This window comes from Passer domesticus, chromosome 5 (assembly GCF_036417665.1).
Source record: "Passer domesticus isolate bPasDom1 chromosome 5, bPasDom1.hap1, whole genome shotgun sequence".
Taxonomy (NCBI): Eukaryota; Metazoa; Chordata; class Aves; order Passeriformes; family Passeridae; genus Passer; species Passer domesticus.
The window spans coordinates 17,548,768-17,620,856 of NC_087478.1; the positions used below are offsets into that span (position 1 = coordinate 17,548,768).

The window sequence follows — 72,089 nt, forward strand, 5'->3', positions numbered from 1 at the left end:
TCAGTCCACTACGGTGGAGAGAGGAGTGCCAGAGAATCAAGTAAAAGACAGTTTTAACTCCAGCTAAAAGAAGGAAAGTCAACCTGCATGACATTTATTTATCAACGCTGGACAAAAAGTGACAGAAATGGTCATAAGCATGGATATTGCAGCCTTTACATCTTTTGTCTCATCTGAATATCCCGGACATCAAAGAAGAACTAGAGAGCCCCTGGGTGAATGTTCTTTCTCATACCGTGACTCTCAGGATCTTGGCTGCATGGAGACTCAGCTAGGAAAGAGAAGGTGAGATTAGGAGAATTCAGTATCAAAGGTCATACTTGGAAAAGATGTTTCAGGAACCCTAAATTCAGATATTCACATCTTGAACGAATATACTAATACTTCAGATCATAGTAGTAATCAGGACCATAACCAAATTCCAGGTATTCTCAGTAACTTCCTTTGCACGGAACAGTTCAGTTGGATTGTGGGGAAGCTGAAGGTTGACTCAATACGTGTGTCAATATGCTCTGAGAAATTATACAAATTAGTGCTGTGTCTGCTAGAGAGAATCACAGAGAGCACAGTTTTGGTTACGGGAAAGCCTTCTGCAGGGAGAAAGTACTGCTAGTACCTGTAGGCACTGCCTGTATTAGATCCAGTGATTTACTGATGTGGCAGAAGAAGAAAAGCAGAAAAAACCTGGCTCATGTCAGTATTTACAACACTGGTCAAAGACATGGCTTTCAGCTGCAGCCAGTATTACCATTAAGTCCTGCAAGAACATAATGAATCCATGAAATAAAAAAGGCATTGAATAAAAAAGCAAGAACAGCAAAGAGGACATCCACAATGGACATTTTTAAGTCACAGACATATCATTGGGTCAGCTCTTGGCAGGTCAAACTCAACCATATTAAGCATCTGTTAAAGGCCATAAGAGTTCCTGAACATATTATACCTCTGGTCCAAAGAAAGGGCATTTATCTTTGTCTGAAGTGCATTTTCACATGCCCACCTTACAGCAGCCACATACTTTCAGTCAATACCACTCAGCTTGCTCCAGCCTGGAACCCCATGTGTCTCTTCTGTCAGGTGTTGACAGGTACTGATTATTTAGGAATCATAGACAAGCAAACAACGAGTGAAATTTTTAAATAAATCTTCTAAGACAAAGAAGAAGAAAAATAATATGAATTTGTGGAAAGGGCCAGTAGGTAATACAAGAAGTTCAACAAAGATAAATACAAGTGCCAGTCTCTGGGAAGGCAATGGCCTGTGTCACTTTCAATGAAACAGGTTGGGGAGTGATGACTGGGGAGCAGATGTGCAAAAAGCAGTCCTGGGGGTCCTGGTGGGAAGCAAGATGAGTGTGAAAAAGCAGTGACTTGGCAGAAAAAGGCCTCCCAGGCTATCTTAACAGAAGCAGAACCAGTACACAGAGAAAAGGGATTATCCTTCTATTCAGGTTTCTCTAGAGTATCATGTCCATTTTGAGTCCCCCTATACAAAACAGTCATTGAGAAATTGAACCATTCAACATGAGGTTGTGAAGATGTTGGGGTTCTGGAGCATTTGTCCTGTGAAGAGAGGCTGAGGAAGCTGGGCTTGTCCATAGAGGGAAAGCAATGGCTTTGGGCAGACCAGAGTAGACCCCAACTCCTAACAGCAGGTTAGCAGGAGCATGGTGTGAGGCATACTGGGGCATGGCAGGAAGACAGAAGACATGAGCATAAATTGAAGCAAGAGCTGCTCAGAGCAGATGGAATTTTTTTTTTCCCCAGGAGGATGATCCAACCCTTGAAGAAGTTCACTCTTGGAGATGTTGAAGACACAACTGCATAAAACCATATGCATCTGTGTTTGACCTCAAGATGATCCTGCTTTGAGCAGAACCTTGGACTGGAGACCTGCTGTAGTCCTATCCAACCTGACCTATCCTGTGATGGTAAATTCACAGAGGAGAGAGGACAATAATAAAAGGGATCTTAAAAGCGGTTATACTTTGTTATGAATGTAGAAAGTACAACTTTGCCTCCAATAATTAAAGCACAAGTTGTTTTACTGACCATCCGGCCATGGGAGTGTCAGACATTATCCACAGCAAATTTTGCAAAATAACATACAGCTTGGAACATTTAAATCTACAAGGAGGAAAGAAAAAATGAGAAGTAACAACTGACATATATTTTTTTTTACATAAGGAAAAGTAAATTCAAATAATATTTTCATTGAAATATACTGTGGATAACTTACTACACTCTCTGTGTCAATGAGGTTTTGACATTTATCTGATAGACTACTTGGTTTTGGGGTAGAAAAATATAGAATATTTCCCACAGAAATAAGAGTCTATTATGACCAGTTTTAGGCAGCTTTCATTGGAAGTGATGATATGTTTCCCAAAGTAGAAAGCAGAAATTAAATACAAAGACCTTGTTATGAGAATGGCTTAGTTATCATTTGGAAGACAACCCCAAATCAGACCAGGGAATAAGGAGCAACATATTTTTTATCTAATGCAGTAACTTACCCCAGTTTACTTTGGGTCAATGTTTTTATATTTTTGCCTGAAAAAGAGAATGTTTTACTTTTCAGAGGTCAGTTGTTAAAAATAAAGTTAGCTGAAGCTAGACAGTATTTTACAAGAAGAGCTTTTATTAAAACCAATTTTCTGCTGAAAAAAGTCTGATTGAAAACTTCAATTCTTTTAAATACCTGGTTGAGGCTTCAGGTTCTTAAAAAGCTCCAAGGATGTGATACATGCAGGCAACAAAACTTCAGTGTGTTTTAATTTGTTTTCTATTAATATATTTTTAAATCTATGAACATTCAGTTCAGTAAAAACCAGTATTTTCTAAACTTACACAGAAACAAGAAAGATCTTGATTCAGTTCTTCAAATGGATTTCTGCTTGAAAATACTAAGAGAAAACTGCAGAGCTGGAATAATATAAATCAGAGCAATTATTCCTGCTGCTATTCCAAAAAAGTATACACTTAGAATCACTGTAATTTAGTAAACAAAACATGCACTAGATGACACAGGGGAGCACAAAATACAATAAGGGCTGATAACATATTGCTGGTGATATTAAAATGCTTGTAATAGTCTGTCTTCAATGCTGAAAATAAAGGAGTTCACAAGGAACAACAAAAAAGAGCCAAAGTTTGTGATGCATTAAGAATAACACTGGACTTAACTCTCTTTGTGTGTATTAAAATAACTAAGTGCAAAATATCTTCATAACATGATGCACTTTTTTTTTTTTGCCAGAGATATGTTTGCTATCCAGGGATCACTTGTCCTTTCTTTTGATGTCAGTAGAGTATTATTTAACAGACAACTTACCTGAAGTTAGATGGATTTTGAAAATTTTTGTCACATGACTTTAATCTTCTTTGGATGAAAAAATGTTCTGCTGAGCAATTAAAAACATCAGAATGGTGGTCTGATTCTGACCTACTCTAAATGCTAATGAGATCCAAACTGCTGCCATGAACTTCAGAGAAGGAAAAAGCCTAAAGAGACATATATATTTCTCAGGAGACTGTTGCTCTTTAACCCTCAGGTCTTACTACAATGAAAAATCACATCCAAGGACATTGACTGTTTCTCATCACAGTCATCAGATTTCCTCAGAGAGGGTGGCAGAAGCTGGTAGAGTTGGTTCCTGTCCTGTACCTGTCCTGTGGATAGCTTTGTGTTGCAGAGCTTTTAAGCTGGCATCCTTCTACAGTACTCAAAATTCATTTTGGCTCCTGGGTGTGTTTTTCTGTTAATCAGCTGCCAATCCATTGTATAAGTCTTTCCAGAGTATTTTTTAAAAGTTTCCAGTCTAGCAAAGCAAGGCTGTATAGGCTATTTCCAGACTTGCTGTCTCAGTTGTCTTGGCAGGATCCCAAGCTGTGGACATGGAGGGCAGAAAGCCTGCTCACAAAGGGGAGCTGGGGGAGGAGGAGGGGAAAACTGAAATGTGAGTGCAGAAGAAGGAGCAAAGTTCAGAGAAGTGGTCATAACCTTGAAAATGGGTAAGACCATGTGGAAACAGGATGGAGCAAAGGAGTTTGGGATAGTCAGTAGCCAAGGAAGGATTTTGCAAGCTGCTAGTTCACCCTTCCTTCTCAGTGGCATCCTAAAGTGAAAGGGGTAATGCCACCATCTCCTTTAGCTAAGGATGCTAACCCTTCCTTGGCAGGCAATTCTAGAGACAAGCTAAAGGGAGCAAAGAGACCATTGCTTCCAGTGGCAGAAAATTTAGCAATCTGCTGGATAGATATGTGAAATCTTGTGCAAAATACACTTCTGAGACTGAAGCAATAAATTCTTGCTTAAATAACTCTGTTAAAAAGTTTTTTTTAGGGTCACTCAAAAAACATAGGGTGACAGACAGCTGCCACTTATCCTTGCATCTTTTGGCCTTTGTATTATTAACAGGTTAGTGTGGGGGTTTTGTTTTTTAATCTTTTTAAGGAAGTGGATTCTTCTCCCTTCAAGAATCAGAGGCACATTCTCTAACACATAACTGCACATGCATCCTTAGGAACAGAAACTACACTGACTGCATACACCACAGAATATAAAACTTGGATAAGTGAGGCAAAGTCAAATTCCGAATGTTCCTCACAGGTCTAAATGTTAATACAATAAGATTTGTTATTTTCATGTTCACATAAGAAAAAATGTAATTTCAAATGTTCTGTAAAAAAGAATAACTTTAAAGCTAGGACAGAATTTGCAATATTTCAGGTTTTAAACAGGCCTGCAGTGTGGGTAGTGCCATGTCAGGGTAGGTGCAGAGAGATCACAGAGGGAAGTGCAAATCTGCTTTAGTGCATTTAGAGTTTAGAGATGTGTCAAGAGATCTCTGTCCAGTTCAAACAAACCTGCATTTACACACATGTAAGGTCCCACACTTTTGGTGAGGTCTTTGCATATGACCCTATAGTTATTAGTTTGGGTTTTTATTGTAAATAACTAAATCAAAGAAGATCCACCATACATTGTGCTTAAGCAAAAGTATTCAATATTGCAGAAAGGAAAGTTGCACAGACTGGAAAGCTTTTCTAAATGAAGGAAAAGCAAACCTCTTATAATTGCATTTAATTTATAACATAGAGCTGTATTCTCAGTGATAATTAATACTACTCATAGAACATCAATTAGTTGCACAAATTAATGGGTTCAGCAAAATTAAAGATCTTTTTCCAACACACATTGAATATCCCCGCTTCTTTCTGTAGCAAATGTTTAAATATTTAATGTACAAATTATTTTGAAGTTTTTGTTGTTATTATTTGACACACATTTTTGTTAGGCCTCTGTCCAAAGAAACAGTGTGTACCCTTCTGTCTACTCTCTAGGTAGCAGTGCAGTGCCTGTTTCATTTGACTGATCCTATCACAGCTGATTTTCATCTGCCACACCTGGGTAAATCTCAGCAGCAGTTGTTGTGTTCAGTCAGAGATGTCAACTGGAAAGTAATCTTTTGATCTGTGCCTGAAGTGGAACAAAGCACGTGTCCTGTGTCCTGTGAGGAGTGGCTGAGCCAGCTGAGGGTCCTCAGCCTGGAGAAGAGGAGCCTCAAGGGAGACTTTATCACACTCTGCAAGTGTTGAAAGGAGGGCCCAGCCTCATCCCCCAGGCACCGAGTGACAGGACAAGACACAGCCTCAAGCTGCACCAGGGGAGGTTTAGACTGAAGAAATTAGGTTTGGGAAGAAATTCTCCCCAAAAAGGTTGATTAGATATTGGAATGGGCTGCCCATGGAGGCTGTAAAGTCACTGTCTCCAGTGGTGTTTAAGGAAAGACTGGGCATGGCACTCACTGCCATGGTTTTGCTGTCATGGTGCTGTTAGGTCATAGGTAGGACTCGATGATCTCAGAGGTCTTTCCTGACCTAATTGATTTGGTGATTCTGTAAAAAAATAAAAGTTGGGAGTGATTTTTTTTCTTTTTCAGAATATTCATAAGAGAATTGAGAAATGTTAATTTTTTTTTTCCTAATTACTTGAAAAATAGTCCAGGAGTAATTAATCAGAATTCTTTTGTGAATATCAACATTCAAAATTTCTATATTTTTGGTTATTTACACAACTCACAGGATAATGTCTTTTGTGATAGATAGATCTGTATAATCAAGCCTCAAAAATTAAGGTATAGGAATGAATAGAAATAACAAATATGTTTCAGCAAACATGTTAGCTTAAGTTTCTTTTTTTTTTTCAAATTTTCCATTTTAGAAAGCTTGCTACCTTTATTTTAATCTTTTTTAAATGGGCATAAAAGGATGCAAACACAGTTGAAGTGACATTTTCCTGACTCAGTATTTGCAGGATACAGAGAACACTCACAGAATTGATGATGCTGTGAATGACTCTGCCAGCAAAACACATTTCATTGTCTTCTCAAAAGCTATGTGTATGTTTAGACACCAGCAAAACAGCAAAGTTCCCTTTACAGTGGGCTAAATTCACAAGACAGAAACATGCCTTATGAATAGTTCTTATTTTGGCTGGGATAGAGTTAATTTTGTTCCTAGTGGCTGGTACACTGCTGTGTTTTGGATTTGGTATGAGAATAATGATAACACGCTGATATTGATGTTTTGGCTGTTGCTGAGTAGTGCTGACCCTAAGTCAAGGACTTTTCAGTGTCCTATGCTCTGCCAGTGAGGAGCTGCACAAGAAGCTGGGAGGGAGCTGGGACAGCTGACCTAAACTGGTCAAAGTGTGTATTCCATAACATAAAATGTCAAACCCAGTATTTAAACTGGGGGGAGTTGGCCAGGAGGGGCCAATACTGCTCAAGCCAGGCTGGGTCTCAGTCAGATGGTGAACAACTGTATTGGGCATCACTTGTTTTTCCTGGGTTTTATTCCCCTCTGGTTTTGCTCTGTCCCTTTTATTTGCTATAATTTTAATTACTAATAATAATTATAATAATTATTTCAATTATTAAACTATTTCAATTAATAAATTATTATCTTAACCCATGTCTTTCACCTTTTTTTCCCAGTTCTCCTCCCCATCCCACTGAGACAGGTATGAGTGAGCAGCTGCATGGTACTTAGTTGCCAAGCATCTCTCTATCACCATTAAAAATATTTTATGTTCATTCTTATTTCTACTCTGACTATGTGTTTATATGGCTTTTCTGTGCTTTTGATATATAAGTGTCAAAGCTGCTTCATTTCCTCCTGAGCTGTAGAACTGGGAATTGCCATGAAATATCCGTCATTCTGTAGTGGTACCAAGGATCTTGGCCTTGAAAACTCTGTTTTTCATTCTTTCTAAAAGAGAATATGCATTTTTCTGTAAAGAACATACAGAGTTTTTCAAAAATAGGACCAGAGCCCAAATAAACAGTGTTTCTTTTGCTTCAGCATTACAGCCTGCTGCCGTGAATTTACATTTCTACTGGACACCCAAGACTGCAAAGAATGCAGAGTTTCACATCACGTGTCCTTGGTTTTGGCTTCAAGTGCAACTTGGTATTAATTAAAGATTCCTGTCATGATCCTTAACAGGGAGAAAAAAATATTTTGTATATTTAGAAGTGAATGGATAGAAACAGTAATAAATATAAGAAATACCAAATATACAGAAAAAAATATTACTCTGCTTCCCCAAAAAAAGGAATAAACATACTTACTTCCTTCTGTGGTTATTAGGGGGAAACAAAGAAAAAAAAGGCATTTTGTTGACAAATATTTTTGCTTTTTGACACCATGGGTGATTTGCAAAATATACAGCTTTCATGATGTCTAAGACAGTTACACAAGTTTTTGAAAGAACTAATTTCTGTCATAGAAATAAGTCACAATATGTACCATTTATGCTGTTTTAAGCAAATCTCAACCAAGTAACAGACTACATTTAGAATTATTGATCACATTTTGGAGAAATAGATGCAATTAAGACTTTTTTTGTATATATAATGAAAAGGCAGAAAAGGAGTATTATATAGCCATGGACAATGTTAGTTGAAGGGAACATCAGTGGTTTGGACAAAAGCTATATGTGACTAATAGACTAAGTTCTGGTTTTAGAGATAATGACAATCCTCTCATCAGGAAAATTTTAATTTATTGCAAGTATAAATTAAATATCCAAACCAAAGTTTTTTAGAAATTTGGGTTTTCCAAGGTATCCATGCAAATGGAAAAAAACCAAAAGTAGCATAATTCTGCAATTCTCTAATGTCCAAATGCAAAATTGCTGCTCTGACAGTTTTTCTGCTCTGTCTACTAGCTATATCGGGTCAGAAACCTCAGGTTCTCTTTTTGACAAAGGCTTTGCTTAAACTAGCATTTGCACATATATTTTGATATAATCTCTATGTCTGACTGAAATATTATTACAGTTTTTAAGTCTGGGTATGAAATTCAAGTACAAGCAAGTTTATGTATGCAGGAGCAAAAATATATAAAGTCTGGGTAAACAATTTCTTTCTATATTTGACTGAGAGTTAAGCAGGTGTTCTTTTCCACATTTGAAGAAACGTAAACTTGCTGCCAATAGCAGAATACTTTATCATTGAGTACTATAAACACAAATACTTCCTAGATGATTGATCTGTAAGGGTGATGTTAATTAATGTATCTCCTATATTTTTAATTGCAATTTTCTTTTCCTGCACAGTCCCTAATTACGCCATGGGCTGGTTCTGGCTGGGATGGAGTTAATCTTCTCAACAGGAGCTGGTTATGGGGCTGTCTTTGGGAATTGGGCTGGAAACTGTTGGTGGCAAAGAGATGTTTTGGCTACTGCGTAGCAGTGCTTATATGGAGTCAAAGATTTTTCTGCTTCTCACATTATCGCACCAGCAAGAAGGCTGGGAAGGCACAAGCTGGGAAGGGACACAGTCAGGACAGCTGATGCCAAATGACCCAAGGCATATTCCAAACCATATGGCATCATTCATCAGTATATAAAGCTGGGGGAAGAAGAAGGAAGAAAGGGATGTTTCGAGTGATCACATTTGTCTTCCCAAGTTGCTGCCACATATGATGGGGCCCTGCTCTCCTGGAGATGGCTGAACACCTGCCTGCCCTTGGGAAGTGGTGAATGAATTCCTTATTTTTCTTTATTTGTGTGGCTTTTGCTGTCCCAATTCAACTGGTTTTTGTCTCAATCCGTGAGTTTTGTCATTTTTGCTTTTTTGACTCTCTCCCTCATCCCACCACGTAGAAGTGAGCAAGCTTGGTGTGGGGCTTGGCTGGTGGCTGGGGTTAAACCATGACATCCAGGGAAATTATTCAGAGCTACAGAAAAGTTGCCTTCTCCCTTCAGGCAGAAATACCAGGGAGGGATAAATTCTTTGCATCACAGAGCTACCTCACTCCCAGTGATTGTTTCAGGCCTGAATATGCACTAATAAGAATATAGTGAACACCAAATGAGGAATAAAGGAGTAAATAAATCAATTTTCTACTTTCTCTTCTGAAGAAAACATGTAGATATATCATACATAGTATAGCATGTTGAATTTTTGTGCTTTTTAAAAAATATTTAAAGTTTTGTTTTGTTTTGTTTTTATTCTGAACCTACTAAAATGGAAGTAAAAGAATCTTCCTATGTAATTTTAGTACATATTAAATAAGAAGCAAAAACAAACTTATTTTTAACAATCTATTGAAAATCATCTTTAAGAGCATTTGGGTTTTGTTTTTAAACCCTTTTAGTTACTTTTATGATAGCCACTGGTGTATGTACATCCAGGAAAATATGTGCTAATAGAAGACATAAATTCTTACCTTAATATAGACAGGTGACAAAGCAAACAAAATACTGTCTTTACTGCTGCCTGATAAATTCCACCATAGTATTACTATTTATTCTTAAAGAAGAAATTTGCCTCCTGTATGAGTTTTCTTTTCCACTTGTGGGCCACTTGTAGGTTTCATGGACATCTTGCCAGTGCAAGATGTTCATGAAACCTACAAATTTCATCTGGAAAAATTAAATTAAGAACTGATATTTCTCACATAAAAAATAAGTTTTATAAGGCTCTTTTAAAATGTCTTATGAAGGAAGAGCTGATAATATAAATGTATGTTTCATTTGTGGTTTATAGCCATATAACTTCTCTCACTGAGCTGAAGGGTAATTAAGCTGGGTTCAAGTAAAACCTTTACTAAAGGTCAGACTGTCTGGGCTGGCACTGTTTACATCACAAAATTATGGGGCCAAGTGAGAAAACATGTAATGATGAGGAAATTTATATCATATATATGCCTTTCTAACATGTACACATTAAAAAGGCATTGTTGTTTTAGGGTTGCTAGAAAGGTCATTTGTGTTCCTCTGAAACACTTGTCTTACTAGAGAAAAGATGATCTAGTACTAGGTCTGCCAAGTGCTAATGTTGGGAGTGTAAGTAACTGCTTCATTTCTGGGGGGGGTGGGCAATGAATTTTTCTTCAAAAAAGTCTTTGGATTCTACTTTTGTTTCTCTGTAGTAATTCCACTGTTCCATAAATAAAGTGTTTGGATTTAATTATAACTCATATTGCTGCAATGAGCAAGGTGTGTTTTAAATAAAGAGCCTTACACAAGGATAATGGCATGTGATTCAATTTACCTTTAAAAAAATTATTTGTTGTTTCTGGTATAAATCTCAGTTTGCTCTAGGATAGTATTGTGAATTATTCAAAGAGCATCTTATCTTAGAGAAAAACCTAAATTCACGCCAGAAAAAAATCAATTCTTTATAAAGACACTAACAGCAAAATACATTATTAATTACTTTTTTATTGTGACAGTTCAGAAAAAAAAAAAAAAAAACCCAAAAAACTCTCACACACCTAACATTCTGGGATTCATTTTTTTTCCTTGTAGATCAAGAACATGATTAGATGCAGCTCTTGAAGTCTCATTGGGTGCTGGGGGCTGGTGCACTGTCACTGTCTAGACGCAGCTCCTGAGGAGCTGGGAGTCCCTCCCTGAGCAGAGCACGAGGGGGATGCTGCTGCCATGCCAAACCCTGGCCTCTTTCCTGCCTAAATGCTCTGCGCTCTCTCAGCCTAATTGTACTTGAAGCAGTGAAACTGATGTGTTCCATGTGACATGTGCAAGGAACTAATTGAATTTTTTGGATGAAATTTCTCTAATCACTGAACAGATATGCAGGGATTTATTTTCTTCTCTTCTTTCTTTGTAACATTTAATGACATGTAACCATATGGTCATTTTTCTTGGGTTTGAGTATCTAATGATCAAATTCCACTGCTGCTATTTGGCTAACAGCTAAAAAGTCTAAAATAAATGTGTGACCTTGACATTCAGAGACCTACTGCAAATGCAGATGAAAGGGCTGGAAGAATATATCTCCAATCTTTTTTTTTTTTTCTTTTTCCCAATAATACAGAGAAGGTTTCTATTGACTGAGAGTCAAAAAGAGATGACATCTTTCTTGTCTAGGTTTCTACAATAACTTTTACTAAGTAAATGCAGCAGAAGGAAGAAGTGTAACAGTATTAAGAAGGGGACAAAGGAGATTGCTTCCTAAAATTGCATTGATTGTTAAAATTACCTGCTCCATTGCTAGCAATATGCATTTTGACAAGCACCATAACTGCTTGCCAACTGTTTAAAACCAGTCAGAAATACAGCTCAAATAGTACTCAAACTAGTTTGGAAAATTAAAAAGGAATTTTATGTGGCTTTGTTTGTTGGGGGCAGGCAGTAAAGGAAACAGACCCTGAGACAGAAAGGGTATTTGGGTGGGGTTGTCCTATAATTTCCAAGCAGGAAGAGGAGTTCAGGAGGCAAAGACATGAGTCCGGACAAGGTGAGGATGGCATGGAAAAAGGAAAATCTGGGACACGCTGTGAAAGCCAGTGCATGCTAGGAATGAAGAGTTTGTGTGTGTGTGTATGTGTGTCTTTGTGTGTGTAATATCTGTCTTCCTTCATGAAAACAAAGCCAATAAAAGTCCTTGCCTCTCCAGCTGTCTCACGGATTCTGTACATACTTTCCCAAGGAAACTGGGAGTCTTTGCATACCTTCCTTTTACAGGAAACAAGATCTGATGGATCCCCTTGCCACTGCAGGCATCCAAAGTTTTTTCCCTTCTCCCTGTCTGATCTCAGTGGCCAGTGGTGTGATCTCAGTTTAGTGGTCCTTCTCTCTTCAGGCAAAGATGCACGTGGGGAAGGAAGAGAAAAGGGAGGGCTGAACATTTCCATTGAGTCTTGGGTGTTCTCAGGGGGCAGGGGCTGCAGGATCTAGGGTCTCTGATACACTAAAACTGCCTAAGCCCTTCTCTCTGTTACCGTCTTAATGATAGCTATGACACAACTACATGATGTAAACAACCACAAAGCCTCGCTGTGTCAGCTGCTAACAACTGACAGGATCACAGACTGTAAGCACTAACCCCAGGCAGGGAGAATGAGGACCCACCAAAGAGAATGAAGCCGTTTACACCCCTCAGCACTGCATTGTTTTCTTCCCGTACTCATCCCCACGAGGTGTTTTCATTAATGAAAATCTCCTGCCGAGAGGATTGGGAGCACTTAACACCTACTGAAGAAGTTCTCTTGAAGTGTTGATTTCTTCCAGACTGACTAGATGCTTTGCGGTAGTACAAAAGTTCTTTAGTTGCCTTAAATTGGATGACTTCCCCAAGGTGCTGGAGAAAAAAATCGAGTTACTGGAACCTCCTTTCTCATTTTCACCTGTTGGAGCCTTGCTTATCTTAACTGTCTGGAAAGGCTCAAGATCCAAGGATGTTAATGAAATCTTTGTTAACAAAATCATTTACCTCTGAGCACTCAGGATAAAGAGATCTTTGGCCTTGACGGTTTAGCAAGTAGTGAATCCTTTTGAGGAAAGTTACAGTTCATTGATGTTGTTAACGACAAAGTATTTTATTTCCATATGTCTTCACATTTGCACCTGAGCAGGTGCTAACTGATTTAATGATATCCTGAGAGCCCTATTTCGTTAATATCACAAGTAAAAAAAAAAAAAAAATAAAATCGAAGGACTTTATCTAATCTTCCTGAAACCTGTCTAATCTAGGACAATCTGTCCTTGGTCTCCCAAGTCTAGACACAACTTTAGATAGTGATATTATGTGCTATTAGTGCTTAAAATCTTTGCAGTACTGATCCTTAAACCCATGATGAATGGACTTTTCCAAGACATCATTCTTCTGCATTGTGTCCACATCAGTGTTCCTCACTCTGTATCCACTATTGTCACCAACAGCATGAGATCATTTGGTTCTCACTCACCTTCTGAGCTTTTCTGCTGTTGGTCACCCCTTCCTATCTTTGGGGAGCAGAGGCAGATATAATATTTCTTTTGAAATGTCACAGAGCAGAAAGGTTCTAATCAAACTTTAGGTCTCCCCCACCCCCAACAGCTCATGCAGTTAGCACAGTTAAGGCAGATATCTACTTTTTAGTTTGCTTCTGCATCTGCCCACTTGGCATTTTTCTAATTGCTATTTCATAGGCCTTCCCAAGCCCTTTAGAGGTGAGCCAAAGCACATCTGGGAAGACTCTTGCTCTGATGTGCTCCTGTTGTACACAACAAATAGCTATTCCTACGTTCCCTCAACTTGTCTGATTTCAGTCCAAAGGGATGTAACTACTTGCCTCCAGCTCACTGATTTTTCTGAAAGTCAAGTTTGCTTTCATTATGTTAACACTTCACTTGATGACAACATTAATTTCTAAAGATAGTCAAGACCTGAGATCTCTTTCTTTCTCTCCAGCTTAGCAAGATAACTGCTAGCAAAGTGAAGACGTACTGGTAAGAGTGAAAGTAGCAATGGGTAAGGAGATGGAGGGGGAACCTGACAATATGGTATGGTTTGATTTTCATTTTAACAAGGGCAGATATAGGCAAAAAGCCCAACAGAATGCATGTGCATCAGCAGTAATAGTTTTTGCAAGATATTTGAACGACTCTTAAACCCTTTGTTCCAACAGTAGCATGTAGGCTTCATAGGCACCTATGTATGTGGTAGATGAGATTTTGGTACTTGTGATACTAGAGTACTAATGTAATGAAGCTGGAAACATTAAGTTAGGCAGTGAAAGATCTCCTCCAGCAGCTCCATTCTGCCAGGGAAGGCCACTTGTGTAGCTTGAAAGGCCTACACTACACACCTACTTTTATCAATGTTTTCTGCTTTGGTGTGTCTTCTGTTTTAGCAGACCAACGGTGGCTTGTACAGTTTCATGTTAGAAGTGGTTTTATGGTTCCTCTGACTAGATTTTTTTTTTTGGTTGATGAAGAGGAGATGAGATCAGCTATCAACTATACTAAGTCTCATTGCTATCAAGGGATAAAAATAGAGTAATGTGTACATACCTAAAGAAGTAAAAATAAGCCCATGTGTGTGACAAAGGTGGGCTGGTTCCATTGGCTGCTCTTGTCCAAGGTTATCCTATGTTATAAGTTAATGCAGATGGTTGTTGAACAGATTGGGGCCATCCAGCAACACCTAGCAATATCTAGCAACATCTAGCATCTGTTCACCTAGCAATGTCAGATAAGAGGGCAGTTGCCTCTAAAAGCCACTTACATATTAATCCACTCAACAGTTTTCTGCTTGTACATCTGGGACTGAGGCAGGATCAGACTCTAGCCATGACCTCACATAATCCTCCTTCTGTAGTGACACCCTTGCATAATACAGAAGAATATTTGCAGTGTCAGGGTCATGCCACAGCAGTGACACAAAGAGTCACAAGTGGCATGACTATGCCAAGGAGTTTTTAAACAAGGCATGGAGCCTTGCACATATCTGTCACATGGCCTTGTAAGAGATAGATTTGGGAAGCCCCAAGCAAGGCTGTTCCCAGATGTAAGGTCACTATCGCACAACAATAGTGTTCCTGTGAGGTGCTCCAAGAGACAATCATCACATTTGACCATTAGATTATCAAAATGGATATTGTAACAACATGGTGTTGAGTTTGAAAGGAAATTATTTTCATATCTGAGCCAAGAAAAATTTTCCAGTAACAGCAGGAAGATCCAACTTGGATGTCTACAAAGCTCTCTGAGTTAATAATGGCCAGGCAGAGGGCCAGTAGAAATAGATGGTATTGTTTAAAAAAATATGTATTCATCCCTTTCCCCTTACACTTTGCCTGCTGTTTGCCTTTCTGGACTGCAAGTTCTTCAGAACAAATCTGAGTTTATTGCCTGAGATCAGTCATATTACTTAATCAACAGCTGCTAATGATAAATAGGAATAATATAAAACATTAATGGCTTTTTACCCATGTCTGCATCTGGCTCTCAGTGAGGTACTGCACTTGTTACTGCTGCATCTGACCATATGTTCTCAGGGCAATCCCTCTAAAGTCTTCACAGCAGCAATACACCTGAGACATGAAAGCTGTTGGCAAATCCCTGACTTTGGGGCTGGAGGCAAGAGACCAGAAACCAAGAGATAGTAAAGAGATATATGAAACTGAAGGGTGTGGTGTGAAAATGGTAAAGAATGGTGAAGAGATAAGAAATCCAGGTAGCTAAAGATGAACCCTGGGGCAAGGAACAGGCAGGAACAGAGCAAAACTTGTCAAGCTTGATAACAGTGAGATTCTACAAAACACAACAAGCAGTGGACATAGTGATAAGATTGGTTTTACAAGCCAACATTTAATACCAGTTTTGGCCAAATGACTGCAGTTCAGTCATCCTGATGGATAGAGCAACGTTTACCACACTCTGGCAAGAACTTGGGGCTGATATTAAATTCTTCCCAGAAAAAAGTAATAAGATATGCACCTCTTACATGTTCCTACATAATGATGATGTAGCAGGATGCTGATGTATTGAAAACAAGCAATGTTTTGCAAGTCTTTGCACCTCACTGTAATAATAAACAGTAATTGGTCATTGCCATTTTCCCATATTTTTCCTTCTGAATCTTTAGAGGAATTTTACACCAGAGCATTCAGGGCTCATTAGCTTTAAACAAGCTGCTGTAGTCACTTCCCCAGAAATGGCAAATTTACAAAAAATCTCTTTTTTAAAAAAATTATTTTTATAATAAAGATTCAAGCAGGAATGGTTGTACAAAATTCTAGTACCCATGTAATTCACAAGACCAGACTACCACAATGAATCCCAAAATCTGCAAAGCAATTTTTTTTTCTCCTCATTATTCTTCATTTTCTAGTTTTAATCCCATTCAATTTCATTAGTATTCCTTCACTATGTTGTCAGTCTGCATTATCGTGGGGGTTTCGTCAACAAAAGAATTCTTGCATGTGCTACAACCCTCACCCTTTGTACCTTCATTCAGTGCCCAGTAGAACGAATTTCTAAATGCCTGCATATTTCAGGAAACCAACCTTTAATGAATCTTAGGGTGCAAGTCTAAACAGATGACAGTACTTTCCAATCTGTTACAGAAACAATATGTTTTAATTAAGTATAAGGTTTAATACATTTTCACTCCTTATACAAAAATGCACGGTGATTAACAGACAGCTGACAAGACAACTCCAATAATTTCTGATTAAAAGCTTTTGTTTAGTATTTTCAGTCACTCTCAACAGGGAATTAATTACTGGAAATGAAAAAAATAAATGTTTATGCCAGTTAATATCCCTGAGAAATTGGAAGTATAAATTACAGTGGCATATGCAAGCCAGCCTGTGGTCAAAATTTGTACAACATACCCCAATCAGTTTTTAAGATGGTTAGACTGAAATGCATGTGCAGGGTAAATCTGTTGCAAGTAGCTACTCCATAGTTTTAGGTAATCAGTGAGCAGCTGTATTCAGATAAAGATGCCATTGGAACTTTTCTTCACTTTGTGATTTTTTCAAATGACATTTACCTATTTAAAATGGCCACTACTGTAGTTGCAAAGCATTTATTTACATAACCTTTTCATACCCCATATTTCTCTTTACATAAGCAAATCGCCTTCTAATGCAAATCTACACGGAAATATACATGAGAACCAGACATCAGGCTGTAGTAAGCACTGATCTACCCACCCAGACCAGGGTTTCAGTTGAAAACTGAAAGCATTCCAGCTAAATTGGGGTAACAGGTATTCCAACAAATGTTCCCAAACAGGGTTTATATAACACTAGTGACAGAAGAGAAAATTAACCACTTTTTATTATTCATAGTTCTCAAAGAGGTGTTAGTTCAAAAATTTACCTGAGAAAATGTTCTTGCAGAAAGTTTGATTAGACAATCTCTTAGTTGATGTCTGTGATTCTCGAGTGTTTTGCTCCTCTGAGTTGATTGCATTAACTTGAGTCAGTTAATAGCATTGTAAATGTTAATCTAGATATGTCAAGATACTTTCATTTCAACACAAATGTTTGTATTTTTTTCCAAGTCTAAACCAATTGGCAATCAATTACACTCAATTTTAGCAGCTGGAGTGCAGAAGTGCAGTACTAGAGAACAAACATATGCCCTCTGTGCATGATAATCTTTCCCTGCAGAAAATCAGCACCAAGTCAATTGATGCCCTATCACTATGCTACTTGAAGTATCTTCCATTCCAGTTTATCACCAGTGCCATGAAAGGCTTGTACTGGCCACCTGCAAGACCTGGGAGAACTCAATGTGCACTTCCCATAATCCTTCCCAGGGATCCTTTATGACTTTTTAATATTGCCTTGATGACCATTTGTGGTGTTCATTTGTCAATGTGCTTCAACTGAACTGGTCTGTTAATTAGAGAAAACCTACTGTAGGAGCTTGAAATATTAAAATAAAGTCATCTATGTGAACTTGTGACATTCAAAATTTCCATTAAAGAAATTCAGTATTTTACAAGAAAACAGAAAAATTGGTCAGAAAGAGTAAATAATTTCAGGTCTGTTAATAATTTGGCTAAATAATGTGTTATCAACTATATTACTTTGTTCTGGAATTAAGAAAGTTATAAGATGACAGTAAGATGTAAACAAAAGTCGTTATCATATATATATATATTCATAATCAGTGAATGAAGTCTCTAAAGGACTGTGAAAACTATCTGGGTGAAAAGAATCACTGGCACCAGTGCAGTTTTTGCCATGATGACACTAGTTTTAAAATAATATTAAATAATAAAGATGTAACTTAGTAAATAATATGAAAGTGTGTATTATTTGTTCTGAAGCTGTGACTCACCCATGTTCCCCTCATCACCTGTATCAGTAGGAGTTTGTCACAGGCCATAAAAGGAGTTGGATGGTGCCACTAGTTAGTGACATAGAAAGTCTGTTCAGCAGAGGAAAAGAGAGGTACAAATTATGATCAACATTGTTATGAGCCCTTTTTCACACCAACAGGCTACAGATGTGGTATTACTTTGGTTAATTTGTCTGGTTAACAGGTTAACAGGCAGTTCATGGGGAAAAAGAACTGGTGTTTGTTGGCATGCTCTAACCAATTGAGTTAATCTCAGGGGTGAGCAACTGCTCTTTGTGGCATTAACAAAAATGGCATCAAGGATTCAGGTCTTGTGATAATTTTTATGCTCTGCTTTTCCTTCAAGTTACCTTGCCCCTGCTTTCCAAATAACATTTATTGTCTTATAGAGAAGTGCAGCTATGACTTCTGAAAGACACAAGGGCTTCTTTCTCCTTTTTCTACTGCTTTTCAGCATTGCAGGAGAGATTTCCTTTACAACTTCAGGCTTTCTTATTTATTTTCTCTCTAGGGCAGACACTCTTTTATCACAAGTTAAGGGATATCTCTATAGTCATCACACAGATAAAACCTCTCTTGAAATGATTGAAATTTTTGGATAAGAACTGCAGAACTGGGTCCTATACCACCAAGAGTATTTTGGCTAGGAGTTGGCAGGTGAAATGGTGATCCTCAGCTATTAGTTACTTGAGTGCATCAACACAAGCACTAAACAGGGAACAGAGCATCTTTAAAATGCACAAAAAAATCATGGTTTAGATAGGACTAACCAAGATTTTCAAGATCAGTTGCAGAAGTTTTCCTTTAAGTATATTGGAATCCTACATATTAAACTGTGAATATTAATAAAAATATTCTAGAGAGGACAGTGGAGCTCATGCCTGCTGAGAAGACTCAAAATGACAGAGAAATAGGAAAATCATAGAACTTGAGATAAAACAATAAATGCAATTATGATATCTCAACTCATTTGCATTACTTTTTCTCACTGTCTTTTCTTCATGAATAGCTGAAAAGCGTTGTCATTGATTAACAATTCTGAAATTTTTAATGTATTTTCTCATTTGCAAATGTACCTGTGAAGCTGGTTATAAAGTAGGGCATACTGTTGAGATATATAAATATGGTCATGAATTAAGTTTTGACCTGTGTAGGATTCTGAGTGACCTTAGTTCTTTCACTTCATCAGTACTTGGTGCCTCACTATCAAATGCTCAGCACCTGATTTAAAGAAAAGGCACTTAAAATAATTTGCATGAGAGGTTAAAAATATCAAGATTTGTCATGTTCTTTACAAACTCCTTGTTGCAGAAGTTATCAAACAGAAATTAGGGGGTGTGCTCGATGGTACTGACTAGAGAAAATTTTGTTATTACACATTTCCTTTCTTCAGCAGTGCCATCTCTTTTCCATCACATCCCAGACCCAAGTGGTTGTGCATATTCCCTCACTTATGCTGAGTTGCTATCAGAGAGATCAGTTTATTGATCTTAATACCAGTGCACCAGCAAATGTAAAGGATATTGGGAGGAGCAATTTAGCTGATGCTGGCTATAAGAAAAGGTCAGTAGCCCCATGGCCTCACCATCATGAGAAAATCTGTCACTACTGCTATTGATTAGGTCAAATCTGCATTAAAAAGTTTTGGTTTTGCCAGTAGCAAAACCAATAAATTTTGTCAATAAATTTTATATTGGTTCAAGAAGCAGATGAATGTTGTGACTTTCAAATCTGTTTTTGTAATTCAAGATCATTCAGCTGAAGAAATTCAAAGTAATTTTAAAATAGCTGTATTTTCTAGATGATTTATGAAAAAATGCTTGTTTCTAAATATATTGATTTACTATACTACACAGTCTGTTTACTCTGGTGTTCAGCTAGCCTTACAGATATAAAACTCTTCCTTACCACAATTTAATCTGCCTTCCTGTGGATTAAGTTTTTTATCCATTTATATGTGCCCGGACAATAAACAAATTTCCCTCTGCAAGGCAGTGAACTCTTACATTTTTTTATTCTGGTAAATCTTGATATTTTAAGGATTTTGATATTACTTAGACATTATAAACAAAAAACCAAAAAACTACTCTCCTCTTCCCCTCCCCTCTCTCCACCCCAAAATCTTTGCATGGAGTCTGAACACAGAAGTATTTCCCCACAGGTAATGGATATCTTTCCTTAGGATGATCTTGAAAGAGACTTTTCCCTTTCATGACTCTGTTAGGCTTGGAAACTTCTGGAAAAGAAATACATTATGGGGAATCACCACTCCAATCTTTTATAACATATGCTTGTTAACATATTTATATATTTTAATACAAATAGACTATTTGATGCTTATATTTTCCTGTCCTAAAAGAAAGGAAGCAGAAAAGAGGGGTGAGAAACTTCAACCCTGAAACCAGGTCATTCATAATCACCAGAGTTTCTCAAGCAAAACTTTTTTTATTTCTACAGAATAGCATTTTGCAGCACTAACCTACAAAAAAAAACCCACCTAGCTATTACACAGACAATTATTCATAAAATAATAAAACATTTGCTTCAGGATTCTGTACATAATAGAGCAAAATACCAAAATACTTCAGTTTTCAGTATAATTTTCTGTAATCTATCTGTACTCCTAATTGGGACTTAAAGTGACTGCTGAGTCAATAATAGTAAGCAAAGAATCATATTGATCCACAAGTCACTTTTCTGACTATGATTTAACTCTAATTTTGATGTTTAACACAGACTTACCTGAGAAACAGTGCAAGTCAAAGTATGCATCTCACTAATTCTCTTAGTGGACTAGTATAAGCAGCTTTTTACATAATGGTTTGTGTAGTCAATTAGCAGAGTATTAGCCATAATAGATAACGTTCTTACTAAGACCATATTAATTAGAGCTTAAACACAGCTAATCTGAGACCTATATTGAATTTATATTATTATGTAAGCAGAATGTTTCCGCAGGCAAATAATTCCCTTCATAGCATTTTAAGGAAAAGGAAATCCTAGCATCTGAGATATAAAAATGCCGATTTTATCAGAGTATTGCAAACCACTTAATGTTTCTTAAAACTTAAGTGTACCAGGCTGTATTACAAATAATAATTACGAGCAGTAAAGGACAGAAAGATTGAATACCTTTTAAATTATTGGAAAAAAAGGGGTGGAATTGCAAGCTAAGAAAATATCTGCAAGAATTTAATGGATGTATGTTTCTGCTCCTCATTTTGCTTGAGTTACACCACAGCTCTAGAGTCTCTAGTCACTTCTCTTCGTCAAAAAAAGAGCTAATATGTCTACGTGGACGCATTTTTTAGTCATAACATGAATTAACCAGTTATGAGACAAACTTTCTCTGAAAATAATTAGGAATCCTGTCTTATACAGATTAAAATTAATTTTTAGTTACATGGATTTATGGCCTCCTCATCACTTTGCTCAGCAGTTCTGCAATATAACCAAAGCTTAATAGGTCTCTGGTAAATCAGCTACCTGAAGAAATGCTGTAGGCAAAAACATATTAAATTTTTATATCACAGATAACCATGAAACTCAGTAATTGCAAATTTACAAGCAGAGAAACTTTTGGGACAATATCAAAAACTGTATTGCAATAAAACTAAAATGTTGCCATCTTGACTTCTGCTACGAATTGTGGCATCACTGCTGCTAGTAGAAAAAGTTCCACTAATACGAGGCTGATAGGGCCACAACATTCTGTTGTCTAGTTACACCACTGAGAATTATTGCCCATCTGCATGCCAGAAGACAAGTGACTCTCATGGTTGCTGAAATGAAGTGGAAGAATGAGGGCTAATATGATTGTAAATGCTCATGCCAAGAGTCGTGTAGGTGACTGGGGCACACCAGGCAGGTAAGCACTGTAACATTGGACGCAGATTATACAACCTTTTGAATAAATGCTCCCCTCTCCCATTTTTGTTGAGAAGTTATTTTCGCATTTGTAGTAATTTAAAATTTTTTGTGAAATATCCCTTCAAGCATTATGGGATAATTAAGTATCAGCCATACTCACTCATATCTAAAAATATCAGCCAGCAGTGCTTTCAAATCTCCCCAATTTCTGCATCATTATTTTTGGAACATGTACTTTAATTTCACCAACAGAGGTCACTAAACCACTGAGAACCATAAGTGTTTGGTGGGAACACACCCTAGCTAATCTTCCTAACATCTTTTGATAGTTATTTTCAAAGGGCTCTTATTCAGCTGCTTCAGTAAATATAAGCTCAGTTAACAAAAAGAGAGAGAAAAAGAGAGTGTATGCTTATGCACTCAGGGAAATGAGCTTTATTCAGAATATTAATTACACAGAACGCTACATTGTTAAAATATTTCAGTATTAGAATTTATTTTAAATATCTATTATGAAGCCAGTAGCATACATGCATGCATAGGCATGAGTATTGTTAAAACAATTTTTCACGGTTAAAACAGGCCCTGATTTAAATGGTAATGTTTTGAGTAACCTGCTGAATTTTATTTTCCAAGCTTTGTGCTGTTGAAAACCAACCTAGTGGGGAGAGAGTATGAAGAGGAGGATCCCAGAGAAATAACATTTAATGGTATTAACACCAGATAGAAGCACAGGAGAAACCAAGAGCTGTCACTGACTTGCTCATTTTGGCAGAAACACTCAGCTAATGGAACTGTATTAACACATCATTTTCCAACTTTCAACTGTAATGAAAAGCTATTTTTACAAATCATTACTTTCAGTATATGGTGTTTCAGCCACATGGCTTCTATTAGTGTACAGGGGAGTTTCACAACCAAAGCTGCCTGTGCAGCACTGAAAGTGCACCTTTTATGTTGAGCTAATCCCAGAGGGGAGTCAGCACTCGCGCCCGTGTCCTTTTGACCTTTATCCTTTTAATGCATTTTGCCTCAGTAGCAAAAGGTGAAAACCTAGTTTTTATGTTTCGAAACAGAGTGTTTCAACTCTGATTCTCAGTGAAGCTAAGGAAAGTAACATCAGCTCTTGTGGAAATGTTGAAAGTCCCTGGCTCAGCAATCAACAATAGCTTTACAAATGTGTTTTTAGAATCGCTTTTCTGGTAGCTCTTTGAAGCTCACCCATACAGCCCTGCTGCCATCCCTCTGAACAGCTGTGAACATGTGAAGTCACTGGAGTGGAAGATGTTAATTACTGTCAGCTACTGGAATTTCTCCAGGGACCTCTTGTGGTTAGAAACATGTTTCCCTAAAGAAGTGCACTAGGTGCTGGGATCATCTCTCCTGTAGCATACCTGAATCTTCCCTTCTTAAGCAAAAGGATTTCTCATTCCAAAGCAAAACTCTAAATATTCACTTTTAAGTGTTCTCATATGACACTGTGATTTTTCTAAGCAATCTTAACTGTAGAATCTTTTATTTCTGTGAATATAGTTCCAACAGTAGGGAACTGAGTTTTTCAGGGACTAGGTTCAGCATATATACAGATTTTCATTAAAAACAAGTCTAAAATAAAAAAGGAACAAAATCGGAAAACAGAAAATAAATTGATGGACAGAGGTGTGGTTAGGGCTTTTTTTCCCCAGCTAATTTGAGCTTCCTTTTTATGGCCGAAAAAGGCTACACACCTTCCCTCCCTGTCATCAGAAAAGGGCACAGACTAAAAATGGCCTTTTTTCTTCAGATTTACCTCCTGCTATTTATTGGCATTTTGAGTCTAAACTAGTTAGCATCAGGAGCTTGATGTGATGCCAGTGAGATATCACCCACAGGGAACCAAAATAATAGCAGATGAGCTGGCAGAAAGATCCCCAGAAAGGGAAATAACATAAAACTAAGATTCCAAGCCTAGCCCTTTACTGTGACAACTACAAAGCACCTTTAATGACTGAACACATCCTTAAATACACCTTGCAGATCCCTCTGCATCAGCTAAACCTGGTAATCACTACCACCCCCGCAACAAGACCAAGTCAGGTAAGTCTCTGGCTACAGAGAAACGAGAATGACATCCTTAATCTGCAGGCCTTGACTCCCAATGTGTGAAGATAAATGCTGAGGACAACGCTGAATAAATGCTAAATTTCTCCTGTCCTTTGCTGTAGGTGAGAATGGCACATGCTCCCCAGTATCATACTCCATCAAATGACAGACACACCAGCCTTTGGTAACCTAAGGGAGTTGAAGGAAAACAGTGACCCTGATCTCCAAGAATGCTGTCCCTTTCCCGTAAGGGCACACAAGTCCTCACCCAGCCCCAGAAGGAAGGTGTAAGTGGGAAGAAGGAAACTGAATGTAATGGAAAGTAAACATATCAACTGTGAAAACAGTAACCACCAGCAGCTACAGAACTCCTTCCTTGTTATACTTAAGGACAAGTCCACTGATATTCAGTGTTTACAGAGGTAAAAGTCCCACAATTACAGAGCCAATTCCCTTTTATGTAGGCCATTAGTGCTGTTGTATTGTACTCCTTCCCCAGTCCAACATGAAACGCAGTGATTGAGGAGTAGATAGAGCTCAGGTGAGGAATTGCTTAATTCTTTCAATATGGTCACTGTTTAATGGCATAGACCTTCTCCTAACTCTGGCTCAGCTGCTGCAAGCCTTAAGGCTTGAGATGACAACAGTATTTCCCAGCTCATCACAACAATGAAGGTAAAAGTAAGTACACAGACACAGAACTGTTATATACAAAAAAGTTTAATTGAAATACCTGTATAAAAAATATGATCTCCATACATTTCACACCGTTAAACAGAAGAAAAAAAATCCAAATCCAAGCTGCATAAATGCAACCAGATCACAGAAACACAGCTATTAAAATAAATTAAGGTTTATGACTCTGCCACTCTACCTTCCAGAGCCAATGCACGGAGACTGTACAATGTCAATAATTTAAAACCCTTCCAAACAGCATTACTTTACACTTCTGGTACAATAATACCAGACAAAAGGCATACTGACTAACTTTAAAAAGTCATTCTATTTCCCTTAAATTAGACTTTGTACAACAATTTCCCATCTTCCAACAAAAAACTGGTAAGGTCAGAAATTTTTTTTATTTTTATTTTTTTGTAACCAAAAGTTGACAGGAATGCAGAAAAAAAGTGCCATGGGCAAACCACTAGAATTCCCATGGGGAGAAGGAGGGGAAAGCACAGTGTTGAATAACTCTAACCAAATAAATTAACCAAATAAATAGCCACAGTTGAAACTGTGGGAGGTCTTCTAAAATCCAAACAATAAATAACTGTATAGTACACGGGAAAAACCAAGTTTACATAAACACATTATACAGGTATGGAAAAAAAAAAAAGTAGAAGTCCTTGAATATTGCATTGATTGTGCATTCAACATGCCCATACATACTTTAAGACTCGCAGGGTGACAAAAGGCTGGGGGGAGTTGAGAAAGGGGCTTCTCATGCCCAATGGTAGAGATGATAAAAGGAAACATGAATAAATGTTTCTGATAAAGAAGCCGATATACCTGTTCATATTTCTGTGCAGGCTATAGGAAATATTTTGAGCAGCAGAGGTGGGTTGGATTTGTAAAGGGCAGGGGGGCAGGAGTGAAATGTCTGTGTTCAAGTATTCCATCACCAGTGGATGGGACTACTTCATTCAATCACCGAACAGGTTCTCCAATGCATCATAGGAGCTGCTTCCTCCAGCACTGAGTCTAAAGGGAGCAAATTCCTATAATGAACTGGATCTTCTTTGGACATAGACAGCTCAAAAAAGAAAGTCCCACTGAAGCAGCTTTCAAAAAGGCACTCAAAAGCAAATAAAATCTAGTCCAGGCTCTATGAGAGCAAAAAAGTTTACCATGTATTCAAGAGGTCACTGCTTTCTTAATAAGGTCAGTCTTTGACTAAGTACTGGCCTGCAACTCCCAAACATCAGCGTTTCCAAAGGAAATCTCTCATTCCAAAGCAGAAACCAGCAAAGGGGGAAAACAAAATCAAGTCCCTCAGACAAAGATTCAACTACAGAATAATGAATGCATTTTTCTAGCCCCTCCTATGTATTGGCAGCAGCACTGTGGTCTTTCTGCTTGAAGCTCCCCCTCCCAGTGCGAGGTCCTTAGTAATTCACAGACTCTCATTACTTGAACTTGTGCTAGATACATCAGTATCAAGGGTCCGTAGCCTTATGTCACAGTCCTCAGACTTCACTACTTCAGATTTGTGCATCCATTGATGGTCAAAAATCTGCTCAAGTGTTGGTCTGTCTGAAGGCCTCAGTGAAAGGCACCATTTGATCAGCTGTTGACATTCTGTAACAAAAAAGAAAGCCATATTAGACTAAAAAAGTAAAAAAAAAACCCCAATCCTCAGCAACAAAAATCCACCCACACAAGCTCACGTGTACAAGACCATTAAAAGAAAAAAACAAAACAAAAAAAGCCATTTGACTTCTGCAGAACTTACCAGGTGAAATTCTTCTCCTGAAGTATAATCGCCCCCTCAAGATTTCTTCATCTTGCTCAAAAGGGATGTCTCCACAAACCATGTCATATAACAGAACTCCCAGAGACCATACTGTTGCTGACCGCCCATGGTATCTGTGGTATCTGATCCACTCTGGAGGGCTGTATACTCTCGTTCCTGAAAGAAAAAAAAAACCCCAACACAATTAGAGTAAAGGTTTAAAGTGTTTCCCCATTGTTCAGCTCCTTCTGGCAGAGCTAAATTAAATTCAAAAACTTGACATTTAGGAATCAAAAAAACCCAAAACAAAACAAAAAAAAAAACAAACCCAAACTAAAAACACCAAACCCAGAAAACTAAACAGCTTTAAATTTTTCACAAGCCAAAGCCATTAGCAGTGTAATTTCAGGTCATCTGCAGGGTTACACCATCAACAAGACTTGGCCCATCCGGTTGTTCTATTTTGTTGCAAGGAATAACACAGCCCCATCAGCTGACTGTTTACTGAGGCAAGCTCCCTTTCACTGACCACGTGGCGTCTGCAGCATCACACCAAAAATAGACACAAAAGGACAAAGGGGGCTGGCAGGGAGGAGGAGAGGGCGACAAGAAGGTGAAACTCAGGTCTGCCCGCATTACACGGGGCTAATCTGCTTTATCCAATTCCACAGGGCAGTAAACAAAATAGGGCCGCTCACGATTTCTATGTTTTTAAGGCCTCCCCCCGGGGTTTCTATGCGGCAGCTTTTCCCAACTCGCCCCCCTTCTCCTCCCTCCAGTGTCCGAGGGCTCCTTGGATACCAAACAAAACGGGGAATTCGTGATGCCGAGGGTCACGTGTGGCAGGGCTTCGGGTTTCACAACAAACAGATGTGAGTGCGGCAGCTGGGGGCGGGGGAGCGAGACCCCGGTGTTACACCAGTCATACTCCAAGGACTGGGGGAAATGCTCCCTCTGGTCACATGCTGGCTTATGTTCAGCTTTCCCACCTCTAAAGCATCGACCCCAGCCACCGCAGCAAGTCATTTCCAGGGAGTGCATTTGTCCCCATCGCTTTAAAATCTGCAATGCGGGATTTCCAGGACACTGGCAGAATGGGAGCGGGGGAGGTACCACTCCGAGTTAAAAAAAAACACCGCATATAAAAACTGCATATCCACACATGGAAACATCCGACACTGGCAAAACCTCCATGTAAACAGATCGCCCTCTAGGAAAAAAACCCCGCTTTTTCCAAGACAGGGAAACATAAACTGCTGCGTCACTGCCTGGAATCGCTTCTTTCCTACGCAACTGAACACCCCTAAGCGGCTTCGGGTCCACAGGTTTCCATTACCGATAGACCTGATATGAACCCCCGCATCAGGGGCTCTGCTTGCTGCGACTGGTCACTGGAAGGGGGCTAAGCGGCAGCTCTAGGGAGGGGATCACCCCGGGAGGGGCACGGGAAGGGTGGGAGGCACGTACCGTCGAAATCGGTATAGACTGTATCCTTGAGGAGGGCCCCTGAGCCAAAATCAATGAGCTTCAGCTCGCCCGTGCGGAGGTCAACCAGCAGGTTCTCGTCCTTGATGTCCCGGTGCACCACTCCGCAGCCGTAGCAGTGGCGCACCGCCTCCAGCACCTGCCGGAAGAACCCGCGGGCCGTCTCCTCGTCCAGGGCACCCTTCTCCGTGATGAAGTCGAACAGGTCCTTCACCAGCTCGGGCCGCTCCATGATGATCAGGTACCCGTCGGGCCGCTCGTACCAGTCTAGCAGCTTGATGACCCCTCTGAAGCCGGAGCCCACCTTCTTGAGAAGGACGATCTCCAGGGGCACCATGATGCCGCTCTGGGCAGAAAAAGGGGCGCGGGTCAGCGGGGGGGCGGCGCGGCCCGGGGCAGCCCTGGCTGAGGGGAGGGAGGCGGGGAGGGCGTGCAGGGCGGGGAGGAGGGCGCGGCCGGCGGGCCCCCTCTGCCGCTGCCGCAGTCCGAGGGGCGGGCGCGGCGCTGCGGCGGCGAACCCCCGCCAAATTCCCTCCCGACGCAGAGGCCGCGCCAGCGGGGCGGGCCCCGCCGCCCACACAATGGCCTCGCCGCGGCGGAGCCCCGCGGCACCCCCGGAGCCCCCCCGGGTACTTACAATGGTGCCCCACTCGGTCACCCGCTCCTTCACCACATGCTTCACGGCGACCTGCGGAGTGCGGAGAACGGAGGCGCCGTGAGCGGCGGGGCGGGCTCAGCCTGCGCCCCGCCGCCGAGGGCCGGGCCGGCCGCGCCCGCCGCTTCCCGCGCCACGCTCCCGCCCGCCGCCCCCGCCCGGCGCCCCGCGCCTCACCGGCAGCCCGTCGGCGATCCTGTTCCCGGCGTACACGGTGCCGAAGCCCCCGCTGCCCAGCACGGAGCCCACCTGGTAGACTTTATCAAACGGCTCCTTCTCCACTTTCACTGCGTAAACAAGAGGGAAAACCCCGCGTTAATGTCCGCAACCGCGCTGCACCCGAATAATAATAATAATAGTAATAACGATAATAGTAATAAATAATGTAAAAAAAAAAAAAGCCCACAAGCGCTCTGCCCGGCAGACCCATACTGTGTGCGCTGCCTTGGTTCCGACCACGGCTTTATTAAAAAAAAAATTTCTGTTAAAAAATAAAATAAAATAAAAAAAAAAATAAACGCAGCTCCGGGAGTTGCGAGACGCCGAGCCCAACGCCCCGGTAACGCGGGGCCGGTCCGCGCCCCTCCGGCGCGGCGCTGGCAGGGACACCCCAGCCTCGTACCTGGCTGGAGGATCTTCACCGGCAAGTGGTCCATGCTGGGGCTGCAGATGTGCGCCAGCGAGCCGAACTTGGAAAGCAACATCTTCCGAGGAGGGGGGGGAAACGTCGAGTTAGTTCCCGCGGCAGCTCCGCCGGCGTCCTCTCGCCTCGGCGCGGCTCTGCTCTCTCCGGAGCCGGCGGAGGGCGGCGGGCCGCCGAAAGCTTCTGCGCGGCTCCTTCTTCGGCCGGGAGCGGGAACCCACGAAGTCCTTGGGGGTCCGTCCCCGCCGGCAGCAGTCCAGGTGTCGGTCGCACAAAGTCCTCCGGAGACGCAATCAGAGAACGCGCCGCTCCCGCGTTTCTTCTCCCACCCGGCGAAAGCCGCTCGGGGCGCAGACAGGCACAGGCAGAACTATAGCCCTCCGCGGAGGCAGACAAGTCCGGGGGCTTCGGCTCCGCGCGTGGAGCCCGCCCCTGCGGGGGCCGCGGTGGCAGGAGCGGGCTGGGCGCCGCAGTGGAGCCGTGGCGGGCGGAGGACAGACCGCGCCGCCGCCGAGCTGCCCGCGCGCTTCTGAGCCGGCGGCGCCGCCGAGCCGCCTCTTAACTCCCAATATTTTGGTGCGGGCAGAGTGCGGCGAGCGCGCCGAGAATATCCCTCCGCGGGGGAGGGGGGGAAACACCTCTCCCCGCCGTCCCCGCCGCCCCCTCCCCTCTGCGCCGGAGCCCCCGCGGGGCGGCGGCCGTGACTGCAGCGCCCTGTCCCGCCCCACCGCACGGGCGGGCAGGGGGAGGGCGGGGGGCTGGGAACTACTTCTTCTGTAGTAACCGGCGCGCAGAGTTACACATCGTCTGAGAGGAACGCATCACACATTAGCGGCAAAAAAAAAAAAAAAAAAAAAAAAGGCGGGGGGAGATTCTCCCGTGTGCGTTAACGCTGCTGCGCGGCCAATCGCCGGGCGCTCTTTCAAAGGGCTCCCGGTGCGGCCCAATGAGGAGAGCCCTCATTTGCATGCGGCGCGCGGCCAGGCGGCGGCAGGGCGGGAATGCCGCGGCGCGCCGGGCGCGCCCCGCCCCGGGCTGCGGGAAGGTCGCTCCGAGCCGCCGCGTCCGGGGCTGCGCGGGGGCGGGGCGCCAGCCGCGCCGGGGCGCGGTGGGCCGCGGCTCTGCCGAGCCCGCCTGGGGCTCCAGCACCGCCGGCATGGTGGTCGCAGTCCGCTCATTTTGCCAGCCGGTGCTCCCCAGCGAGCACGCGGCTCGCTCCCTCGCCCTCAGCGGCGATTTCTCCTCCTCCCCCAGCGCTGCCCCCTCGCCTCGGCGCAGTTCGGCCCCGTGCCAGCGCGGGGGGACGCCGGCGCCTGCCCTCCGCGCCTGCCTCTGTCAGTCACCTCCCCTGTGCGGAAGCCCCGCGGGGCCGGTGCGGCGCGACGGCGGGCGCCGGAGTGCTGGCGGCGCAGCTCGGAGGAGCTGAGCGCTTCCCGCCCCGCCGAGGCGCCGCGCCTGCAGAGGGCACGGAGCTGCTGCGCTGCTGCCGCGCCCGCCCCGCAGGGGGCGCTGCATCAGCAGGAATGGCGGCGCGTGCCGTCCCACCGGCTCGCGGGGTCCCCGTGCCCTGAGGCCGCGCGGTCACCGCGCTCCGCCGCGGTCAGGCCCGCCGCTCCGGCCTGTTCTGAGCGGACACCGAGACACTTAGGGGTGCCCAGGCGGAGGGAGAAGCCCGAGGGCATCCAGGGGATCTTGCCGAGTGTCCGTCCAGCAAAACTGTGGGCGACTGCTTTAGAAATGAATGAGTGCGATGCTGGGTGGGCAACAACATCTTGCCGGCTGCTCCAGCAGCTACTTAGAGCCCACCCAGCCCAGATGCGCTGCCAGGGCCCCGCCGCTTGCCCACAGCTCGGCGGCCGCCCCTCCGCGCCCCGGCTCCGCCCGGCCGGCACCCACCGCGGCGCAGGTGAGCGGCCGGGAATGCCGCGGAGCTGCCGGGAATGCCGGTGCGCCGCGGGGATCCCCGGCGCGAGGGGGTTTCTGGCAGCCCCTCCCAGCCCGGGCTCGCGGGGAGAGCCTAGCAGTTGGCATTGTCTGATAATAGCACTGCTGTAATCTCGGGCTGTCGTGCCCATAAACAAAGCAAGGACTTCTAGGGAGAGGTAATATCTTTTATTAGATTAGACCAGCTGATGTAAAGGTCAAGTTTGCAGGCGCAGTTTCAACCCTTCGTGTCCCAGAATGTATTTTTTGCAGACAGATGTGTTGGGCTGTTAAAGTTACTACTTCTCATGCAAACCAACTTGCGGAGACTCCAAAATAAACCACTGAATTTATTGAGTAGCTGAGGAATTCAGGTTTCATGTTTATGGATTTTTTTTCCTTAAAGCCAATGATATGGATTTATGAGATAAAGCAATAAAAAGCCCATTTTATTTTTCCCTTTTAAAAAAAAAAAATTGTGTTAGACCCTGCATTTTGGGCTGTCTCAGATCACATTAATAAAAGTTAATACTGTAATATGTGTAAGTGCTAATTATTTAGGGTATTAACACTGCAAGTTGTTACTAAGTCCTGCTTTTTTTACATGACCAGGCATGAAAAATCATGCATGGATCACTAGTCTGTAAACATAAAAAAATCAGGCCTTGTCATTCCAACTATATTTGGAATTGCTTAAATTCATCTCTGTGTGTGGCCAATCTATAGTAAATCAGTGATACATTTTCCTTGAACCTGTTCAGGAAATAATACAGTTCCCTCAAAATCCTGTTACATTTAAGCTACATCTTCAGCTGTGTCAGCTATAAAAAACCCCCATGACATACCTTTCTATATCTATATTTGAAGCAAAATGGTAATCTAAAAATTCTGGGATCAATCCTGACATTGATGTAACTCCCAATCTGATTTGTGTTTTCACACCTGTGTGAAAGGAAGGTTATTTTACATTTAACATTAAAGAAAACAATGTAGTTACTGTAAAAACAAAAAAGGTGATAAGGGGGTATTTGTTCTTCATTCCCTTAATTTTGGCAGACAGACATTTAATTTGTATACAGCTACAAGCACTCTTGGTTTGACAGAATTTCAGATGGATCCCAGACATGGAATTTACCCTGTCTTTACACATAAGCCTTTCATGGGTTTGTGGTGCTCCTTTTGATCTGGCTTGGAACATGTAGTTCAGTGGTCCTAAACAATTACAGCTGCAGAAATATTTTATAAACTAGTTTTGGCCACTTTAACAGTGGCTTTGCAACTATAAATGGAAAAATCATTTATGAGTAGGATGCCAGTTTGATTTAGGATTCATTTTTCTGTGCAACAGTCCCTGAGCAGAAGTGAGTTTGTCAGGCACAGGAATATAGAAGATCCATGGAATTTTCTGTTTGCAGAACCGTACTACCTTCAGGCTACCTTTTAATGTCTGTATGGAACCCAGCTCAAAATTTGCTGTGGCACATCATCAGGTACTGCACCAGTGACATTAATGGGCTCTAATATATACTTATAGCTGTTGTAGTGTTGGATGGGACTACCAAAATGCATCTGTTCTCATAATGTGACCATAAGGATTGCTGCTAAGAATGCTCTGGCAGTAAATGTCCATTAAACTTACAAGAATATTGGTACTTCTAGGTCACTCAGCCTCCTTATATGTCAGAGCTCCTAGCTCCCTTAATGACTCTTTGCTTGATTCTCTTCTGTCTCTCATTTGGCAAGAGAACAGACTGAACACTGTGCTCTAGATGTGGCTTCATCTGTGCTGAAGAGAGGGCAATAATCATGTCCCTGGACCTGCTGGCTGTGGCACTCCAAGATGTGGTCAGTGTTCATTACTGCAGGCGCACACTGCTGACTTTGTTGGTTTGTGGTCCCTGGGCCTTCTCCTGTGGAACCGTTAGTTCCCTAACTGTATCCTGTCCCTGATGTGGGATCTTGGCATTCTCATTTTTGGAAGTACAATACAGATGTATGTGTTATCCATTTATTCAGCTAGTTGAGGTCTGAATAGCAGCTATGCCCTCCAGTATACCAACAGCGTCCCTTGATTTGGGTCACCTTGTATTTCCAAAGGTCATGCATGAAAAAGTTAAATAATATTAGCCATCTTATTGATCCCAAGAAATATCCCTTGGAATCACCTGCTAATTGGACTTGAAACAGTTATTAGCTACCTTTTGAGGCCCGTGACCTGGCCAGTTTAATGCACCTATAGTATACCTATATCTTCCCAATCTGGCTGCTGATGCTGACAAACTAGCAAAGTTCTGGCTACAGGCAAGGGGAGCAACACCTACTCTAATCTCACCCAGGGAAGCCTGTAATGTAGTTGTAGAATACAATGAGTGACTAAACACGGTTTGTCCTTGGGAAATTCGAGATGGCTGTTCTCAATAACATTTTTGTTGTTGTAATGATTTCTATGAGTACTTGCTCTGTAATTGCCCCAGCAACTGAGAGAAGGTTGATCATCTTTTCACCACCCAGATCCTCCTTTTGCAATTTCCTAAGACAGATGTAACATTTTTCCAGTTGTTAGAAACCTCCTCTGATCACTGTGACCTTTCACAAGGGACTGAGAGTACCCTTCCAATGACTTTTGCTGTCACTCTTAGTACTGTCAGTATGCTGTCCAATCCCACGGACATGTATGACATTTCTATCTTGTTTAATTAGACCCTGGCTTGATCCTTGCTACTTAACATGGAACTCTGGGATCCCTTAGAGCAGACCATGCCAATAGATAAAATGAATACCCGTGTGCTGTGTCACAAAGTCACCTGCTGTATTCAGCAGCTGGCCTAGATTTTACTCAGTCTCCTGTTTTGCTGCAAGTGTCCTTACCCATTATATCCTTCACCAATTTTAACTGCATGGAAGCATTGCCCCTCTAATGCCATCCCTGCATGCCCAGGAAATGCTCCTGTGCTCCTCCTACTCATTATGTACTCACTTCCACCTTATTTTTTGTTGTTGAGCTCAGTCATATATGCCCTGTGCTGCTAAGGAAGGCTTCTGCTATATTTCCCTGTTTGCTTGCAAATTAGGATGTATAATAAATATTAATGACTTTGCCAGGTCTTATAGATCAGTTGTTAGGCCACTTCTTTCAGCAACTCCAGTGCTTTTCTTTTGACCAGTGTCTTGTGAAGCCACAACCTCTCTTTATTTCTTTGTGTTTAAGAATGTGTTGTTGGAATTATGAATGATTAGAGAATCGTAGAATTGTAGAATATGCTGAGCTGGAATGATCATCATCTGGCCCTGTGCAGAGAACCCGAGGACTCACACCATGTGCCCAAGAGCATTGTTCAAATGCTTCTTGAACTCTTTGAGGCTGGTGCTTTGACCACTTCCCTGGGGAACCTGTTCAGTGCTCAACCACCCTGTGGCTGAAAAGCCTTTTCCTCATATCCAACCCAAACCTCCCCTGACTCATCTCCACCTTGTTTTCTCGAGTCCTGTAATGGGTCATAAGAGTAATGTGGCTGCTGCTTCTCTCCCCCTCATGAGGATGTTGTAGACTGCAGTAAGGTCTCTCCTAAGTCTCCTCCAGGCTGAAAAGAACAAGTGACCTCAGCTGCTCCTCATATGCCTTCCCCTTCAATGGAGGGCCATCCTCATGGCCCTCCTTTGGACAATCTCTAAGAGCTTAATGTGTTTTTTTTTTTATGTTGTGGCACCCAAAACTGGTGTTATACACCAGGACTTGAGGGAAGGCTGTCCCAGTGCAGAGCAGAGCAGAGCAGGACAATCCCCTCCTCACCCAGTCAATGATGCTGTGCCTGATGCAACCCAGGACATGACTGGCCCTCGTGGCTGCCAGGGCACTGCTGACTCATGATCAACAGAAAGAAATTGACGACTCCTTCAGTAACACACCATACATTTTCACATATGGCACATTCTTTTCCCTTTATAAATCAATATCCTGAGTGTATTCAGTCAAAGTTGACTCCTACCATAAGCATTAGTGAGACCAGTATTGAAGTACTGTTAAAAGAAGGCTGAAAACTGAAAGGGCTTCCAAAGAGAATACAAAGGTTAGGACTGGTATCTTAAAACATAAAGCTCTACTAGCTCAATCTACTTTGTTTATTTGACCTCTTTCCATCTTTCCATAACAGTCTAGAAATATCTATGCTTTACTTTTTCCCCACCTGGTATTTGTTAGCTCTTTAAGTCTCACACAAAAAGAGAGAACTGAGAGAAAAAAAACAAACTCTAGAAGTAAAGGGCAGGTGGGTTACAGAGCCTCACTGTGGATGGAGTTCTCCTGTAACTGATGACCTGCTATTGAAGCTGGGTTTAAAGTAATGGAAGAAGATATGTTTGTGTGTATAAAGAACTTACAAATTTGATGCACAACTTGCATTAGATACCATGACATTGTGTCAAGTGAAGTCAGACTGGAAAGTCTCTGGAGTATTAATATTTATGATTCAAAAAGTATGGCTCTGTACAGAACTGAGTTCTCAGGACCTCATCTTTTAGTGTTTTGCAGGTGGCACTTTGTATTCAGTAGAGAGATTGCACAATTTCAGCAGCTGTTTTCCCTATTTCAAAAAGTGTATTGAAGAACTAAAGTGGGATCAAGGAAAGGTAATGAGAATGACTGAGGATATGAAAAAAACTCTTTTGAAAGATTAGGTCTTTTTTTCACTTTAGAGGGAAGATCAAGAAAGAGGATACAGTAAAATAATGGTCTAGGTAACACAGATCAGATGACTGACTTCTCTCTCATTTAACTTGAGCTGAGAAACATCAAGGAGAATTAAAAGGTAACTTTCAAAACTGAAAAAATACCCAAACCCAACCTGTAATTACCTCTATATATAAAACTTGTAATTAGACCATGGAACTCACTGCCAAGTCACAAAGGCCAAGAATGTAACAAGATTAAAAAGAGTATTGTATTTTTAGTGATAACAAGTATATTCAAAGTTATAATTGGAGGATAAAAATAGTAGAAGGGCTATTAAGTATCAAATTTCAATGTGGAGAACAACTTTATGTCCTGTAGAATGAGTTGATACTGTCATCAGCAAATTAATGAATAAAGAAGGTAGGTAAGGAGTAAGGAATATGATCCACCTCTGCCTGCTCTGGAGTCATTATACAGAGTGAGCCAAAGTGGTAGTTTGTATACCAGGGCAATTCTTAATAAAGTCCTGTATTTGCTCCTGTAATTCTGTTTGTGCCAGTAGTGTTATATTGAACTGCTGCAATGATGTGAAAAATTGATCTGTGTTCAATGATTGTTTAATGGATAGTCAAAATGAGTGCTTTTCAACCTATAATCTATGCATTGATGGAAATAGTAAGACATCACAATCTGTTCAATGAATTTTGTGTTTGCCCTCATGCACCAAATAAAATCAAGGAGGGAAAAAGATGTAATAGCAAAAAACCGCAGTGTTTACTTCTATTTGTTATTTTGTAAAATCACCAATTTGCAAAAGTAGGTGAATATGTAATCCTTCAATTAAAATTAAAGAAAAACTGGAACAGATGATCTCAAGATTTTGTGTAAAAATTTAGAGGGACATTTATTGTATCATTGTTGCATCATTGCTGTATGGGATGAAGCAAAAAAAAAAACCCATTGTTTTTATGACTGCGTTTGAGTTTTATACAAATATTAGGATACCAATGAAACTTGTGTCTGGATTGTCTTGTCTGGATTGTGTTCTACCTTCACTTTGAAGTTTGAAGATACAAAAGCTTTATCTGAGTTGTGATCACTATAGTTATAAGATTTAGATAATTTCATTGTATCTGTGAGTTGATCCAAAGGCTGTAGTCCCAGTAAAATAATTCAGCAATCTGTTAATAATAAATTTATTATAACAGTGTCAATATAAATGTGTCTTTCTATATTTGAGAATGGATAGAAAAGTTTAATTGGTTTTCAGTAATTATAATGATAGTAAGTAATAAAATTGCTGAAGTCTTTAAAAAAGAGACAATATACAGAGCTGTCAACTCTCCACTTGATCTTTCTTCAATCTTGATACTAAATTTAAAATCAAACATAATACTGACAGTGTAAACCAAATATCATGTTTATGTAGACCTGTGCTATTAATTTCTACTCAATATATAGATACATTTCTAATTTTAAAAACAAGAGGAGTAATTTAAAGGAGATTGAAAGGACACTTGGTGGACAAGTTAAATGAAGAACTGTTATAATAATATTGTAGTTGTAATATGAACATAATAGAATAAGTTCACATTTCAAATGCTATAGGTCAATGCACTTTAACAGTTAAAGTTGTCAACCAGTTTTATGACTACATAAGTTCCTAATTAATGGTTGATGAGCCAAAATTCAGCAGTAGGAGACATTCAGATCTTTCCTACTGTCTTAGCATTACTACCTGTGTGCTTCCACTTCCACTTGCTCTGCTTCAGCTTCTCAACCACTCTGTAATGAGAAAAATATTATGGAGTTAGTGTAATTACAGAAATAAGATCTGTGCTTTGAACCATATACATGAGGGAACCACCAGATTACTTTGTATGGGTGTGCCCCAGCTCTCCGATTGACAACCTGCTGGTTTTCCTGGTCTTTGCTAATCTGAAAGGATGTAATTATTAACCAGCAAAAACTCCACTCCTGCACGTGCATCCCATGTGTAGTCCTCTGCAGAACTGCCACCAGTCACTGCTACTGTTGTTAGTACTAGACACAAAACAGCATCTTTAGCAAGCTGAGGATCCTTGATACTGTGCTAGTGTGTGTAATTGAAAACAGAAGTTCATGTGGAGGAGAAGGTTATCTATTGAGTAAATTTTCCTGTAAGTATAATTACTCTTGCCAAAATAGGCTGCCTTTTTATTTTTTGAAGTTGGATTAAATCTATAAGAAGAACAGTTCCATTTAGCATATACAAAAAGTTGGTACCCGATTTTTTAATGTACCATTGAGATAATAATAACAAAAAAAAGAAGGAAAGAGTATCCTTAAATGATCTTTGATCAAGGCTCAGCTGAATGCACTTCAGTAACTGTATTATAATCACAAATGTAGTGACTGCCCTTGCTCGGTATTTTATTCATAGATAACTAAAATATGTACCATAAACCACATGACTGTATGATCAAAGGACACCTTGCTGTGTGTGTCTTATCTGTAGTAGTGTACTAACTTTATGATAATTATATTTCGTTTTCTGTCATGTTTCCATGGACTTCATAAAGAATATAATAGTCTATGTTAATCAGTGTCTTACAATTTTTTAAATTGTTTCTAAATGTGAAAATCTAGTAACAAATATGCTACCATGCTATTGCACTTTCTGAAAGGATGACTTCACTCATATTTCAAGCTGGTAAGTCTCTTAGGCCGATCTAAAATGTGTCCTCAGAAAAAACAAGAGAAGATAACACAATTTGGCAGCCAAAACTGAGACACAGAAGGCAATAAGTCCATTCTGGTTGAAGAAGATCATGTATTACTTGAATTTTTTGACAGTCAGTTTTTACCAACTCTCAGTACTGGGGCAGATATTCACCAAGAAGAAGCGTATGTCTAAAAAGGCACCTAATAGAGTTTGGCAGTAGGCAACAGCAAGCATCCACTTGTGAACGAAACTTTGTTTCATGATGAAAGTATTAAAATACCCCAGTGCTTAAGGCCGTATAAAAGAAAGAAAGATATGTTTTTTAGACTCTTGGCATTAAGATAAGGCACAGCTGTACCTTCTGAGGAAGGTCTTCTACCAGGCTAATGATACTCTCAGTGTAGCACCCTCTGAAATGAAGGGTATGTAGTTTTGAGCACAAGATTCCATGGACAACACTGTGGAGTCCACTAATAACTTTTATTTATTTTGGGTATGTTCAACAGTGAAATGAGGGTAGGCAGTGTTGATTATTCTTGAGCCTTGAGTATTTAAATTTTAAATGAAATTACAATTAAGGCATTCTGACTGTGTCCTTCCTGATTAGGGTAGTCTTGTGTGATGGAGGAATACTGGACTCTAAATCCTGGTACAGGTTATCTCTTTATTTGTTTTGTAAAAGGACACTTACATTGAAAGGTAAAATATGTATGTCATATGAGGTGAATAGGAACAAAGGTATTTGCTTTTAAGACAGATACAGGAAAAAGGGTATTGGAAGAGCTGGTAGCAGTGTTGAACATGCTGCTAAGAATGTCCTTAGTCGGTACTGAAGTAGAAGCTATGGATAATTACTAGGTTGATGGGGCTGGAAACTGTAAAATATTGAGTGGCTGGGCTGCAAGAAAGTGAGTAGAAAAGCTAAAGATATATCCAACCCTTCTTAAGCTAGGGAATGGTGAGTAGGCCTTTTCTTCTGGATGACACTCAAGAAGGAAACTGATAAGCACAACTCTCTTTCACAAATAGCAGGAGCAGCTAACAGTATTCTGCTTCTGAAGAGTTTGGTTGCAACAGAGTCAGACAACACCTAGTAGTCCAGGATTTGTATTTGAAATACATAAGAAAGCCATTGCAGACAGTTCTAATTAGGGTCAGCGACAAAGGTATCTGGCACTTTCTATTAAGAACTGTGGCTTCTGTTACTATGTAGAGTTTGGGTTACCTCCTCACACAGAGAACCTCTGTGTCTTTTGCTTGTTATTCTTGCTTCACTCAGAAGTCCTGATGCATTTAGTTATGGGGGCTAGCAATAAAATTTGAGTAAATTTTTCAGGAATAATGCAGTCATCTTGCTGTAACATTTCAGTGAGATATCAATCATGTTTCCACAAAGGCAACCAACAGGAATTCACACATTTATATACTGCCCTCGCATAAATTTAGACCATATAAATACAAACTGAAAGATGCTGCCCAGAGAAGTGGTTGAGTCACCATCTCTGGAGGTTTTTAAAAGGTTTGTAGATATGGCGCTTAGGGACGTGGTTTAATGGTAGACTTGGCAGTGCATGGCAGTTTATGGAAGGACTCAATGATCTTAAGGGTCTTTTCCAACCTAAATGATTCTATGATACTAGAAGCAGAAGTGGTATTTGGTAAGATTAAATAATACACACTAGCAATTCCCCATTTAACTTATGTCCTCTTACAACTGTACCATTATATATCCCTTGCACCATAGCAATTCTAATTTGAAGCATTGGCCAAAAAAATTCTGAAAGGCAAAACAAAAGGCAATCTGGAGTCTTCAAAATGTGTTGAAATTCTCAAGGTTAACTCATGGTTTTTTTGGGAGAAAGTAACTCAGGCCTGTTTATCTTTTTGGTGCTAATTTTTACTTGACTCTCTTCAACATCATCCTTAGCTAACATTGGAAAAGGAAATATATATCACTGTTATTTTATGATACAAAAAGCACACTTAGCTGTGTTCCAGATACAAAAACATCCTGAACACCTCTGCCTTTTCCCACATCATTAACAATTTTGTCATCTTCCTTTTCTGATTTAATTTATATTCATGCTGCTCTGTAACAGCATTCACATGAACTAGGATTTCTTTTACTCCCAACTTTTATTAAAAACCAATTCTTGTACTTATTCTTATTGAATGCAGAATTTTTCTGCCTATAGTTTTAATTTCCCCTGTTACCTGGTTTTCTTACCATACTATTTTACATTTTTGATTCCATATTTAATTACTGTTCTTTGCCATCTCTCTGCAGGGAAATTGGTTTTTCTGTATTACTGGTACTTAAAAAAAAGAAAAATGTGAGAAACTTAATAATAATTTCCTACATTTTGAAAATGTGTGAAATACATGGCTTGAAGGTAGTGTTTCTGAAGTTTAAATCTAAAACTCCGTAATTACAAATCTGTCCTGAAGTCAAAAAGAAGAGAATGAATCAATGCTGAGTTGATTTCTACACAATTACTTTTCATACCATTTCCTAAAAGATGAACTTTGCAGTGAAATAGAAGATTTAAATTCATGATATGAGTGTTGAAAGCCATATTCAGGTGTGTAAAAACTATGTGTCTGAGAGTACTTACAGACTTGAGGCACCAGATTAAGATCTAATATTTATTACTTCCTGCAGTTTAGTGCCTTGCCCCTAAGAAGGTCGTTGCCACTCTTGGGACAAAGGTGGCTGATGCACTTGTTGGTCTGATTATTAACATAAAGCATCTTAAGGCAGAGTCTTTGTATCTGAAAACTTCCCTAAGAATAATAAGTCTTTCACTATAAAAAAATGTAATCCAGTTATGGTTTATTTAAATTCTGTGCAAGTAAAGAGCAGCAAATTTTAGTGGTACCAGTTCTGCTTGACCACTTGTAATTGCTAAGAGAAGCTCTTATGTCTGCTAACATTTATTGGTGTATTATTATTGACACTTTTGTGTTTGTTCCCACCTCACAAGGATTTAAGGCTCAGTTCTAATTTCTCAAATAATGTTTTTTCTCCACTGAATTGAAAAGAATTTTCATTGCTATCAGAGAGATTTAAATAAGACAATTGCAGACACATCTATACAGTTGTGGTTTTGCTGTCCTGTTGTTTTTTTTTATCATTCCTATTTCATACTTAAGTTTACTGGAACAAAAAGGCCTTTTTTTTACCCCTTTTTTCACCTCAGGTCAAAGAGCTAAAAGAATAACAGTTTATCAGTCTTGAGGGTGATATATCTGAAAAATAGATTTAAATGAGTACAGTCACATAAGTTTCATTTTTTGTGTCATGTGTCAAATGATATTTTTTTGCTCGCTTTTGGTCTTGGGATTGGTTGGTTTTTATGTTTTTGTTTTGTTTTGGTTTGGTTTTTTTGTTGTTTTTTTTTGTGTGTAGGTCCATGGTTATCCATATTGCTGAACTTTGCACTTTGACACCAAATAACAATCAGTGTAAGGATTAAAGAACAAATCCAATTCATTGCTTGATCTGGTTTCAGAGTTACATTGCAGATAACATTGTCCTAATGCACCTTGCATCTGCCGTATAACATGAAACTGGCATGAGATGCTTGAAGAGCATGATAAGGAATGATAGAATGCATTAAATTGAATGGAAAAGCTTTCTCTTACACTATTTGTCACTGTAATGAGTCTTTTCTTAGTGCCATAATCATGTTAGTAACAATGAATATCACACCAAGGAGCAAACCAGCTTTCATAATATATGAAGGAACAGAAATATCTGAAACACTTGTGTATTAAACTGTACCCCTGAATGTTCAGAAAAATGGCAAAATATTGCCCACTGCTTCCTTCATACAGAAGCAAGACAGCAAAAATCTGGTATTCAAAATTCACTATGGATGACTTCAGTACATCTTCATGCTGTCAACAAGATGAAGATTATATTGTAATGGACCAAGTGTCTACTACAGACTACACATACTACTTCAGTAAATTGCAAATGTAAACTTATTAAATTGCCTTTAATTCAAAAGGTTCCTGCAGTGCCTGCTCTTATACCAGTGGGGAAGAATTGCATCCACAACTTCATTGGCAAATAGGTTATCTCACCTCTAACCTCTCTGTCTCACGTGTGGAATTGTTCTATATTGCTTCCTCCTTGTTTTCATGATGACATCTGTTCTTCTCAAAAATGTGATTATGCATTGTCAAGAACATAAAAGGCTCTCCTAAAATATTTTGTATGCAAGGTATTGGTGCTATCCACTGAAGTTTTTCGGTCTTGTTGTAAGAATAATTTGCTCTAGCAAAGTGGCTATCTTACTTGTTTTTCTTCTGTATGAAAGGAGAAGGCCAAGAGAGAAATAGTACATTGAAACCAGTGCAGACGCCTGGAAGTGCGACTTGACCCAATGGTACAATATTATAAAAAAGAGAGTTGTCTGTCTTTCAGATACTATGAAGTTTTTTAAGAAATAAGGAATGGATGAAGATCAAAGAGCATTGATATGGTGTGAAGACACAGCAGTCACAAACTTCTGGATGTTGGGTGGAGTAAGCTCTTCAAGAGCATCCTAAGATGTCTAGGCTGTGTGTGGATTTGCTTTGAAGTTCTTGTGCTCAGAGAAATCAAGAGAGGAGACTCTTGAGTGTAGATGCTGAGGCACTCAGAAAAGTTAGGATTTGATAGCATCATTATACAGTTGCATAAAACATACGTCTATTTAAAGTATGTGAAGTTCTAGGATAATAGTATCCTTTTCATCTATCTTTCTCTTAGTGTTTCATCTATCTTCACAGGTAACACCTTTGCTGGAACTGTAGGTCTCTCCTTGAACACGGACCATCAGTTTTCCTGTAAGAATGTCTGTTTTTCTAATGGGCCTTAGTACGCCTGACTAGACTGTGATTGGGTGTTATTGTGGAATGAGGTGCTCTTTTCCTTCCCTGCATTCTTCTACCCACACCATTCCCAGTGCTTTCTTTCACTGATGTTAGCATGCAGTAGAACCATGGCTGATTTATTCCTTTGTCATTATAGAATGAGACTAGGAAAGAAATAGCTAGACTCAGTGCACTTAAACATACCTTGTCTAAGTCAGCCATCAAAGATGATCAGGAGCAGCAAAACAAAGATGGCACTGTAAGAGCCAGCAGTTAGATTCACTTTAGGCTGCAGTAGAACCACGTTTTTGAGTGTTGTTTAGTGGCAGCAAGAGATTATTTAAGACAAAAGTACCATCGTTCAGCCCTCCATTGTTTGCTATATATTTTTACTTTCACCTTTATGCTGGTGCTCATGCTTGTCTAAAAGGTGCCCCACATGAGATTGTCTCAAGACTTCAAATGCTTATTGCACCACAAAGTATTCCTTCTGGATTGTCAAATGTGGAGGAAGTTGAAGGAATATGGATGAATTTTCTGTGGAATCAGAAAGATAGTGTACCCCGTCCTTCACTCTGGAACTGCTTTAGTTCTCTTCTTCTGTGGGAGAACAATATAAACACCCTGCTCATATCCCATAAATTGGTAGGAGGAAATCTGTTTGTCCAGATGTCAAATTCCAAAACACTGCAACATTCAGTTACCAGATTTTGTAATTGAGCAGAAGCCCAAGCTCTCTACTATGTAGATAGAATCCAATAAGTAGAAAATGTCAGAAAGAACTGCTGAACATAAAATCCAATCTCCTCTTTAGCCTGTCACTTCACTAGAGGAACTGGGACAGACGATATCTGGTAAACCACAATCAGTATTGTGCTAGTTATGACTAGCAGCCTAGGAGCAGAAATGTTTGACTTAATATGAGCTTGGAGAGGGAGGGAAATCTCTTTCTCTAAGTGTCATTTAATTATGTGGGTTTTTGTTGTTGTTGTTGTTTTTTTTTTCCTCCACCAATACCTGCATCAGTGATCAAGTCTTGTACTAACTGACAATGCCTTAAATAAAGGGATACTGAGTTGTTCTGGTTTGTCTGTGGCATTATGATTGCATGTATGCTCTACAAATAGCTACTGCAACTGAAGCAAGATAACCTACTATGGCTTTCTAGGTGCATACTGTTTCCTTCTGTTATACTTTATCTTACCCTGGACTTCAGCTGGAAATTTCCATGTGCTCTTTCTACTTTCTTCTAATAAAATCAGATAAGTTATTTCAAATAATTTATTTAACAATGTGAAGGCTGATGTTGCTTGAAAAAAGCTAGGAAGGACTTGGCCCAATTTAGAGCAGGAGAATTGGTAAAGGAGTGCTGTCATGGGAAAGTCTTGCTGCTGTTCTGCTAATGGCACCCACCTTTCATAAAGCAAATTAATTTTCTCTTTACCAGCAGGAGACTGACTGTCCATTGCTACAGCATGCCATTTTGCAAAACTGTAGGTGTAGCAATGTCCAATGGCAGTGTGATGATGGAAGACTGGGAACCATTGTACCATTGGCTGCCACGGGGTATATCTGTTCTCCTTCCTGGCTCTTTAGTGCTGTGGATTGATAGCATCAGTCATGCCTGCCTGTGCCAGTTGAAGAACGTACTGCTTCTCTTCTGAATCCAACTAGACTGTAGATCTGTGAGTATTCCCTAACATACTTCAGAAAAAAGTATTAGCAGGACCTGCTATTTAAATCCTTTGAGACAACTTATTTATTTTGACCAAAGTGGTTTAGGGACTCCTTTTAGGTGTGTATCTGAATGCACCAGCCTTAGCTCTGCACAGCTACATTACAGAGTTCAGACTGCAATATCTTCTATGGCTAGACTGCATCCTGTACCTGAAGTAGACTTATTTAGAGCAACTTTTAATATTTTAGTTAATTTATGGATACATTTTCTTTCCTTCTTTCAAGTTAGTTGTGTTTCACTTAACAGCATGTTCGCGGAGTCATGTTTCATTCTTCCTCTCCCTAGGCTTCTTCAACTTCTTTGGAGATAGAAGACATGATCATATCTCTGAATCACAGACTACTGGAGGCTGTGAGAATGTACAGAACTTATATATTCTGTGCTTGCCCTGTTTGTGTTCTCTCCCCTAGGCACCTGCTAATCATCACTGTTGGGAATTGAATACAAGGCTAAGGAGATCTTTGGTTTTACCTGTTATGGCTGTTCTTATAATTTATTTCTATATGGTTCCAGGAAGACAACAGCTACTCTGTGACTTTGCAGCTTGTCGTTCAGTAGGGAGATATTTCTCACTTTTCTGGCCATGTGCAGTCAAGAAGAGGGAGAAGTTGAAGAAATATGTAGAAGTGTGAAGAAAAGTGTTTGGCCTTACCACATAAGCATGCAAGAGAGAAAGGAAAGACAATGAGAGCAGGGAATACAATGAAGAGGTAGGGTAGATACTCTTCATTGATAGACAAAGAGCAAAGGAACAAGGAATCTATTAGTAAGGCAAGGCACAAGCTGAGGAAGACACTATGTCAAAGGAAAGCAGTCAGCACTGTAGCAAACTGTAGTAAAAGCAATACAAATGTTTACATGGGATTTTAAAAACAAATAGAGATGGCAAAATCTGAAATTTATTTTTGAAAGTGTAAAATCTTTAGAAAATAAAAGCATTAAAAATGCTTTTTGTGAATATTGTAAGTTTTCATTAACAGGGCAGTGTTTTCAATGATGTATTAATTCACCTGTTCAAAATGCTTCAGTCATCAAATCATGGAACTTAGAATTGCAGTGTTTGTATATATGTGTGTGTGCATGTGTGCCTTTGTGGTTTGGGTGAAACTGGTATTTTTTCATTTGAATCAGACAAAGGTGGGGCCAGGGTGTTTTCTTTCAGGCATTTATTTATCATAGTTTGCTTTGTTGTTCAAACATTATGTGACTCCACCCTCTCCCATTATTACTGAGCAAGGATACAAGGCTGCTTCAGAGAGTTTCTATGTTCACACTATTGAATTCTGGTGTCAAGTTGCTTTCTAATACCTTTAGGAGCAAGACTTTGGAGGGTAAATTATAAGTGGTGTATCTTGACTGCAAAAATCTGTCTCTTTGGAAGCAAATGATGTAGAGAGAAAATTCTTATGCTATTCCTTGTTTTAATTGGAAATAAATTGTCCCTTTCACTCCATTCCAAACTGTGTTGTTGGCCTTTGTGCATCCAGGATTGTATCTGTTTAAGAATGCGCGGGTTTGATCTCCTGGAAGCATTTCAAAGGAATGTGCTGTCAGTCCATGTAAGCACACCTTCATCTCCCCCACAGACAGGCTACCAGAAGTGGTTGCTCATGCTGGAAGGAAATAGTGCTTTATGCTAAGGGTGTCACAAATCACACCTCAATTTTTCCAATGCAAATATAAAGCTCCAGGAAGCAATCTGGTTCCTTCTATCCCAGTACTCCCTGCAGGGTGATGCAACTCGCTTGTCTTTAGTGTAGAATAGTAGCTGCAGACAAAGGCAAATTCATTAAAATTATGGCTGAAAAGGAACATCAACCCCGTTAAGTACTTCTGTGTGTGAAACTGGGTCACAAGCCCATACAAGTTTGTTGTGCTCGGACCTCTTACAGCATGTCTAGATCTCCTCAATCCCAGAATAGCAGGGAAGAGAGTGGGGTGGATAAAAATAAGGTTTATCATTGTCATTCTCCTTGGGAAAGCTCTCAGTATGTTTCCTGCTATTGAAATATTTCTCACCTTTGTGGAGAGCAAGGAGAACAAAGTTCCATGTTTCAGTGGTTCTGCTGAAAATTAATTTATTGCAGGATTTTGCTATGTTCCAATGTAACACACAGAGATTGTCCCCTGTCTTCTCAGTCATAATCTTTTCCATGTTTACTCAGTAAAGTCACCTGTTCTTTTTTTTGCTAGATGTAGATTCACTCTCGGAACAAAGATTCCTTAAAGTCGGTGTGTGTAACACCCTAACACAGAGCACCATATCCAGAAGCAGAAGGAGCAACTATGCAAGGGAGCGGATTCATCAGAGGTCAGGCAGGAGCATTTCTTGCAGATGACTAATGGTAAGGGATGGGCAAACCTTGTGTTGTTTTGAGGTTTTATGAACCTTGTGAACTGTACTTTTGGTTTCACATGGTTTGTGAACTGTCCCCCCTCCTACCTTGTCCCTCTCCCTTTGGTATTTTTCAGAATGGGGGTTTTGTTGAATTTTTTTCTTTTTAACTGTAAACAAGGGATCCCTTTCTGTCTGTGTTAACACTTGAAGAATCTTTCCACCTCAGCACATTCTCAGCAAACTACTGGGTGTAGGAAGTTTCCATCCTTATCATCTCCTCTTTTTCTCATTTTAATGATATTTTTCTTCTCAGAGCACAATATGGAAAAGGGACCTTCTGGATTGGGCTCAATAGAAACTACAGCTTATTATTTTTCTAGGTCTATCTAGCTCAAGTTTTAAACAAGTTATGTTTCTTTCCTTTAGTCTGCATTTAATCTGATTTATCTGATATTGTATAGTTATATAGTAGATTTTTAAAAATTATGTTTGTGTTTGTCTCTGCTCCCCTTTTTAGTCACTCAAATGATCTTTAAAGGCACAAAGCAGAATTACAACCCTTCTGGTTTCATTAAGGTCTTGCATCAAGTGAGGTCCTTCAACTTCACAAAATTTAAGAGGATTTTAGAATAGAAAGTCTTATTTTTAAATAGTTGTCATCTGGAGGAGTGAAAATGCTCAAACAGAGACTTAAAGAGGTAGTTTTATAATACTACCTCCTCATTTAAATCTCTGCTATACCATGCCTGTGTGCTGCATGTTTAAAGCAGGTTAATTTATTGTGTAAAGTGCTACCACTTTGCATTTGGTGAATTGTAAGGAGTGACATTTTCTCAGATTTGACATCGGGATGGCCTGCAAGATGACCTGAAAGAAATAGTTGGCAATTTGAAAAGTTTGTCTAGTGAATTGTGTTTTGACTATCTTTATCTTATAAATTAAATAGATTGTTTTTTCCTATTTTTGGCATAGTATTATGGTAGATTTGGTAGATTATTGCTGTGTTGTAAATTTTGCCATTAGTGAATGCCAGTTATGTTAATGAATTCTAGCTGGCCAATCAAAGAGTCAAAGCTATTTTCAGTTTGTAAAATATACTAATTGAGATCAGTACACACTGTTTAATTGTGTTGGTAAATACTCTAATGTTTCATTTCTAAACAGTTCATTTTTTAATGGAAAAGGAAGAGTGGGGAATTTAGTAATTTGCCAAAAATTAAGACATATTTTCTAATTACACAGATTATTCATTAGCACCAATGCTTACAAAAATCCCTCAAGGCACAAATATATATAATTTTTTAGAAAGGAAGTAATGCTTTATCTAAAATAGAACTTAAAACAGAAATCAAAGCCACCTTTGTTGAAAGCTTTGCACATTTTAAGCTGACTCTAGGGTATACAACAAATAGATGTGGAGTGTTGCAAAACTCAAATGTTGAAGCAACAGAGCACAGTATGAATAGTGCCAAGATATAGGAGAATTGTCCAAAAGACCTTGGGGCAATTATAATGAACAAAATATGCAAACTATGATGTGTGTGCAGCATTTCTGTACTGTTTACTATGCTGCCATAAAAGGATTTCTCCATGAAGGAAATTACTTTTACAAGAATTATAGATTTATAATGGAAACAAGCATCTGTCACTGTATAACTGGAAAAAAATTGAAGGCCTTTAGTTTAATTCAGTTCTTCATGCAGGAATATCCTCTTAATTTGCATTACTGTACTAGAATTAATATTAGGGCCACCGACAGAGATGTGATTTACTACGAGTAAAAGGATAAATTGGCAGATTTATATTCCCTTAGCACTTTCCCACAACAACTCTTCTGATGACAAGCCAACCTGGCAAGTTTTGGCTTGCAGTTTCGGTGGTTTGCAAACTGTTTCATTTTGAAAGTATGGGAGTTACTCAACACCGGAGGCCAAATGATGATCTGAATTGTGCTGGAGTTACATTCATGCTTCTCTGGTTGCTATTTTGGAACAACTGCTAATGATCACTGTTGTTCAGATCGTGACCCAGTCCAGTTTCCTATTCCTTGTAGAAGGTGGTGGAAGAAAGAAAATGAGATTCACCTCATCTGTGGTAGATCTTTGAATATGTCTGTCTTTTTTGCATTAAGTCTAGAGAAAGCCTAGGGCACATATTTTATACACCTACTGAACTGCCCTGCTAAGATGTGTATCTCTGCTCTGACTGTAGGAGCAGTCTGGTTACACAACTACCTTAGACCAACACCTCAACCTTTATACAGCTAGAATAAGGCAAAGGGGAACAGACTGGAAAGGGAGATTGTGTATTCTTCATCAATTCTTTTGAAAGGAAATGTTCCTTTACATTAACAAATTTTGCTTGTAAAAGTGTTAATATTTTTTTTTTAATAGGGCAGATAAACATAAAAAGTTTGTAAAACTTCAGAAATCACTGTAATGTCATCCTGAAATAGGAAATTTTAAAGAATGGGGTTTGTTTTGAAAAGAAAGTGGAAGAACATGAAATCTAGTGGAAATACTGCCCTCTCCTTTTTGCTGATTCTTCCCAATAGCAGAAATTGAGTTGCCTCATGGAAACTGCTTAACTACTTCTAGGTGTACCAGAAAATGAGAACTTGTTTGTCTTGTTTTGGGTATTTTTTTGTTTGTTGTGGGTTGGTGGGGTTTTTTGTTTGTTTGTTTGTTTTTTCATGTGATTGCATGTTTCCTGGAAATATGAGGTCTGATTAAAAATATTTATATAGCCTTTCTGCTGCTTTCAGTGTCTCTCATGGAATGACTTCATGCTACAGTCATTCCTTCAGCAAGGCTCAAACAAAGCCTATTGGGTAAGTGAAGAAATAGCAAGCTACTGTAAGAAAAACTCCAAGATCATGTTAAATAAATGTAGGCTAGCCAAAGAAGATCTAAGGGAGACTGGAATGTTTCTTGTATCAAAGAGCTAATTGCTGGTGGGTGGAAAAAGGATAAGGATGGTCATGGCCCAAGGTAAAAGTCATAAATCAGTTTAGACTTTGAATTTGAAGGACTTTTTCAAAAAAGAATGGTGCTCTGGGACAATGGGTGCTTCTGGGTAGCAAAAAAAGAACTGCTGTTAAGATAAGCTTGGTCACTTTAAGAAGAAGTTTATATAAGATATAACAAAAACCTGCATTTGGTGATCCAAATATTGTCTTTTCATAATAGATTTTGAAGGCTGTAGAACACAGAGCAGTCCTGTATTCTCTGCTTTGGCTAGTCAAAGCTATTATTAAGTGTCAATATATCGTTTTGGATACTTTCCTTTGTAATGAAAAAAGCACCTGAAAATACTGAAAAATTATCATAATCTCTTTGGAATTCTGTAAGTGAGAAAATATTTTTCAGTTTGATGGAGAAAATAGAAAATTGATATCTAAGTCTTATCTATAGTAGGAAAATTTCTTGCCTGTTTTTGGCAGTTGTTCAACTGCAGAAGTAATATTCATTACACAGATAAGTGCGCATAAAACTGGAAAATCCCCACTATTATACCTTCTAACTCAGATAATATTCCTGTTTATGTCTTGGGTTTAAAACTGATTTTTTAACATTCAGGTTATGTCATTACTATGGCACTGTTTTGCACAAGTAATGGATTTAGTCTAACTGGAATCTGACCTTTAATTTAAAATAATGACAGAATTTGGACCAGTATAAAACAGTTTAACTTCTAACTATGCAGGAAGATTTGTGTTCATGTTCTAAAAAATCACATATGTACATGCACACACACTCTGATATATGCTCTTCACTTATCAAAACATTATCAATTAAGATTAAGAGTCGGACTTCAATCTGCAGGTGCAAGGGCAACTTCAGACTATAGCCTGTCCTTAAATCACCCTGTTGTTAATAAATGACTTTTTGTAAAACATACACATACCTTCAGATAAGTCAAAACAGTGAACAGAGGTCTTGACAAAAGTCCTGTATATTTGAAATTGTTTGCAGATATGTGTGGGTCTGTAGCACAGCAGCAATGCACACACTTGGAGAGCAGATGCCCTGCAATAACCACACTGAAAAGGGTTACTGGAGTCATTTTGCCAGAGACTGGACTAGCAACGTCTGAGTTAACTCAACTGTATAGCAAAGTCAGTTTTGATTTCTTTTCCCCATGCTACATGCTGTTGTAATCCATATGTAATGATTAAAGGCTAGTGAAGTGTTACTTTACTCTTCTTGAGCATAGAGAAGTTTTCTCTTTAAATGGAATAATCATGTCTACAGTGGTTGTTTTGCTCAAAACAGTATCTCAGTTGTGCACACCTTGTTCTCCTCATGTTTGTACTTTTCTTGGATCAACCAGATGTTGTTGAATCCTGTTGTAATGGTTTTGTAATGTAATTGTTTTCCCCAGAAGTGTGTCTCACCTCTCTGCCAAAGATTGTCCTGTTCAAAAAATCAGTAGAAAAGTGTGTTTACCTTCTCCAAGACATTATCCCACAGTTTTGGTCAAACCTATGGTTGTAGACACTTAAGAAGCTTGACTTTTTTTTGGTTTGTTTTCTGGATTTATTCAGGGACTTTTATTTATTCATTCTTGCAAGTCTTTTCCAAAGACAGTAGTCTCCCAGAAGCTGATAGGATAGGCAGTTTGGAGAGCCATGCCTAAAATAATTAAAACAAGATTTAACGTGATTTTTTCTGTTAAAGACATTAATAAAAATATTTTATGTCTACTCTTTAATTGTTTTATTAGTCTTTTATATATGTAAAACAAACACATACCAAAGAATGAGGCTTGATAGTTATGGTCTGTGCCTGTGTTCTCCAGCAGAGTTTTAATGTGACTGTTGTTAGAAAAATTAAGAGTATTGTTAGACAAATTTAAAAGGAGAAATGGGAAGGAGGTTTTAAAGTGCTGTATTTACAAGTCTAGCCACTTCACATTAAAGTTTTCATTACTGTATTCTGTAATCAGTCTTCAAGATTAAATATTGACTGACAACAGAAAAAATGGTCTGGAGGTCAGAATTGTGAATAAGCTCAGTGAGTGATCTGGAGCTGAGAATTCTGAGCAGAATTCTGAACAAGTAGAGTAGGATTTTCTTCTTAACCCTAGAGTTAAATGTTTCTCATTTAAGCACCATTTTTCTTGTAATGTAAGAAGATGGCTGAAAACAAAGAAAATCACCTCTGGAATATTCAAAGCTTGAGCATTTTCTTAATTAGAGTGTTGTATTTCAGCAACAGCCCTGAAACCTTGCAAGGGTCCCCTGCTGGGATGTGCATGAGCTGCATGTGATTTACAATAATCTCTTAGCAGCATTATTTCTATGAATTGATAAATAACTGCGTATTTTTTCTGCTTAAAAATTTTGTCCTTTGATAGTACTGTGTAGGAAATGTCACAGAAAGAAGCAGAACAGTCTTGAAAAGTGTAATATGGTTGCAAACTGAAAGCAAGACAGATATTTTTTTTTTCCCATTGTATAGCAGAAATTAAGAGGCTTTCTTTTGAGATACTTATCACTTCATATTTCAGTCAGTTTGACTACCTTAGAGCAATACTTTACCTTACATAACCACAGTGCTACTGCTTACCCACACAGGGGCCTTGGTCGATCCAGAGGCACTGGAAAGATATGGTAAACTGTCGTCTTCAGTCTATGATACAATCTCAAGCCTTGTGATTCCCAGAGACTGGCTTATTATCATAATGAGTCTCTTGTGTAGCACAAACCTTTCCGCTAATGGCATGCAAGCTGAGACAATAAGATGGAATTCCTCACAGAATTATCCAAAATCTCCGGTACAATCTAAACAAGGTACTTTCCAATATACAGTTAACACACAGTGTGCAGAAGTGGAAAGCATGACTCATGCCACTGTTTATCCTTAGTGTGAAAGATTCCTAGAATGACCACAGTACCATAGTTCTTCCATGATGCGTGTACTGGTTGCATTTCCCATATGCTCTCCTGTCTGTGTTAGGTAGAAACTTGATACCCAAAATATTCTACTCGATATTAAAATCATGATATCCTTCTATGGAAGTACTTATGGAAGCATGACTATAGTAGGACTGTGAAGATACTTTACATATGATGCCATTACCCTCACTTAGGGCTTGTGGGACTAAGAATGGCTTTTAACTTGGCTTCATAAGTCTCAGGATTTATGATGGCACTAGGAAGTTGGCATACAGTTAAAAAATTATTTCCATAGCTTTTACAGAAACACTCATAGATCTCTGTTGGACCTCAGTCTAATAATGTATGTTTTAAAATGCATTGTTACTGAAAACTTGCAACAAATTAACTGTTAGCTTCCAAATTCCAGCTGAGTATGAGAACTTCCCTGATACTGTTCAGTTGATGGCACTTTTGCTGAATGCAGAATGCATGTTTGATTATCCTCTGCTAAGCATGAAGAGTAACTCCACCAATAGGCATGTAAGCAAAAAGAGAAATGAGTCATAATAAACAAAGACAATTAAAATTTTAAAGTTTATATTCTTTCTTTCTTTCTTTCTTTCTTTCTTTCTTTCTTTCTTTCTTTCTTTCTTTCTTTCTTTCTTTCTTTCTCTCTCTTCTTTTCTTATTTTCTTGTTCTTCTGGTCAGAGTAGTATGAAAATACTACTTTTATAAGGAATATAAGTGAATCAAACATGTTTGCCCCAGGATTTCTTATTTGCATTAAGGTATACTAATGCTACATAAATCATTATTTCAGTTTTTCTATTCATATAAATCCCAAGAGATTAGACTAAAATCTTAGAGCTGTCCATTAAACAGCAGGAAATATATGGTTACAGAAATGTAGTTACATCTTGATAAATTTATTTTTAAACACACTGAAATTAAAATTATTCTATAGGATGTATTCCCATTTTTACACATATAATTTTACCTTGCTTAAAGTGCTTATACAGTAGAATCTTTCTACTATAATGTCCTGAATTTTGTGAACAAAGTTGACAGTCAAGAAAATTACTAGATAATGACTAAGTAGCTTCTGTCCATCCTGATTTATTTCTGAAACATGGTAAAACCATCACAGATGCATATTACATTGTACAGAGAGCATACATATGCATGAAAGACACATACATTATACATTTTAGTGATGTAATTGTGAAATATGTTCTTTTTACATTCCTAATTATGGAGCAGAACAGATGGCAAAGACTTAGTTCAAAGTAATATATATCCATTAAAATAAACGATGTTGCCAACCATTCATCAGTGATAGAAGAGTTTACTACTTCCTTGGAATATAATTAGGCACTAGTCTGGACTGCAAAAAAAGTAATTATTTCAAAGTTTATTTTCTGTAGTCATTTACAGTCAAAATTAGAAAACTGTTTGAAAGCTTGCATTATCAGGTGCAGTGCATTTAACATGGGTTTGTCATTTGACAGCATGAGGCATTTTGCAGGGAACGTAACACTGAGCAAGGACTATGAGTGACATTAATTTTGGCTCTGTGTGTGACTCATGTTTACACCATTGTAAGTAATTGAAAACTAAACTCTTCCTTCTAGTAACAGGTTGCAGGACGGATGTGTACTGTGAGCAACTCTCAGAAGGCTGAACAAACTAGTCCCAAAGCAGTCCTGGGAAGGAACTCTGCTGTACCTTTTGGGAGGGCAGATTTTTTTACTGGAGGCTAGCACATTTTGATAAGTGCTGTGGAGTGATATGCTGGGCTACAAGTCTTCCAAATCAGTTTATATAATACTGCTGACTGATCAGCATTTGCCGTCCCTAGGCAGAGTGCCTTGCAGCTGTGGTGTTGCTATTTCAGACAGTAACATGCAGTTTGGGTGACATGCTGAGCTCGAGCACCAACCTCCTTCTCCCTGCAGACACAATGGAGGGTAGTAGGTGCCTCTGAAAAGTGATCCAGAAGCACTGAGAAAAGTATCACTCACTTTAAACTAACTCCATAAGCAACTGTGTTATGGCAGTTCAGTAAAGACAGAAAGAAATGTCATTACTTAGTTTCATAACAATAGATGCTGCAGCAGATGTTTACATTTAATTGGAGTGCTATATGGCTCAATGTTTTCTTAAAGTGCACAATATCAAGGAACTTACCTGGCTTTTCCACAGAGGCAAAAGACTAGAGGAAGCCCCTGGGTCTGAGGCGACAGCCACACTGTAAATAAAACAGTCTCAGAAAATTTTCCCAGGCTCTAGAACTCAAATTTTCTACATCATTAAATTGCTAGCATGGTTTTTGGCTTGAGCTAAATAGTATTTCCCTTAGCAATTCCTGGGCACAGGACAGAAATGGTCATGGGCCAGTCAGACTGTTGGCAGCAGGCTCATGTAGCCATCTTCTTGTGGGGGCTGGGAGAGCTTCTTGACCTCTTGGCCAGGATCTGCCAGCTGCTTCCAGTGCCAGAGAAAGGTTTCTATATATTTACTTTCCTTCTACAGACAGCTAAATTAGTTTAGGTAGCCTTAGTTAGTAAGTTGCAGAGAACAACAAACAAAAAATCAACCAACCAACCAACCAACCAACCAACCAACCAACCAACCAACCAACCATCCCAAAACAACAATAACCAACCCCGCTGCAAAGAAAAAATTGTTGACATTTATAATAGATGATGATCTATGAGAGCTTCTGTCAGTAGCTCCATCCAGGAGCAGCACAGCAACATACCTCATTCCCGTTTCCAAATTGACACAATAATCAGCTTATACATGTTCATGGTGAAACTGCCAGTGGGCCTAGTGCCTTAAGCACAGGTTGTAGCTTACATTCAGACCCTGTATATTTGGTATAAACAGTCTTCACTTAAACACACGTCTGAAATAATCTGTAGATGAGAATTATTTTTTCCAAGCTGGCTACCCATATGCATGGCTGGAACTAATGAACAGACTCGAATTCAAGACTGTCTATGATGTGATTATAAACAGATCCTTATGTATTTAAAACACAACCTGAGTATAAATATAATTTTCTGTACTCTGGAAATGAATTAGACACTGTACGATATTAACTCCCTAAACTTTGCATAATTATTGCTTTGTAGAATGATTGCTAGAATATTTTTTTGGGTTGTGGGATTCTTTTCAGTCTGTGGTGATATTTACTCTTCCTTAATGATATGACCACTTTGTCTTTGCAAAAAGATGATTGCAGGAATTATAAATCTGCTGTCTAAGAACTAACTACTGAAATGAACCAAAGCCCTTTCTGCTACTGCAGTGCTAGTGTAAGGCCTCCTCTGACTGTAGTTGGGGGAATTTTGCTATTAATTTCAGTGCTTGAAGAACCAGAACTGAAGTAAAAAACAATAATAATATCCATGGATTTTATTTGTCATTTTTTTATTAATTATAGACAAGGGGATAATAGATGTGGGCAAAGCCAATGGGTTTAATGTGAGAGATAGTCATTATTGACACATCTGTTCTTACTGCACAAATGCCCATGGAATGTTCTGCAAGAGTTCCCACAACTTTTAGGGTTGATTGTTCTTAATAAGGAAAAATAAATACAATACAACAGAAGGTTTAATTCTTAACAACAGAGAGAGAAACCTTAGCATTCAAAGTTAACTGTGGTTCCCAGAAATACAGTTTGTACTGAGATTTTCACCAAGCCAGACAGAATAATCAGGTGAAGATGGAAGAAGTGAAATATGCAGAGAGATCATTAAATATTCACCGCAGGAAACAGCATCACCAAGAAATGTGCTGCACAACTGAAATTAATTACAGCTCATATTGATTTTAATGGCAGAAGAATATATTTATTAATTAAATGAAGGAGAACACTGTCCTGCAACACATTGCTCAGATCTTACTGTGAAGTACAAGGTAAGAAAATGTTGGATTCATGTTGGTGTTTGTTTACATTCGGACTGAGAAATTCAAACTGTGAACTGCAAGGCAGATCTCATTCACTGTGTCAGTAAAAGACCTCAATGACTTTTACTTCTAGGCTGTAAGAGAAATAATCAAGGTAATGCCACCGCAGAGGTTTTCAACTCTAATATAGGTAGGGTTTTTTTCAGAAAAGGAGCTCCTGTGTGACCAGAATCTTATCATAAATACACTTGGCAAGTGAGACATGGTTCAGATGTATCTCAAAAAAATGAATATTTCCTGACTGTCATATTTTTTAGCCTCAAATCTTGTCCTTAGCAGAAGTAGGATTTATACCATGATTTCTTCCATGCTCCCAAGAGAAGCTCTGCTTTTCAGAATCTGAGTCAAACAAGTTCTGAGAATAAATGATCCATCTTGCTTGGGGAGCTCACATGGCTGTTTCCAATGTACCCTTATGTGGAAAGAAGGTTTGATTTCCTTGAACTGTCACAGCTGCATCTTCTTGAGCATTATATTAACTTAAAGAAGATGACAGAAAATATTATGAGATTGCTTATATATTCTGACATTGATAAAGCAAATAATTAGTAAAATCATCTGAAGTCTGAAACCTGCAACTGTACATTTTGTAGCATATGGGAAAGCTTAATTTCTGTTACTTGTGATGTTAGATAGTTTTGGTTTTACCAAGCAAAATTTTGTGCTAGCATTATGTCCCAAAATGGTTGAAGTTGACAGGTCATCTGGTCCAAGCCCCCTGCTGAAGTAGGGTCACTTCAAGTAACTTGCCCAGGTCTACGTCCAGACAGCTTCTGAATATCCGCAGGGACGCAGGGATTCTGAAAAGAATCCCATAACCCAATACAATACAATCTCCTGGGCAACTTGTGACATATAGTGACAGTAATGAGTAACACATACTGAGTATTAAACTAATTACTACTGCCTTATTTATGAGCAAATGAGGCAAGAAGGACGTAACAGGATATTGTCAGACAAGCCAAAGGATCAAGACACCAGACAACAAAAATCCTAACAAACCAAGTGGCCATGTATCTGTTGGTATTATATAGCTTTTTAATCCCCGTGACACTTTGGTATTTATGACTTCTTCCTGATTTAGTAGTTTTCTATTGTCCACAGTTTTCTTCTCGTTCTTCTGCTTTCTCTCAGGTATGGATTCTGAAGGATGTGTCTTAATGCTCTGAAAGATTCTACCTCTTTGTGGTTATCATTCTTTCACTTGTGTTTAATTTATTCATTCTTTGTTGGTGTGGTCTAATATTCTCAGCATGTTGTGATTTCAGAGAGGTGGTTTGCTCACATCCAATGAGAGAATGGAGCTGTTGAGCCAATGTTTGCTACTAACCATAAAATAAACTGGATTACGAGTTTTGTCCTCTTTGGATTTGCAGTAAAGGATACAACTGATGTTTTGTTTAAGATGGCATAAAAACCATATGGTTTTTCATCAGTATTGATCACCAGAAACTTCTAAAAGTATTGGGATTTTAAAAATTATTCTATAATCAAATGGGCTCATATTGCTTAAAGAAAATGTTTTGTTTGTTCTAAATTTGTTTTAGTATAATATTCAACTTTAGAAGTAGTTACATCTATATTTTCAACATTCTCTGTGATCATTTAGAGCAAATCAAACGTTGCACAAATGAAATACTTATTGAAATGGATTAAAAATTTAGGGACAATTTAAAAAATGTCTTATAAATGAAAATAAAATTGTAATTTTTTTCTCCATATTTCTAATAACTGAGCATATATACTGAGGAATCTCAGTACCCTTTATTTGGAATTAAACTTATTCCTTGCGTAACTGAGTTGAGTCATACAAAATGAACTATGCCAATGCATTGAAAACAGAGGTATTAAATTTCTCAAAAAATTATTATTCAAGAGATGAGCAAGCTAAGGACAAAAAGAAAAAAAAGGCAACAACCCCAACCAAATTTTTTTTCCAAATGAAAATAAATTAAATCCTTTAAAATTGGGAAAGAAAATCTATATGTTTGGTATAAAAAAAAAAACCCCTCAACAAAACAAAACAACAATGTTTCTCTCCTACCCTGTTTCACACATACCTACAGATGCCTTTGACTCCTGATTCTATTAGACTTTGTGCTGACTCAGTGTCTGCAGCAGGAAGACTGGCAGGCAGCACCATATCAGCAGTCTGAAATCACTTACAGGCACATAAAACATTAATGCCCATTCTTAGGTGCAACTTTATTATGGGAAGGCTGTAACTTGAAGGATATGTGACCTTGTGGGTAAATTTGTTGCTATTTTGTAGACTTTCACTCTGTGGACTTGCAGTGTAATTTAAAGGAAGATTGGAAGTAAGTTTGACAGTGCACACTGATAAGGGCACACTTTATATGAAACACCTGGTCCAGCTCAGAGGACACCAGTATTTAGAATAATATGGCATGAGTAGGGATCAAGCTACCTCTTAGTATGTTAGATTATTTAGCTAGAAATCAACAAAGCTAAAGACTAACGTATTCTTAAGAGCTTCTCAATTTATTTAAAAAACACAAAAGCCATACTAAAGTGCCATGAGTAATATTAAATATCCAACGCCTAATCCAGAGCCTACTGGTTTTAATAGAAAGGTCTCAATGAGTTTGTAAATAGTTCCTTGAAATCATTATGCCAAATCTGACTGGTTTATTCCCTCTGCTGTATGATCAGGACAGATTCTGTATTTTTCTATGTCTAACAATGTTAGGATATTATGAGAGAATATGCTCATACAGGCTCTGATGAGGAAAAAAGGGTGAATTCAGTCCTCATGTAAAGAGACTGGAGAGATGAGGGAAGGCGGAGATGAGACCAGCTGTGTGAAGCTGAAGTTCAGGTCATATCAAATGTTGCTGTGTGTGGTGATGACCAAAGAATTTCCATGTCCCTTAGTGAATATATATATTAGAAGACAAACATCAACTTTAAATACGCTTCATGAGGGGGATGAAGGGTCAGGGCTCTCAGGACTAATATACTTTGGATGGACCTAATTGATTGTACTTTGACTGTAGCTTGGGCTCAAAGGCCAAGTTTGCGCTGTACTGGAACTAGTCCCATGGGGTGAGTAGTCCCACAGGTTTCCTAAAGTGTGATATGGTATCAAGATCTGGCTGTACAGACATTGGCTGTCTTGTCTGCACAGCTTGATGGCATGGCATCGATTGGTCTGACAATGTATGAAAGGGAGATGAGCAGCATATAACAGCAGGAATGAAATTTCCCCTTTAATGTCCCACTTGCTCTAAATCCAGTCCAAAGAATATACCTGATAAATACAGGATAGATGTCATGAATGATCAAGTCTAATCTTAAACCTTCTATTGAAGTACAGAACTATGCTTGGGACACCTTCTGGTGTAGTGAATTGAGCCTATCTCACATTCCACCCTTGCTGGCTTCATGAAGAGGACAGTGAATCTACAGTAAAAAGCTAGAGATCTCAGTGCCATTTTTCCCCTCTTTTCAGCACCTGGATTAGTCCAACTGCAGCAGTCTGCAATCAGGGGCTCAGCTGTATCTCATCTGAGCAGTACATAGCTCTGAGGAGAATGTTTAGAAAAGTGCTTGGACAAAGTGTGAATAATTAATCAGATTTTGAAAAATATATTATAAGGTTTGCAATCAATGACACATATTTGTTAATGAATAGTAATTTAAAATACATATGGAACATAATAAAAATAGTCCAGCAAACAATCATGGAGATCATTTTGTTATTGGAACATCTCTTCTATGAGGAAAGGCTGGAATTGCTTAGCCTGGAGAAGCTCAGGGGAGATTCCTGTGTAAAGGGTAAGGGTAAAGAGGATGGAGCCAGCCTCCTTTCAGTGTAATCTGGTGACAGAACAGAGGGGACAAATGAAATACAAGAGGTTCTGTCTGATCCTCCGGAAATACTTTTATACTCTGAGAGTGGTTGAGCACTTAAACAAGCTACCCATGGAGGTTTTGGAGTTTCTGTCCATGGAGGAGTACAAAAGCTGTCTGAATGTGGTCCTGGGACAGCTCTAAGCTCTGGGTGACCTTCCTTGAGCAGGGGCACTGGACATGACCTCCTGTGGACTTTTCCAATCTCAACTGTTTTATGGTTCCTTGATTGTGAATACATGGGAACGATTATGCTCATACTGACATTACAAATTCTCTGTGGAAATAGAGAAGCATGAGTTCATAGTCTTTTCCTCCAGAGCCTTCTCCTTTACATACAGGTGCAAAAATAAAAGATAAGAAAGCATTATTTAATGGTACTTCCAGAATTTAAGTATTAATTTCCAGTGGAATCAGAAAGGCAGAACTAAACTCATTATAAATGAATCAACTCAGTTACATTGTTCTCCATCTATGTTCATTCCTTTGGAAGAGTCTATTTTTGCCATTGTTCACTGTTTCATTGTTTCATTTATCTCATCTCTTCCTATCCCATTTAGAAGAATGTAGTAAGAATAGTGGATTACTCTGTAGAATTGATAAGTTGACAACAGGGATAAGGCTTCTCTTTTATTTTCTCATGGTGCATTTCTAAATTTTCACGTGCCTTGTCAGTTGTCTTTTTTTTAATTACATTTCTCAGGAAAATGTTATACTAAAATGACTAAATTCCACAAGACAGTAAACTGAATGATTGAGCTGAATGAACAAAGAAACAAATTATATAGTAGGTTAATGACACTCCCAAAAAACTTGGGTGAAAAGCTAAAGCAGGAGTGGAATACTAATCAGAAGCTGCCTCTAACCAGCAATTACATTTGCTTGTGAAAAATACTACTTCTACGTTACATTAAATCCCCCTTTTTTAGTAGCAGCAGCAGCAGAAGCCATGATTTCTCGATGTTTAATTCTGATGAAGCAAGAGAAATATTTGATCCATAATGAGCCATTATTGAGCATGGAGGAGCTGGACACAGAATGTATTTCACGCAGTAAGCACTGCTGTATCTGAGAGGCTCTGAATACCAGCCCGTGCTTACTCCGGGTGTGGCTGTGTACAGCAATTTGGGGCAATTTGGCATTTCCCTCCGTGTCAATAGTGCACTGCTTGTTTCTAGCAGACAAGTGTCTGTGCTGCAGAAACCACCATAACATCTTGCAGTAACTGCTCCCCTTGTTGGCAGCGCAGCAGAGCACACGAAGGGAGCCAGTGTGGAGATAATTACCCTGGCTCCATCGAGGTTGGGCCTGGGAAATGTTTGTGGGGTAGTGTCTGCCTGGGCTTACTGGGCTTTAGCTGACATAAAGATTTCATACAGAAGATTTCTACCACTACAGTTATCTTTCTGACCCCTTTCAAGAAATCTAAAGTAACCTATTTATTTTTCAACTGTGCGCTGGTTACAGATATTACAGTGCTGGTGCTATTCCAGAGGCTACTGGTGTTCTTATTCAAAGGTTTAACTACTGCAAAGTCAGTTGGGAGATACTGAAGTGTTCTCACTTGGGAATACTACAGCAAATTTCTGAAAAGAAATAAAGAAAACTCCTTTTCACACCATTTACTAACAGAGCCCCAGAAAGCCCTGTGCCAGTCGTGGCATGCAAACAGAGAACTGGAGACAGTGTTTCTCTTGATACAAAAGACAGACAAAAGATGGTGGGGTGAAAATCCGGCTCTAGCAAAGAAGTGATCTGCTGAGGATCACCCAGAATATTCTTTGCAGTCACTGCAACTCTTTATGCCATGTGAAAGATGAAAGAAAATAGCAATAAGAGCAAGGTAGGAGTAATAAATAAAGTTTATCCGTCCTTATAATAAAATAATATTGTTTCTTGTGGAACATCTGTGAAGTTCCCAACATTCTTGTCTCAGCAGAAAAGTGTCTATCTCCCAAAGTTGTGGAATCCTAAGGAACCTATGAAGACTGGCCTCATTACTTTATAAAAGACAAATTTCTGAGGGCTTGCAGTTTTTCAAGTTGCTCTGGTTTGCCAGCTGAATTTTTCCTTCTGAGAACCTTCCAAGCTACTAGTTAAGAAGGGGAGTGAGCAGAAACTGGGTAAGAAGTCTGTGAAATGTTTTGATGTTGCTGAACTGGCATCTTCTGGGGAGAGAAAATTGTTGCATAGGAAGAATTCTGGTCAGTTTAGTTATGATTCCCTACAAGAATGCAAAATGCACAGAATCAATTTTTTATAGCACTGCACGCCTACAGGCCAATCTCTTTGCCTATGCACATGTATATATTACAGAGGGTAGATGCACCCTATTTCAATATGTCACATTTGCAAAACAATGTAAAGGTTCTCCAACAGCAACAGGGCTTGAAGTGTGAGGTGGCTGGAATATGATCAGGCCCTGTACTACCCCACATCTGTAGGCCAATCCAGGAAGATATTTTTTACTGATTATTTATTATTAACATGGTCTATACATTACCAATCATTCTGGAAATATGTATGGACCTTCATTAAAGAGTCGATGACTATATGAAATTAATTAATAAAGAAATAATATTCTTAGAAATGGAAACTGTCAACATTGGTTTCTTTTCTGATTTATATGAGTAATATTATACATGATTATTGTAATAAGTTAAGTTAATGGAAAATGTCTACGATTTATAAGTGCACTTCTAACTAGTTCCATCTGAAAGAGATAAATATGTCAAGAAATTATACTAATTCCCTTCCCTAAATATGAGAAGACGTGAAGATATGATTTAGCATGTCACACTTGCAATCAGAAAAAAGTCCTACAATCACGAATCCGTAATAAATATTTACATCATGTTTTTTGAAGACAGAGAGAGTGCAAACATATTTGAAGCAGACTAAATATGTCTGGAATAAATTCTAAAAATAATTCCCTCTGAAGGGAGGTTAATTCTTGCTTTACAAGGCAGGGCTAAACTCACAGTGTCTTTCCCGACTGTGAGCTTCTAAAGTAGAATTTTTAGATAAGCAAGTGGTTTACTGTAAGAGACACATATCTGAAAGCTGAGAAGGCATAAGAGTAAAGCCCAGATGTGGGTTATATATAATAGTACAAGTGCTCTGGGTTATATAGTGCAAGTCCAAGGCTTATCACAAAATGAATGCGTGAGGAAAGGTGTCATTATTCTACATCCAGGTTTGGACTATTGCCACGGATGAGAAATATCTGAGATGTCACAGAGCCAAAACTCACACAAGAGTCTGGTCAATGTGAGTGCTCTGTGGTGCTGCTGAAAGTTGGGAAGGTGGGGAACTCCAGCAGGCTTCCTCTCTGCCTTGTGAGAGAGCTCAAGAGAGAAAAGGAGGCACATGTGGAAACCTTGTCACCATGCTCCTATGATGGGAGTTCTTGAGTGCCTGAGGGACCCCTTATGGCTCATGCATACCAAAGGAGATGTGACTGGCTTGCTTAGAGACCATGTTACTGATTTAATGAATAAGTTAAGGCACTTTCCCAAGATAATATTTCCAATTTGAAAAAAAAAAGTTGTGGCTGGTAAAACTCCTGAAAGTGAGGCATATTTTCTGGTCATATTAAAAGCCTTATATCTGATGCCTGCATATGTCACAGAAATTAATTTCTCTGTTATTCCCTATCCAAATCAAATATTTCCTCTCCTGCATAAGATTGTGAACTTCTCCAGCCTTCAGTGATTTTGGTCGTATATGGTGTGGAGCATGGGTTAGAAGCTTTCCTTTGCATTAAATATCTAGGGAATCCTTGTTAGCAGGTGTGCTGCTCATTTTTCTAGTAATTGCCTACAGCCTTGCAGTAGATCTTCTTGAGATAAGGCGGTTTGTTGGCTGGAGAAACTCGGATTCCCATCTCCCTGCTTTGGTTTTGCTCCTCTTTATGGAACTTGTGTGAGTGAGGCTGATCCTAAGTAAGGCTGGGCAGAGTGGAGCACTGTCAGCAAGTTTCCAGTTATTAAATTAAAGGCTTCTGTTGGCTGTGCTGCCAGACTTGAAGCAGGAGAATGAATCCATAGTGTAGAAACTCACACAAACCAAGGATCTCACTCTGAAACTCTTTGTGAATTTGGGCAACACAAAGAAAGTAGAGTCATCCTTTAGTGCACCCAGGAAGTTGCAGTGATGGGGAAAGAGGATTCAAATGGTCAGTGGTCACTAAATGGGTGGCATTTCCAGACCAGCATGGGAAGAGCACAGCTTGGGAGATACATGATGAAAGGAAACTGAAATATTGGTCTGCTGGCCTTCAAAATTAGTAGGAAGCTTACAATGGCCTTCAGTGGGTTCTGGCTGAGGTCTTGTAGGCAGCAGGGAAAGGCAATGGATACTGCTCTAGGAATTCTCTGTGTTTGCAGCAGAGCTCTGAGGTGTGTCCCCTGGTTTGGATCCCACAGATAGCACTGAAGGAAATGAGGTTTTGGTCTCAGGGTGGGATATGAGAAATGTGAGGTAAAAGAGTTGTTTTTACTACTTTGCTTCTTAATTCATCATTGTATGCTTTTAAATGGAGACATTAAGAAATGGGGGAAATTACTAAAATAATTCATAATTTGTGCTAAGATGTGATGCACTTATAAGAAAATTTCTCACCCCTATAATTTTTCTAAATCCCTATGAGCAACAAATACTGAGCGAAATTTTACAAAATCAGGTAAAACATCAAAATTGAGCCTTTTGGAATTTTGAAACTCTAAGTAGCAATATGTTTTGAAGAATATCTTGTCTTCAGCAAAAAAAAAAAAAACCACCACAGGAACTTCAAATATACATTTTTATGAACCATATAAACATACAAACAAGCAATGAAACACTGAACTGTTTGTACTGTGATTTTTTTTAATTAAAAAAAGGTACTTAGTAAAGATGGATTTAGCAATTATTTTGGAAACCAAATAGAAATATATTTCCACAGAAAACTGATGTTCATATATATTTTTTCTTATTTATGTGAAATCATAATATAATAAACATTTTTAATTTTTTTAAGATTGCAGTATGGCATTTGTTTTTATTATTGCTGTCTATAACTGTGATGAATTTTCTTCTAGTAGATTAACTAATGTAATTTTATTTTTGCATATTAATTTGTAATAAGTAAAAACACTAATTTAAAATTAAATTTTATATAAACTTTAAAAATAATCTTTCTTTTGTCAACTTTTGTTCAAAGAGAGAGAGATTTTTCTTTGTCTTTTTTCTTTATATTTGTAGCTCTTAGCACCACTGTTTTTAATTTGTAATGAGCAATATTTGTGCAGAGGCATTTTATTATGAAGACAGCTGAGCTCTGCCAAACATTATCCTCCTAGCTCAAACTAGAATTGCAAGAAAACATTCCAGACTATGCCCTTTTGAGTGGCCATTTATTTCAAGCAGTGATAAAATAACTTCTTTCTAGATGGTGTTGCATAACTCAGACTATTTCTTTACTAAGTTGTTTTTTGCCTTTTTTCCCCAAAAAACAGAAGAATTATTGTATGTTTCTCCTCCAAAGTTTATTTTTTTCTCTGGAAATGCAATAAAATTCTGATTCTGAACAAATTATATTGTAAATGATAATAAGTCATTGGAGACTCAATTGGCAAATACAAGATATTCAGATGACACGTTGAAGGCACTGTTCATCCATTGTCTCCTCTTAGCACCCCAATCTTGAATTCTTCATTGAAGATAGTGGGAATTTTGTAAAAATTGAGGAATATAGGAATATGACATCATTTATGTAACAAAGATAATCAGAAGTTCAAGCTACAGAGAGAATTAGTTTAATACAAAGACACTCTTGCTGTTCTTTTAAAAATTTAATAATTTTTTTAATATCTCTAATGGAAGTGACAATATAGTGCTGTTTATTGTAATTGCAATCTGGAAGACCATTTAAAAGCTATCAATGCTTTGACACTGGACATCTGTTGCAAAAACAATGTATTTCCAGAGTATTCATGATTTATATGTATCTTAAGTATTAGAAAATACATAAATATATATTTTTCTCGAAAAGCTGATCTACTTGTAGCTGATTTACTGTAAAAGACAGCAGCTGAGAAAATTCAGGGCTTTCTGTTGTGCAGAACTGACTGGTTTATAGTAGCAAAAGACTGGATTAACCAATGTAGCATGACTCTTCTCTCGGGAGACCAGATTCCCACTCATCTTGTTATGGGGCCGACAGAGTGGTCAGTTGAAAGCATCTGCAGAGAGAGACCAGGCTCTTTGAATAGTCCCTAATTACAAAGAAGCAATTGCAATAGCAAAAGTTACATACCTTTGAAATTGCTCAATTAACAGAACTGTCATCACAACTAAATGAAGTATTTTTAACTTTGATCTTGAAGTCTTACTACTGAAGCAGTTCTAAGCTTGTGATGCTTTACAAAGAAGTGTCTGCTCAATAATTATATCAACACCTTGTGATATTGACCATTAGAAATAAGAAAAAAAAAAGAAAAAAAATTTCCACATTTCCACATAAGCATTCAAACTTCTGAGTTAATGTTTTGTCTAAATTTGTTCCCACTCATACTCAGTTTTTGAGATCCTTTCAAACAGTCTTTTGATCAGTTGTGGAAGTTAGTGGAAAGTAGGGTACCAAATTGCCTCACTGTTTATGGAGACTTTATGTGAAAGTTTTAGAAGTATTGGCATGACAAACCAATTGGAGAACAATTACCTATCAAGTCTAGAAACAAAGCCCAGTAACTTTCCTTTTCCATGGTGAAAATATTTATTTGCAATCTGCCTGTAGAATTCTGCAATTTCACCAGATTGAACAACCTCACATTTGACAAAACCAGAATTTGCTTTCAAATGTGCCCACCTACAAAGGTGTGCATTTGAAAGCTGCTATTCTTCCCATAGCAGCCCTCACAGTGCTGTGCTCTATGGTTGTAGCCAGAACAGTGTTGATAATACCCAAGTATTTTGGCTACTATTTTGTGCAACCCTACTCCAAGGGCCAGTAAGCTGGGGATGACCAAGAGTTTGGGAAGAGACACAGGGACAGAGCCAGCTGACCCAAGCCAACACCAAGTGATATTCAATCCCATATGGCATCATACTCAGCAATAAAATCCAAAAGAAAGAAGGAAGAGTGGAGGCAGGTGTGTCTTATTCAGGCGTCTGTCATCTGTATGTACTGAGGCACCACTACCCAGGAAGGGGCTGGACATCACCTGCTGATGGGAAGTAGAGAATAAACTTTGCTTTTCTCTTCTTCTTCTTGTATATTAAACTGCCTCTCTCAGCCCAGGATTTTTTCCATCTTATTTTCTCTCCCTATCCCACTGAGGAGGGGACTGAGAGAGTGGCTTGGTGGCGTCTCACAGACAGCCAATGTCAACACACCATGAATCTACAGCACATTTTTGCAATGAATTATAAATTGCTATTCCAAGCTTTAGTTCAGTAATCATAAAAAGCATAGGACTTCATCCTCTTCAATTCTTAAAGAGATATTATTCCTCTGGAGTCTCCTGTTAAAAAAAAAAAGTGCTCTGGAGTGTGTAACTTGGAGAGAAGTAAAGTCAGTTCAAGTTTATGAAGAACCATAGCCAATAGCCAGGAGACAGGAGAGGCTGCAAAGAAGATTGGGCAGGCCTGGAAGTCAGAACTGGGAGTTCTGAAAGGATGAAGAGCACATAGCAGGCAGGCAGGAGAAATGGCAGTGTCAGGACAGGACACACCTAGTAGTGCTGCAGGGTAGAGTTTCTTCCGAGGTACTCTACAGGAACTTTTATTACACAAAGAAAATATTTTTAGCACTAATCAACTTGGTGGCTGTAGTGCTAGTAAGTTCTATATCTTCTCTTGATAAGCTAAGAAAATGTGAAGTATCCCTTGAGCTGGATGTGTAGATTGGTGTACATATAATGAATACAAAATCTTGGATGTCCAAAAAGAGAAGGCTCTTTTGACCACCATGGAACTTGAGGCTTTTAATAAAAGACATTCTGAAAAAGTCCACGAGATGCCCTATGGTTGGGCTTCCTATGTGTCTGGTAGAAGAACACCTTGTCATAAGGCATGTGCCATAGATTTATTTTGGCCAATAATTTGTGAACAGACTTATGAATGGATTTATGTGATGGGATAGGAAAAGTACTTTGAGGAACAGATAACCTGAGATACTATATGTATAGTAAAAAAAAAATCTTATTAAAAATAAACACATTTTGAGGAAAATTTCTAAATAAGCAAAGACTGTAAATATGTTTAAACTATGGATGCTCATCCAATGAAAGCGAGAGTTCCACTCATCCCCCATCTTGATGCCAAGATGATTTTTTTGCCTTTTATATACCTTTTATGTATTCTCAGTATTCTTAGCATGCATATTTGTAATTCCTTGAGTCTGATAACTTAGCATAGCCCTAGTATTTTGTTAGGCCAGGAGACCAAACACCCTAAAGGCATCATAGGAGAAGGCCAGAAAACCCCATCCTGTCTTGGGAAACCAAGGTCCTCTGTAGAACATATCCTGTAAACTAGAGATTTGGCCCATCCAGGGGGAAATTCCTCAGATGGTGAAATATCACACCATTCATCCAAGCCTCCCATTGGGGCATCCTTGTTAGATATTCTAATTTGTAAGGTCTATAAACTGTATATGCCATCTATCGTGTGTGTGCATTGTGGCGCATTTCACCTTGGTGAAATGGTGCACCATAAGGATCCTTACTAAAATACCCAGGTAAAAACCCCTTATCTCTCAACTATGTCTGGCTCTCTATTTTTAAGACCAGGAAAAGACATCAGTCTCACACAATTTCACATTTCAGTCCACTAATTTTCATTGTGCTGGGTTTTTTTGAACTGACACCAGTTCCTGACTAGTTTGAGTGCAGTTGCACAAATGCTTCCTGCAGCCCAAGGGGATGCATGGTGTCATGAAACTGAGCAGGCTGATGGTAAGAAAAGGGTGGGATGGCTCTTTTCAGTCATGGCACTGTATCTTGTTGTCTTAAACAGATCATGAAACTGGACTGTGAGAGAAATTTCCCTCAGGACATAGACATGCTGTGGGATGAGAGAATCCAGTCTGTTGGTTATTTAAATGATCTGGAAGACTGCACATATCTTCTGCTGGACTGAGACCAGTGTTGTCAGCTCTGGTCTCAAAGTTGTATATTGTCTTTACTCTAGTTGAATTGTGCTAGATGAAGCACATGAAATACTATCCCTTGACTACTGAATCAGTATGCCCAATAGACATTAATTGGGCTGCCATGTGCAAAATTTGATTGTATTCCCCAAGGAAAAAAAGCATGGGTTGGGTTAAGTTAGATCTCTTAGTGTAAACTAATATGAAGTTGCATTAATCTATGCACATCAAATTCCCACAGTATTAACTATGCAAAATACCCTTTCAGATTATTTGGCAGCAGAATTAGGTAGACACAGTCATATACCCTCTGATAAAAACTTACTCTAATAAAGAGTTTGAATATGTGAAGATGTATGTTTATGTTTAGAACTAAATAGTATAAATTTTGACTCATGGGCCTTATATAATCATGGTATTTTGATAAGTATAATGCCATGACTAAGCACATAATTGCAAATAAGTCTAATTTCTAAGTATTTTTATTAAGTGAATTATGGTATATTAAAAAAAAAAACAAAAGAAAAGTTTTAATGGCAGTGAGCTGTATTTTAGATGACTCCTATTAACCAGAGTACTGACCTACTTCTCAGTCTTGGCTTTGCTCTTTCGGCAAAAGCAAGTTACTCCTGCACGTGCCTCATCTTTTCTTGCTATTTTTGGTATGCCTTGTTTGTAGATTCCTCAGTACAGATGTTTTACCATGGTGTGTTCATAACAATTGGCACATTGGAGGATGGCTTTTAGCTGGGAAATCTAGTCATGAATAAATAATGTTAACAGTATGCAGTTGCCTGACTACATTGCTTTTCATGGGTTGAAGGATAGCAGCTCATCAGGAGTCCCACGGCTTTCTTTGTACAGACTGGGCATGCAAGTAAGAGACCCAGCACAGGTGTTTGCAGCTGTCTAGCAAATCCATACCAGTCCTGTATCATGTATGTATCATTCCATGTGACTTAGGAATGGGAGGTGCACAAAAATTGCTCAGGATCCCCATGAAGGATGCGTCCTATTACCTGCTGGTTTCTTAATTCACTGGGTTGTAAGCAGTATGCGTATGGGTGAGAGAGAATTGTTGGAAAAAGCTGTCTGCAATAAAACTTCAGTGATCTGGGTTAAAAAATGAAAGCACTAGGTCAATGGGAACGAGACAAAAATGTTAATACACTTGTAAAAACGCTTTTTGCTCATTTAGCAGTTCAGCTGCTATGCACAAATAATGCAAGAAACAGAAACAGAGATAATTTCCCATCCTAGAAGAAGACATCATCATGAAAGCAAAAATAAAAAATGACAACAGTATAAACATTAATAAATGTGTAGTAGTTCCCATTTCTTCAGAGAAAACTTACATTTTCTGTAAAAATGTATGCTTATGTGCTTTCAACACTTTTCACTACAGAAACCTTGATTAATTATTTCCAGGGAAGAAAATAATTGCCTTTTCTCTTCTATGAAGCCTATAAGTAACTTTACAGGAATTTATGTTTATATTGAATGCCTTTTATTACCAAGAACTCTTTCCACAGCAGGACTGGAAAGAAAGTTAACAGGCATAAAAATCAGAGTTAGAAAAGCAGTTGCTTTTCCCTGACATTGAACTGACTGCTCTCCATGGCAGAACACGTCATGGTTTTGGAGAATGCTCCTAAGTGCTTAATACATAGATCTGCTA

At 39.1% G+C, this 72,089-nt stretch overlaps 1 protein-coding gene and 2 long non-coding RNA genes across 3 annotated transcripts in view; 2 read left to right on the forward strand and 1 right to left on the reverse strand.

The window, feature by feature from the left end:
* LOC135301265 (uncharacterized) overlaps nt 1-3,609 on the forward strand; it is a 6,456-nt gene extending 2,847 nt beyond the window's left edge. Inside the window, exons 2-3 of the long non-coding RNA XR_010363004.1 lie at nt 1-285; nt 1,767-3,609. The exon at nt 1-285 is cut by the window's left edge and continues 38 nt beyond it. This is a non-coding gene — a long non-coding RNA (uncharacterized LOC135301265). The remainder of the gene's footprint in view (nt 286-1,766) is intronic.
* Nucleotides 3,610-25,400: 21,791 nt separating this feature from the next.
* PIM3 (Pim-3 proto-oncogene, serine/threonine kinase) lies at nt 25,401-29,679 on the reverse strand. Its single transcript, XM_064422179.1, has 6 exons — nt 29,290-29,679; nt 28,845-28,954; nt 28,650-28,700; nt 27,995-28,358; nt 26,528-26,704; nt 25,401-26,373 (listed from the first exon to the last, which is right to left on the reverse strand). The coding sequence occupies exons 1-6, from the start codon at nt 29,369-29,371 to the stop codon at nt 26,189-26,191; spliced, it is 969 nt and encodes a 322-aa protein (XP_064278249.1). The 5' UTR covers nt 29,372-29,679; the 3' UTR covers nt 25,401-26,188.
* Nucleotides 29,680-37,714: 8,035 nt separating this feature from the next.
* Nucleotides 37,715-47,546, forward strand: LOC135301266 (uncharacterized). Its single transcript, XR_010363005.1, has 5 exons — nt 37,715-38,061; nt 43,386-43,442; nt 44,917-45,154; nt 45,493-45,917; nt 47,401-47,546. It is a non-coding gene; the product is annotated as an uncharacterized LOC135301266 (long non-coding RNA).
* The last annotated feature ends 24,543 nt before the right edge of the window (nt 47,547-72,089 follow it).

Coding starts and splice junctions, on each gene's coding strand:
- PIM3 (XM_064422179.1), bottom strand. CDS start 29,371: ATGTTGCTTTCCAAGTTCGGCTCGCTGGCGCACATCTGCAGCCCCAGC. Junction 28,359..28,649: donor TGACCGAGTGGGGCACCATT/GTAAGTACCCGG, acceptor TTTTCTGCCCAG/AGCGGCATCATGGTGCCCCT. Junction 26,374..26,527: donor CAGGAGAAGAATTTCACCTG/GTAAGTTCTGCA, acceptor TTTTTGTTACAG/AATGTCAACAGCTGATCAAA.